This window comes from Coregonus lavaretus (assembly GCF_964263955.1).
Source record: "Coregonus lavaretus genome assembly, contig: SUPER_35_unloc_2, whole genome shotgun sequence".
NCBI lineage: Eukaryota > Metazoa > Chordata > Actinopteri > Salmoniformes > Salmonidae > Coregonus > Coregonus lavaretus.
Genome location: NW_028167180.1, coordinates 5,248,278 through 5,320,366, shown reverse-complemented (window position 1 = coordinate 5,320,366; position 72,089 = coordinate 5,248,278). Strand labels below are relative to the sequence as shown.

Genomic DNA, 72,089 nt, shown 5'->3' with positions numbered 1-72,089 from the left:
ATTAATGGCACCTGTTTGAACTTGTTATCAGTATAAAAGACACCTGTCCACAACCTCAAACAGTCACTCTCCAAACTCTGGCCAAGACCAAAGAGCTGTCAAAGGACACCAGAAACAAAATTGTAGACCTGCACCAGGCTGGGAAGACTGAATCTGCAATAGGTAAGCAGCTTGGTTTGAAGAAATCAACTGTGGGAGCAATTATTAGGAAATGGAAGACATACAAGACCACTGATAATCTCCCTCGATCTGGGGCTCCACGCAATATCTCACCCCGTGGGGTCAAAATGATCACAAGAACGGTGAGCAAAATCCCAGAACCACACGGGGGGACCTAGTGAATGATCTGCAGAGAGCTGGGACCAAAGTAACAAAGCCTACCATCAGTAACACACTACGCCGCCGGGGACTCAAATCCTGCAGTGCCAGACGTGTCCCCCTGCTTAAGCCAGTACATGTCCAGGCCCGTCTGAAGTTTGCTAGAGTGCATTTGGATGATCCAGAAGAGGATTAGGAGAATGTCATATGGTCAGATGAAACCAAAATATAACTTTTTGGTAAAAACTCAACTCGTCGTGTTTGGAGGACAAAGAATGCTGAGTTGCTTCCAAAGAACACCATACCTACTGTGAAGCATGGGGGTGGAAACATCATGCTTTGGGGCTGTTTTTCTGCAAAGGGACCAGGACGACTGATCCGTGTAAAGGAAAGAATAAATGGGGCCATGTATCATGAGATTTTGAGTGAAAACCTCCTTCCATCAGCAAGGGCATTGAAGATAAAACGTGGCTGGGTCTTTCAGCATGACAATGATCCCAAACACACCGCCCGGGAAACGAAGGAGTGGCTTCGTAAGAAGCATTTCAAGGTCCTGGAGTGGCCTAGCCAGTCTCCAGATCTCAACCCCATAGAAAATCTTTGGAGGGAGTTGAAAGTCCGTGTTGCCCAGCGACAGCCCCAAAACATCACTGCTCTAGAGGAGATCTGCATGGAGGAATGGGCCAAAATACCAGCAACAAACCTTGTGAAGACTTACAGAAAACGTTTGACCTGTGTCATTGCCAACAAAGGGTATATAACAAAGTATTGAGAAACTTTTGTTATTGACCAAATACTTTTTTCCACCATAATTTCCAAATAAAATCATTCAAAAACCTACAATGTGATTTAATGGATTTTTTTCTTCTCATTTTGTCTGTCATAGTTGACGTGTACCTATGATAAAAATTACAGGCCTCTCTCATATTTTTAAGTGGGAGGACTTGCACAATTGATGGCTGACTAAATACTTTTTCCCCCCACTGTATAAGCTATGTGGCTAATCTGATCAACACTGTCATTCCACTTACATGCAGGTAGGACATACAGTAACACTTATTATTGACTTCGAATTTAATAATTAGACATACGTTTTACAGAGAAGTAACACTTAATCATGGCTTTGAAATGAATCATTAGACATTGTTTTACAGAGCAGTAACACTTAGACATGGCTTTGAAATGAACTTGAGGCCAAAGAGTAACAAGTAGGCTGGCTAACCAGAGAGAGAAGATGTGGCTGTCAGAGGGAGATGGGAGGGACGGAGAGCAGTAGCAGGGTTAGTAGTTTCCTGTATTTGTGAGGTCAGAGGGAGATGGGAGGAAGGGGGAGCAGTAGCAGGGTTAGTAGTTGCCTGTGTCTGTGAGGTCAGAGGGAGATGGGAGGGAGGGAGAGCAGTAGCAGGGTTAGTAGTTTCCTGTGTCTGTGAGGTCAGAGGGAGATGGGAGGAAGAGCAGTAGCAGGGTTAGTAGTTTCCTGTATCTGTGAGGTCAGAGGGAGATGGGAGGAAGGGGGAGCAGTAGCAGGGTTAGTAGTTGCCTGTGTCTGTGAGGTCAGAGGGAGATGGGAGGGAGGGAGAGCAGTAGCAGGGTTAGTAGTTTCCTGTGTCTGTGAGGTCAGAGGGAGATGGGAGGAAGAGCAGTAGCAGGGTTAGTAGTTTCCTGTATCTGTGAGGTCAGAGGGAGATGGGAGGGAGGGAGAGCAGTAGCAGGGTTAGTAGTTGCCTGTGTCTGTGAGGTCAGAGGGAGATGGGAGGGAGGGAGAGCAGTAGCAGGGTTAGTAGTTTCCTGTGTCTGTGAGGTCAGAGGGAGATGGGAGGGAGGGAGAGCAGTAGCAGGGTTAGTAGTTTCCTGTATTTGTGAGGTCAGAGGGAGATGGTAGGGAGAGCAGTAGCAGGGTTAGTAGTTTCCTGTGTCTTTGAGGTCAGAGGGAGATGGGAGGGAGGGAGAGCAGTAGCAGGGTTAGTAGTTTCCTGTGTCTGTGAGGTCAGAGGGAGATGGGAGGGAGGGAGAGCAGGAGAAGGGTTAGTAGTTTCCTGTGTCTGTGAGGTCAGAGGGAGATGGGAGGGAGGGAGAGCAGTAGCAGGGTTAGTAGTTTCCTGTATCTGTGAGGTCAGAGGGAGATGGGAGGGAGGGAGAGCAGTAGCAGGGTTAGTAGTTTCTTGTATCTATGAGGTCAGAGGGAGATGGAAGGGAGGGAGAGCAGTAGCAGGGTTAGTAGTTTCCTGTGTCTGTGAGGTCAGAGGGAGACGGGAGGGAGGGAGAGCAGTAGCAGGGTTAGTAGTTTCCTGTGTCTGTGAGGTCAGAGGGAGATGGGAGGGAGGGAGAGCAGTAGCAGGGTTAGTAGTTTCCTGTGTCTGTGAGGTCAGAGGGAGATGGGAGGAAGGGAGAGCAGTAGCAGGGTTAGTAGTTTCCTGTGTTTGTGAGGTGAGGGAGATGGGAGGGAGGGGAGCAGTAGCAGGGTTAGTAGTTTCCTGTGTCTGTGAGGTCATCGGGAGATGGGAGGGAGGGAGAGCAGGAGCAGGGTTAGTAGTTTCCTGTGTCTGTGAGGTTTAGCAAATTAGCCTTACAGAGTGAACACACAAATGCACACAGAGCGAGAGATAGCAGAAAATGCTAATTTGACATGGCGTAATATGCTTTCTGAATGTATCATGGATGGCACCAACACTTTTTCTAGTACAGTGAGCCTGAAAATACAGTGCATTCGGAAAGTACTCAGACCCCTTGATTTTATCCACATTTTGTTACGTTACAGCCTTATTCTAAAATTGATTAAATTGTTTTCCCCCCTCATCAATCTACACACAATTCCCTATAATGACAAACCAAAAACAGGTTTTTAGAAATGTTTGCAAATGTATTAAAAACGGAAATATAACATTTACATACAGTAAGTTCAGACGATTTACTCAGTACTTTGCTGAAGCACCATTGCAGCGATTACAGCCTCACGTCTTCATGGGTATGACACTACAAGCGTGGCACACTTGTATTTGGGGAGTTTCTCCCATTCTCCTCTGAAGATCCTCTCAAGCTCTGTCAGGTTGGATGGGGAGCGTTGCTGCACAGCTATTTTCAGGTCTCTCCAGAGATATTCGATCGGGTTCAAGTCTGGGCTCTGGTTGGGCCACTTAAGGACATTCAGAGGCTTGTCCCGAAGCCACTCCTGTGTTATTTTGGCGTGTGTGCTTAGGGTCGTTGTTCTGTTGGAAGGTGAACCTCCGCCCCAGTCTGAGGTCCTGAGCGCTCTGGAGCAGGTTTTCATCAAGGATCTCTCGGTGCTTTGCTCCGTTCATCTTTCCCTCAATCCTGACTAGTCTCCCAGTCCCTGTCGCTGAAAGAAAATCCCCACAGCATGATGCTGCCACCACCATGATTCAATGTAGGGATGGTGCCAGGTTTCCTCCAGACGTGACACTTGGCATTCAGGCCAAAGAGTTCAATCTTGGTTTCATCAGACCAGAGAATCTTGTTTCTCATGGTCTGAGAGTCCTTTAGGTGCCTTTTGGCAAACTCCAAGTGGGCTGTCATGTGCCTTTTACTGAGGAGTGGCTTCTGTCTGGCCACTCTACCATAAATGCCTGATTGGTGGAGTGCCTCAGAGATGGTTGTCCTTCTGGAAGTTTCTCCCATCTCTACAGAGGAACTCTGGAGCTCTGTCAGAGTGACCATCGGGTTCTTGGTCACCTCCCTGACCAAGGCCCTTCTTCCGCGATTGCTCAGTTTGGCAGGGCGACCATCTCTAGGAAGTCTTGGTGGTTCCAAACTTCTTCCATTTAAGAATGATGGAGGCAATTGTGTTCTTGGGGATCTTCAATGCTGCAGAAAGTTTTTGGTACCCTTCCATAGATCTGTGCCTCGACACAATCCTGTCTCAGAGCTCTAAAGACAATTTTTTCGACCTCATGGCGTTGTTTTTGCTCTGACATGCACTGTCAACTGTGGGACCTTTTATAGACAGGTGTGGGACTTTCAAAATCATGTCCAATCAATTCAATTTACCACAGGTGGACTCCAAACAAGTTGTAGAAACATCTCAAGGATGATCAATGGAAACAGGATGCACCTGAGCTCAATTTCGAGTCTCATAGCAAAGGGTCTAAATACTTATGTAAATAAGTTATCCGTTTTTTGTTTTTAATACATTTGCAAAAATGTCTAAAAACCTGTTTTCGCTTTGTCATTATGGGGTATTGTGTGCAGATTGATGAGAAAAAAATGTTTGAATCAATTTTAGAATAAGGCTGTAATGTAACAAAATGTGGAAAAAGTCAAGAGGTCTGAATACTTTCCGAATGCACTGTCTGTCTGACAATGCTAACTGTGCTGTGCTCTGTGAGGTGGAAGAGACAAGGGTTGCATCCCAAATGGCACCATATTCCCTATGTAGTGCACTTAATTTGACCAGAGCCTCATTGTCCTCAGGTGGCTCCCCTGCCCTTGTCCTTTGTCTGCCTCCCATCCCTCCTATCACCATGGAGACGCCTTCCTGAAAACAATAACACTATACTTTGCTTCAACCTGTTCTGCCAGTTCATGTCATAAAATATTAGAAGGTTCCAATGTGGTTAGCCAAAAAGATGATAAGATAGCAACTCTAGGTTGTGACTGTGTGAACTATCAAACAGGTGTCAGATTTCTGCTTTGGCAAATAACCTGTTTCCTGCTTGTAGCAGGGTGAATTTACAGGAATCCTTTTCTCTAACTATAAGTCACATGATTTCATTAGAAATCTTTCTGCAGTGAGGGTGTGTAATGTAAGTTAATATGTCCTTGGATGAATGTCAACAAGATACATACTGTGTTTTAATTAAATCTGATGTGGTCTGCGGTTGTGAGGCCAGTTTGACGAACTGCTAAATTCTTTAAAACGTGGTGTAAAGTACCTCTGGGTGATCTGAAAAGTCATAGTCAATCGATCAATAATATAATAATACTTTTAGCAAAAATGTTTATTTTCAATTCACAATCTGTAGAAGCAATGAGAATAGAAAGGTTCAGAACTTTTGTAAAACATCACAGTACGGTTGAAATATATATGGCAAATAGAAATCCTATATGGATGGTGTTAAGAGATAGATGGGAGGTGTTGAATGGAGTTGAAGGATGGGACTAATAGCAAATAACAACAAATAATAACAAGATAACTGGTGATGTAGGCATACTGTGTCCATAATAAGTATTTAGGTTGTATGTTGGGAGCTTTTGGGAAAGAGCACAGTTAGAAAGATATGGCATATAGAAGCAAACCAGATGGACATCATGAAAATGATCGGAGAGGTTGAGAGTAGAAGAAGTTCAGGAGCAAAAACAAATAAAATATAATTATTGTAAAATTGACTGTGTCCATAAGGTGTAGATAGTAAGTATAGGCTGGAAGTAGAGGCCTGGGCATTGTTGTTCACTAATTTACCTCAAGTAGGGAAAGGATGGCGGGGTTGAAAAGTAATAAAGGGGAGTATATATATAAAAAACATGGGGGATTGGAAGTGATGCAGACAATTACATTGATGGAAGTTACAATCTATCTGCAATATTAAGTTGATCTAACCCCCCCCCCCCAAAAAAAAAAAAATAATAATAATAAATAAACGACATTGGAATCGGTTTATGGTAGAGAAAATAACCTTCATTTCTCTGGCAACAGCTCTGGTGGACATTCCTGGAGTCAGCATGCCAATTGCACACTCCTGCAAAACATGAGTCATCTGTGACATTGTGTTGTGTGACAGAACTGCACATTTTAGAGTGCCCTTTTATTGTCCCCAGCACAAGGTGCACCTGTGTAATGGTCATGCGGTTTAATCAGCTTCTTGATATGCCACACTTGTCAGGTGGATGGATTATCCTGCCAAAGGAGAAATGCTCTCTAACAGGGATGTAAATAAATTTGTGCACAACATTTGAGTAATACACTTTTTGTGCTTATGGAACATTTCTGGGATCTTTTATTTCAGCTCATGAAACATGGGACCAACACCTTACATGTTGTATTCATATTTTTGTTCAGTGTAGAATATTCCCCCCCCATATTTAACCCATTTTTTAGCACTAATGTACTTCCATTCATTTTTTAAACTGATACCAGGTTACATTCAGACGAGTCTTGTGATGCTTGAGGGCGTCATAGAGCAAAACAACCGACATGTACAGTACATGTTCATGATGAGGGTCTCAGCTTTTGTATTAGTTTGTAGGGCCACAACATGTTGCAATGCCATCTCCGTCTCCGGACTTAAAGCCCATTTGAAAACCTGTGGTTTGATTCGAAGAGGGCAGTCCATAAGCGCAGATGAAGGATATCAAGGATAAGGAAAGATTCTGTATGGAGGAATGGTCTAAGATCCCTCCCAATGATTTATGAGATCCCCCTGCAATCTCATAACACATTTTAGAAGAAGGCTGTGTTTCATCACAAGGGGATGGTGTTGGAGTATTGAAAACAGAGCATCCAATCATTTTGACCCATTTTTACTTGTTAAATAAAAACATGAGCATACAGTATCGCTCAGTATTTATCAATATCAATATATATTTATTATTAGTATTAATAGTATTTGTATACTTTATTTTATACAGGTATTTTTTGCTCATCTTGATCAAGGGATCCAATAATTCCACTGTATGTGGGTGAGTCAACTTATTTGAATGATTTAATACATGTTAAAAAAGTGTGCTCCATTTGAAGTAGAAATGGAAGAAAAAAAAAACGTTATTACTTTAAACAGAATGTTCAATCATGTCTGCTATGTTAAACAACTGCAGTCATGGTTGGCTTGGTTGTCTACAGCCTTGTGGCTTTTGTAGTGTTTTGACTGTAGAGAAACAGCAATATCTAATGTTGTCCCAGGTGAGGCAGGAGGCATGCGAGGGAGGGGCAACTGCTTCTGCAACTGAGCTAGACAGACTGGAATGACTTCCATGATTTACAAGAAATCACCTGACTGACTAGAAAGGGAACACTTTCACGAGAAGGGTGACCTATCACTTCAGGAAGTACAACTACAACCCACATCGCTGTAAAGTAGACATACGATTCTAGATCCCCAACTCAACAGGCAGGTAAGGGCGTCTATAAAGTTACTATTTCAAGACACAAGCCTGAACCACAGTCTTGTTAGATGTTTTGATACAACAAATGCAGTAGTGTAAAGTACTTAAGTAAAAATACTTTAAAGTACTACTTAAGTAGTTTTTTGGGGGTATCTGTACTTTACTTTACTATTTATACTTTTGGACAACTTTTACTTCACTACATTCCTAAAGGAAATAATGTACTTTTTAATGTACTTTTTTCCCCTGACACCCATAAGTACTCATTACATTTTGAATGCTTAACATGACAGGAAAATAGTCTAATTCACACACTTATTAAGAGAACGTCCCTGGCCATCTCTACTGTATTGGTTGGTAAATGATGTCTGAGTGTTGGAGTGTGCCCCTGAGTGTGCCCCTGAGTGTGCCCCTGAGTGTGCCCCTGAGTGTGCCCCTGAGTGTGCCCCTGAGTGTGCCCCTGGCTATCTGTACATGTTAATTTTTTAAATATGAAAATGGTGCAGTCTGGTTTGCTTAATATAAGGAATTTTAAAGTATTTATACTTTTACAATTGATACTTAAGCATAGTTTAGCAATTACATTTGCTTTTGATACTTAGGTATATTTTAAAACCCAACACCTTTAGACTTTTACTCAAGTAATATTGTACTGGGTGACTTTCACTTTTCCTTGAGTCATTTTCTATTAAGGTATCTTTACTTTTACTCAAGTATGACAAATGGGAACTTTTTCCACCACTGAACAAATGGGTGTTTTGTCTCTACAAATTGACATAAAAAATTAAGTACGACTTTTGTAAAGACTATATGCTAATTATTTTATACAAAGCCTTCTGTATGGTGTTAAGAGATAGATGGGAGGGGTTGAATGGAGCTGAAGGGAGGGACTAATAACAACAAGATCACTAATGTAAAAAGCCTTCTGTAATAAGTTTATTGTTACGATAGTAACTAATGCATACATTTAATTTGTAAATATAGGTATTATGATAATGACATTATGATGTTGACATTATGATAAAGGCATTATGATGTTGGCATTGTGCACATTCCTAAAACGGGACTAATATGGTCTTAAATATTGAATAAACCTTCTGCATTTCTAATGACCTCTGGCAATTAATTCAACAATTTCAGCCTGCACTATAAACACTCTCCTACGCTTTTAACTGTGTGTTGGATATGTCAAGGGAATCTTTGGAATACAGCTTTGTAACATACCCAATGTTCCGCTAAATATTTAGAGGATGGTTCGGCGCTTCCTCCCGAGCAGTAGAGTCGGTCTTCAGGCGGTGTCGGCGTGTGAAAGAAGGTAGAAGGAAGGAAGAGGAAGGCAGTGTCGCTAGTCTAATAGCTGCCGTAGCTAGGTTATTTATCATCCAATATGATTACGTAGTACCTGTCTTGACTGCATCAAACCGGGAGAAGCTAGTTAAACTAGCTAAAGTTAGCTAGTTAGGCTAATTTAGGCTGCATGCCTTTCTTTTCCTACAGTTACAATTAACAACAACTCCATTCAGAATATTAAGTAGCAGCCTACCTGTTGGCCTTTGTAGTCTATCCTTCTCCTTCTCCTTTTAATTCCGTTATTTTAATTCCATCTTCTATTGATATGAATTACCTTTGACTGTAGCCTAGTGCCAATTTGATGACTTATGATTAGTTGACAACAAGCTACACGTTCACGTTCTGGTTATGGATGTGTCACTGCAACCTTAAAGGTCCTAAATGATGTCACCATTGCCCTTGATTCTAAGCAATGTTGTGCTGCTATTTTTATTGACTTGGCCAAAGCTTTTGATACGGTAGACCATTCCATTCTTCTGGGCCGGCTAAGGAGTATTGGTGTCTCTGAGAGGTCTTTGGCCTGGTTTGCTAACTACCTCTCTCGAAGAGTGCAGTGTATAAAGTCAGAACAAGCTGTCTCAGCCACTGCCTGTCACCAAGGGAGTACTCCAAGGCCCTGATTCAGATGACCAGCCTACCCATGCTAGATTATGGAGACATAATTTATAGATCGGCATGTAAGGGTGCTCTCGAGCGGCTAGATGTTCTTTACCATTCGGCCATCAGATTTGCCACCAATGCTCCTTATAGGACACGTCACTGCACTCTATACTCCTCTGTAAACTGGTCATCTCTGTATACCCGTCACAAGACCCACTGGTTGATGCTTATTTATAAAACCTTCTTAGGCCTCACTCCCCCCTATCTAAGATACCTACTGCAGCCCTCATCCTCCACATACAACACCCGTTCCGCCAGTCACATTCGGTTAAAGGTCCCCAAAGCACACACATCCCTGGGTCGCTCCTCTTTTCAGTTCGCTGCAGCTAGCGACTGGAACGAGCTGCAAAAACCACTCAAACTGGACAGTTTTATCTCCATCTTTTCATTCAAAGACTCAATCATGGACACTCTTACTGACAGTTGTGGATGCTTTGCATGATGTATTGTTGTCTCTACCTTCTTGCCTTTGTGCTGTTGTCTGTGTCCATTAATGTTTGTACCATGTTTTGTGCTGCTACCATGTTGTGCTGCTGCCATGTTGTGTTGCTACCATGTTGTTGTCATGTGGTGTTGCTACCACGCTGTGTTGTCATATGGTGCTGCCATGCTATGTTGTTGTCTTAGGTCTCTCTTTTTGTAGTGTTGTGGTGTCTCTCTTGTCATGATGTGTGTTTTGTCCTATATTTTTATGTTTAATCCCAGTCCCCGTCATTGTAAATAAAAATGTGTTCTTAACTGACTTGCCTAGTTAAATAAAGGTTAAATAAAAATGTATAAATAAAACAACTCCTAAGAGTCAGAGTCAGTCTCTAGTTTAGTAAGAGTCAGGGTCAGTCTCTAGTTTAGTAAGAGTCAGGGTCAGTCTCTAGTTTAGTAAGAGTCAGGGTCAGTCTATAGTTTAGTAAGAGTCAGGGTCAGTCTCTACTTTAGTAAGAGTCAGGGTCACTTACACGCTACATAGCTAATTAAAAGGTGGCCACCTATATCTTCCGTCTGTTTTCCATAAACAAGCGCTGTAACATGGAGATATGGCCGCGTCAGAACACTAGCCCTAACAAAACTACTGACCGAAAGATACTATCGTCAATAGGCACTAAAGCAGTTAGCGTCTATGAATGGGTTTGGTCACAGGTTGTTTTATAACTCATTTAAGGAGGCTACTTGCACATCTATTTAATATTTTCAGTATTTTAAAATACAATGCCGTTTCTGGCACTAGTATTTTGTAATTTATTTTGATAATTTGTTGGAAGGTATTTTGTACTTTGAAACAGAATACATTTTGATGTATCTTTGCCCATGTGTCTTCAGTGTTGGTTGATCATCCACTTTTTTGTGAGAGTATTTATATAATGTTTTTTTAACCTTTGAGAAACTCCAAAAACCATATTATGTTTTCCCTGCCAGACTTTAGAAGACTGCTGCAGCCCGTCCATCTTTTGGTGGTGGGAATCCTCACCAGGTGGAGTTATAGTCATGGAGAGGCCTGATGAGGAGTCACCAGGTGGGGTTATAGAGGTGGAGAGGCCTGATGATGAGGAGTCACCAGGTGGGGTTATAGTGATGGAGAGGCCTGATGATGATGAGTCACCAGGTGCAACGGGTGGTGAAGGGGACAGAAGAGTCACCACATCTGTTCACAGTACTGGCACTCCTGATAGCACACCAGAGATGTTAGCAATGCTACAGGGCTTCATGTTGAATCAGCAGCAGCAGCAACAGCAGGCAATGCAACAAGCAATGCAACAGGCAATGCAACAGTCAATGCAACAGTCAATGCAAGCAATGCAGCAACAGATGCAGATGCAGCAGCAGCAGCAGATCAGCCAGCTACAGGAGGAGGTGCAGAAAGGAAAGACAAAGCAGCAGTGTGTTGTGACCCCTCGGACAGCAGATAACCCAGACACTTTGACAAGACAAGCTCCTCAGTCCCCAGGTAAGTTCAAAAAGATGCAGCTCTTATAACGATCAAACGATGCAATACTATATCTCACCCTCCATTCTAGGCCCAGCAGAGGAGGCATTAGGTGAACACCTTGACAAGAAAGGCCCATCAGAGGAGGCATTAGGTGAACACCTTGACAAGAAAGGCCCATCAGAGGAGGCATTAGGTGAACACGTTGGCAAGAAGGAGGAAGCAGAGAGGGTAAGACACTTTTACATCCTCAGTGGTCAGTCTGATCATGTTCCTGTAATGAGTTATGATTTAATTTCAAGGTCAAAGCTAATGTTATATGAGGTTGAGTTCCAGCATGATTTTGTTGTAATTAACATTTTGATCATGAGCTACCGTATGTAAAGTGAATCCCGCATTTTTTTAAAAGTGCATTGTAACTGTTGATCTAGTGAGATCACTCATTTGTGGATGTATTATTGAGTACCTCCATAAAATGCAAGATAGAATCCACTGTTGTTCTCTTGCATTGTGAGATCTTACATTTCATAGAGGTACACTTGGAATTTTGAATAATAGTTTATTACCATTCGGTAATGTTACGGCTGCTGTCTCCACACAGATATACTGTACCTTCAACTTAATTATGTAAAGTTATCAGCATCAGTATCAGTATGACAGAGGTCAATGGGGCAAAGGTAACCCTAGTGTGAAACCAGGCATTCCCAACTAAGCATGCAAGTGCCCTAATTCTAAATGTAGAATTTAGTGCTCAAAGGACCTGGAATTGTACATTCAATGTAATTTTGTATTTTAAAAAAAGTGAACACTCAGATCTAACCTTTTTTTTTTTTTTACAGAAATCAGAAAAGGTCCAACAACTTTTACCAAAAACCAATAAGTCAAAACCAGAGAAGGATGGTTCTTCAGGAAAAAACAGGGAAACAAGCAAAAGTATTGTCTCCTGTTTAAAAGCTCTTCATACCAGCTCCTGTCATTGTCCTTACACTTCATGTCTGCTAAATGACTAAAATGTACAGTACCAGTCAAAGGTTTGGACACACCTACACATTCAAGGGTTTTTCTTTCTTTTTACTATTTTCTACATTGTAGAATAATAGTGAAGACATCAACACTATGAAATAACACATATGGAATCATGTAGTAATGAAAAAAGTGTTAAAAAAATCAAAATATATTTTATATTTGAGATTCTTCAAATAGCCACCCTTTGCCATGATGACAGCTTTGCACACTCTTGGAATTCTCTCAACCAGCTTCACCTGGAATGCTTTTCCAACAGTTTTGAAGGAGTTCCCACATATGCTGAGCACTTGTTGGCTGCTTTTCCTTCACTCTGCCGTCAGACTCATCCCAAACCATCTCAAATGGGTTGAGGTCGGGGAATTGTGGAGGCCAGGTCATCTGATGCAGCACTCCATCACTCTCTTTCTTGGTAAAATAGCCCTTACACAGCCTGGGGGTGTGTTGGGTCATTGTCCTGTTGAAAAACAAAGGATAGTCCCACTAAGCCTAAACCAGATGGCATGACGTATCGCTGCAGAATGCTGTGGTAGCCATGCTGGTTAAGTGTGACTTGAATTCTAAATAAATCACTGATAGTGTCACCAGCAAAGCACCCCCACACCATAACACCTCCTCCTCCATGCTTTACGGTGGGAACTGCACATACGGAGATCATCCGTTCACCCACACCGGATCTCACAAAGACATGATGGTTGGAACCAAAATTCTCCAATTTGTACTCCAGACCAAAGGACAAATTTCCACCGGTCTAATGTCCATTGCTCGTGTTTCTTGTCCCAAGCAGGTTTCTTCTTATTATTGGTGTCCTTTAGTAGTGGTTTCTTTGCAGCAATTTGACCATGAAGGCCTGATTCACACAGTCCCCTCTGAACAGTTGATGTAGAGATGTGTGTGTTACTTGAACTCTGTCAAGCATTTATTTGGGCTGCAATTTCTGAGGCTGGTGACTGTAATGATCTTATCCTCTGCATCTTATTTGAGCTGTTCTTGCCATAATATGGACTTCTGTATACCCCTCCTACCTTGTCACAACCCAACTGATTGGCTCAAACGCATTAAGAAGGAAAGAAATTCCACAAATTAACTTTTAAGAAGGCACACCCGTTAATTGAAATACATTCCAGGTGACTACCTCATGAATCTGATTGAGAGAATGCCAAGAGTGTGCAAAGCTATCATCAAGGCAAAGGGTGGCTATTTGAAGAATCTCAAATATAAAATATATTTTCATTTGTTTAACACTTTTTTGGTCAATACATGTTTCCATATGTGTTATTTCATAGTTTTGATGTCTTCACTATTATTCTACAATGTAGAAAATAGTAAAAATAAAGAAAAATCTTTGAATGAGTAGGTGTTCTAAAACTTTTGACAGGCAGTGTACATTTAAATTTTTTAGCTCAGTATTTTTTATTTATTTTAGACAGTTTACGCTTTATCAAGCGTGCCAATAATTTTGGTCGTGACTGTATATGACTATCACACCTTTTTTTCCACTATCAAACTGCATAAGCACTTAAACAATACTGTTTAACCCAGCTACTACATAATGTAACTTTTTCACAACTCGATCTGATGTTCAAACTGACACTATAAAAACATGTTGATCCCAGACTGTTTCTGGTTCAGATTTGCTTGCGAAATCTGTCTTAAGTTGAAAAGACTGAACTTGACGTTTTTAATGGATTTATAATTTGTGTTGTAAATAGTAAGCTTGTCATCAAAAGGGTTTTACTTTATCTGATCTCACTGCATGACTTTAAATTACTGCTGTCATTACAGTATTGTATCTCAACCTCAATTCTAGGCCCAGCAGGGGAGGTATTGGAAGAGCCCGTTAACAAGAAGGAGGCAAAGAGGGTAAGTGGATCAGTGGGTGGCGCCCAAGATGGCTGCTTCATGTGTTGGCTAAAGAATCCAGTAACTATCTCTTTTACACTTTGAAATGACATAAAAAATTATAATGCACTCGAGGCCATGTGTTATGACATTTGGATCATGGCTGTGACGTGGACTTAGCCACCAGGCGAAGCAGAGGGTCCTGTCTTGCCACAGCACTGTGAACCGTGGCACATTTGAAGCATATCGTTGGTCTAGTTATGTAAGGGATCAAGGGCATTGGATGCACGTTTTAAAGAAACGCCCCTCAAGATTAGAGTAGAGCTGAATGGGAAGACAGAACGTTCTCCGCTGAGTTAATAAAACTGTCAAAAGAGCAGCACGGTAGCGCTGTTTTATATACAATGTTGTCAACAAAATTAGGTTGTTGTTACTCCCGTCCCTGTTGCAGAATGCAGCCTTTTGAAAGCATGTACTAAAGTCGATTTAATCCACACTTGCATTAGTCCCCTCGTTTGGTGATGGGCATTTAGGCTGTGACAACGAAAAGGCAGCAAACATACCTACAGTATGTTTTGGCAGGGAAGTTTGGTAGGGTGACCTGATTTTTAACTACGAAAATGTGAACCCAAAAGTATAAGTTTGATTCTAGAGGGGGGACAATAAATACAATATAATTTGGTTAGGGTGTAGGGGCAGATTTATGTCATCTTGTATTCAGATTTTATTATCTATTTATACTGAACAAAAATATAAATGCAGAATTTTGGTCCCATGTTTTATGAGCTGAAATAAAAGATCCCAGAAATGTTCCATAAGCACAAAAAATATATTTCTCTAATTTTGTGCAGAAATTTGTTTAAATCCCTGTTAGTGAGCATTTCTCCTTTGCCAAGATAATCCATCTACCTGACAGGTGTGGCATATCAAGAAGCTGATTAAACAGCATGATCATTACACAGGTGCACCTTGTGCTGGGGACAATAATAAAATCCCACTCTAAAATGTGCAGTTTTGTCATACAACACAATGACACACGTCTCATGTTTTGAGGGACTGGGCAACTGGCATCCTGACAGCAGGAATGTCCACCAGAGCTGTTGCCAGAGAATGTAATGTTAATTTCTCTACCATAAGCTGCCTCCGTCGTTTTAGAGAATTTAGTAGTACGTCCAACCAGCCTCACAACCGAAGACCACGTGTAACCATGCCAGCCCAGGACCTCCACATCCAGCTTCTTCACCTGCGGGATCATCTGAGACCAGCCACCCGGACAGCTGATGAAACTGAGGAGTATTTATGTCTGTAATAAAGACCTTTTTGTGGGGAAAAACATATTCTTATTGGCTGGGCCTGGCTCCCCAGTGGGTGGGCCTATGCCCTTCCAGGCCCACCCATGGCTTTGCCCCTGCCCAGTCATGTGAAATTAGGGCCTAATTAATTTATTGAAATTGACTGATTTCCTTTTATGAACTGTAACTCAGTAAAATCGTTTACATTTTTGCATGATGCGTTTATATTTTTGTTCAGTATACTTCATTTAGTTTGATCAGTGGAACAATTCTCATTCTTAACAACGGGCTAAAATATAGGGTAATTAGTGTGCTTGTCAGCAAGAACACTACTGTTATTCACCACACTTATTTTATTAATCCACTTCTTCACAATTTTGTGTAGTCACATTTGAAATCTGATATGCCTGCTTGTTTCTGAAAATTAATGATATGAGGCTATGTATTTTTGCAGCCAATCATGGACAGTTTTTTGAATAAGTTACACAAATAAGCATTGGATATTACATGCTCCAGCAATCAAATTCATTTTTTTTTTAATTTAGGGGACTCACAACTCATAAACACATAACATGTTGTCTATGTACAGTAAGATGATAGCAAGGATCTTCAACTAGTAGACATAAACCACCTGAATAGTGATTTTGATTAGATTTTTCTTGAAGGTTGGTTGATTTTGAGAAATGAATTGTTACTGTATAATAAGAACATTTTCAAACACCGAGCACTTGGGAAACATAGATCAGTGGTGGCCAACCCTCCTGGAGAGCAAGCAGAATTTTCTGTCAGCCCTATTTTAAAGTGATAGTTCACCCAAAATCGCTTAGTCATTGAATTTTTTTGTTTTCATTTCATGTTAAAATCATCCTGAATACACCTGACCTGTGTATTATTTTATTTAAATTTTTTCACCCTGGTCATAGGCCTAAGCCATGTCAAAATGCGTAGAATTGCAGAAAATTAGCTTTAAAAAAGTAAAATTTTCCTTGGGGAGGACTCCCAGTCTCCCATCTAGGGTTTATGGCAGGGGGCAATGAAATTCACGCAGCAAATCTCACTCCAAATTTTCTTCAAAAGATCGCATTCCTGTAGTAGTGGTAGTGGCAGTGCGTTGCTAGGTAACGACGTAAACAATGGCACTTTTTATGAACGTGGCCATGTGTATGTTGTCTAGTATGCCATGGGCAGGATAGGCTCTAACAATGAGAATTCCAAACCACCCATTGTATAATATTTATTAAACTTTGATGGTGGCAGTTAGTCTAGCGGTTTAGAGCGTTGGGCCAGTAACCAAAACGTCATGTTAAACAATCTGCTGATGTGCCCTTGAGCAAGGCTCTTAAGCCTAATTGCTCCTGTAAATCGCTCTGTATAAGAGAGTCTGTTAAGTTAATGTAATGTTTTATTGTAACAGCAAAGTAATTCAGAGTTTTAAATGACAACTGTTTTTAAGAACCAATTAATTACAATAAGATACATTTACATAGGTTACATCCTTAATGGTCATGCTGATTATGTTAATGTAATTATGTTTAATTTCAAGTTTAAAACTCAATGTCTCTGTTTAAGGTTATATAAAAGTGAGTTCCAGCATGGTTTTCTAGTTACAGTGCCTTCGGAAAGTATTCAGACCCCTTGACTTTTTCCACATTTTGCTACGTTACAGCCTTATTCTCAAATGAACAAAAATAATAATAATCCTCAGCAATCTACACACAATGCCCCATAATGACAAAGATCACAAATGTTTTAGCAAATGTATTAAAAATAAAAAACAGAAATACCTTATTTACATAAGTATTCAGACCCTTTGATATGAGACACGAAATTGAGCTCAGGTGCATCCTGTTTCCATTGATCATCCTTGAGATGTTTCTACAACTTGATTGGAGTCCACCTGTGGTAAATTCAATTGATTAGACATGATTTGGAAAGGCAAACACCTATCTACATGAAGTCCAACAGTTGACAGTGCATGTCAGAGCAAAAATCAAGCCATGCGGTCGAAGGAATTGTCTGTAGAGCTCCAAGAGGATTGTGTCGAGGCACAGATCTGTGGAATGGTACCAAAACATTTCTGCAGCATTGAAGGTCCCCAAGAACACAATGGCCTTCATAATTCTTAAATGGAAGAAGTTTGGAACCACCAAGACTCTTCCTAGAGCTGGAATCCCGGCCAAACTGAGCAATCAGGGGAGAAGGGCCTTGGTCAGGGAGATGACCAAAAACCCGATGGTCACTCTGACAGAGCTCTAGAGTTCCTCTGTGGAGTTGCGAGAACCTTCCAGAAGCACAACCATCTCTGCAGCACTCCACCAATCAGACCTTTATGGTAGAGTGGCCAGACAGAAGCCATGCCTCAGTAAAATGCACATGACAGCCCTCTTGGAGTTTGCCAAAAGGCACCTAAAGACTCTCAGACCATGAGAAACAAGATTCTCTAGTCTGATTAAACCAATATTAAACTTTTTGCCTGAATGTCAAGCGTCACGTCTGGAGGAAACCTGGCACCATCCCTACTGTGAAGCATGGTGGTGGCAGCATCATGCTGTGGGGGTGTTTTTCAGTGGCAGGGACTGAGAGACTAGTCAGGATCGAGGGAAAGGTGAACGGAGCAAAGTACAGAGAGATCCTTGATGATAACCTGCTGCAGAGCGCTGAGGACCTCAGACTGGTGCGAAGTATCACCTTCCAACAGGAAAACGACCTTAAGCACACAACCAAGACAACACAGGACTGGCTTCGGGACAAGTCTCTGAATGTCCTTGAGTGGCCCAGCCAGAGCCCGGACTTGAACCCGATCGAACATCTCTGGAGAGACCTGAAAATAGCTGTGCAGCAACGCTGCGCATCCAACTTGACAGAGCTTGAGAGGACCTGCAGAGAAGAATGGGAGAAACTCCCCAAATAGAAGTGAGCCAAACTTGTAGCGTCATACCCAAGAAGACGCAAGGCTGTAATTGCTGCCAAAGGTCCTTCAACAAAGTACTGAGTAAAGGGTCTGAATACTTATGTAAATGTGATATTTCTGTTTTTTATTTTTAATAACTGTGCAAAAATGTCTAAACACCTGTTTTCGCTTTGTCATTATGAGCTATTGTGTGTAGATTGATGAGGGGAAAAAACAATTTAATCCATTTTAGAATAAGGCTGTAACCTAACAAAATGTGGAAAAAGTCAAGGGGTCTGAATACTTTCCGAAGGCACTGTATATATGTCAAGAGGTCGATCTGGTTACCTAAGTAGAATTCACTAACAGCGTCTTGACTCTACAGATTCTAGGATCCCCCAGCGAACACAACTTAAGACACAGGTCAGTACAAAGGTTATTTATTACAAATTCAGGAAAAAACAAAGGACAATCTCTTAGTGTTAGTTTAGTTAATTTGAGTTTAAATCACTGTTGTTTTTTAGGTATGTTTGTGCTGGCATATGCTGATAAAAAAATAATTGTGAAGGGATTGGGAACACAAAAAGCACAATGAGAGGCTGTACTGATCAATGATGTAGAGACTCACTCATACACCGGAACAAGCACATTCCTTTGTTTAGATAGTGCCTTTGTGAGTGTTCTGACAGTCCTCTCTCTCTCGGTAGTCGTTGGCCGTCTGCAGGGTGGTCCCTCACTCTGTGCTGGCTGAGTTGTAGTGTTGGGTAGCTTCTCAGCTGTGCTGTGGCTTTAATTCAAACTAGTAGTGTGTATACTGATCAACAATGGGAGCCTCACTCACACGTTAGGAATAAATGCTTTCCTTTAGTAGTGCTGTAGCAAGCGTTGTCATGGTGTTTTTCCCCGCAGCAGCAGGCTAGCAGTGGGGAGAAGCAGCAAGGCAGAGGTCCCTCTGTGGAGAAATGCCGGGTGGAGAGGCTTGTCCAAGGCAAGTTCACGTTCCCTTTTCTTAATAGTTCTGGGGCATGTTTTGTAATTAGTTCAGGGAGTGAAGAGGTGGTAGGGATTGGCAACAGTTTTCCCCACAGTAATTTAGTCCGTGCCAATCTGTGGAAGCACAACACACCATGTATAAAAAGCGACAAATGCATGCAATTCAATTGAATTCACACGTGAGAATGGAAAGAACCAAGTGAATGTCCATCATTGTAAATGTCAAACAGCAGACGTGATTAAAAAGGTACTCATAATTAGGGTATGATAGTAATTGATAAGACATGCTGATACCTATAATGATTAACATGCTGAAAATAATATTATAATACATATTAGGCAGAATGGTAGTATATGGTGTAGAACGAGTCAGTCACTTGTGAAATATACATTTTGAACATACACTACGAACATCAATGAAGGGTTCATTGTAACTGTGTGGATCTAGTGAAATCATTAATGTTTTGATCTATTATTTACCCAAAACCCCATCCAGAGTACTACATGGAAACTATAGTGCTTTATTCTAAAAAATACCTGGAATTGTAAATTCAATGTCATCTTGAATTTAAATAAGTTAACACACATCTAACTTTTTTGACAGAAATCAGAAAAGGTCCAACAGGTTTCACCAAAAGCCACTAAGTCAAAACCAGAGAAGGATGGTTCTTCAGGAAAAAACAGGGAAACAAGCAAAGGTATTGTCTCCTGTTTAAAAGCTCTTCATGCCATCTCCCTTACACCTCATTATTTAATCATTTAGATTTATCGACATCACCAGCTGAGTGTCATTGCGCCTGAAGTTGGAAGACAACCGTAACAAATTGGATGCATTCTTGTTGCCAGGCTGTATAAGGTGGATAGTGTAATAATTATAGTAATGCTCTGACTGTTGCTCTTTAGCTTACCATTTCTCCATTGATTGGATCTCTCATTTTCATTGCAGTAGACATTTTACCAGAGCATCAGATGGCAATTGCCTTACCATATCTTATCTCACTATACCTCCCTTAAATTAATTCTGTGTTACATACATGCCAGAATTCCTGTGACTCATTGTGTCAAGGAGTTGGTCTGACTCGGCTCTAAATCAGGGATGGGCAACCTGAGAGCAACTGTGGCCCCTCATGATGAGTTGTGATTTTTTTGTGGCCCCCACCTAAAGTTGCCCATCCCTGCTCTAAATACTTTGTTAAAGACCTGTTGGTGTACTATTCTGCTAATGGCTGTGGAAAAGGGTATTTGTAATCATGGCAGCTTTTTTATTTCTATTAACAGGATCTTGTTTCATGGAGCTGTTGTCAAAGGCTAGACTAAAAGATCATTATGAAAACAAACTGACGTTAAGTACTGTCCTTGAGATAAATGATAATACTACATCAGATGAACCACTTACCACTATGCAGTCACTTCCAGGGGCCTTCCTTAAGAAATTAATGATGGCAAATGTAAATGCTAGGAGTGTCAAATGTATGTCCACTGACCAGGAAGTTCCATATTATGGAGTAGACAACCAGGACACTGACTCAGATACCAGCAATGTAGTTCATCCACTGGACCTGATAACTGCCCTGTTTCTGTGCTCAGATAGTTTCCTGCAGTAGGAGATGGTCCAGAAAATGTCCATGTGTCAGTTTGCTGTTCCTCTCCTGCTGCCAAACTGTGACACAGAACAAAGCACTTTGATGCTGTGGGCCCTGAGGGACATAGTGAAGAAGTTTAGATCCTCTTCCCAAACAGCCACAAAAGCTTTTGTGGAGGAGAGAATAGTTCTCTCTGATATTCCTATGGTGTCTTTTGTTAGGCTAGGAGAGAGCAGCTTGTCCAAGTCTCAGATTTTGAACAAGTTGCTTAGTAACCCTCAACAGTACCATGATACATTTGTTCATCATGATATGGAATGTGGCGATGTCCCTCGGCAAATCTCAGATGGTCTAGTTGAAATCAGCTGGTACTTTCCATGTGGGTACAGAAACATAGACATGTTCAAAGAACCTGTCGCTGTGGCCAATCTCAGAGGAGACATCAGGTCTTTTGAAAAACAGTTCTCCTTTCTGTGTCAAACATCAGCTGCAGTTTACATTTTCACCGATGATTTTAAGACAGATCTCAAGTTGTTGAAAACCAAAGACACAAAGGCAGAGTTATTTCTGGTCGTCAACACTCAAAGAAAAACGTTCAGAGTAGACACATTGAAAAAAATGATCACAAACTGCAGGATCAAAGACAGAAACGTGATTGTGAAGAAGAAGCAGAATGATGCAGAATTTGTCAAGACCCTTCAGTCCTCGGTGGGTGACATCGTGGAAAAAAGTATAAACCGATTGACAATTGAAAACATGGCTGACGTGGCTCATCAGAGTAAGATTCTGGTTGATGAAGACAGTGATGAGTGTCAGAGTGCCAGGAAGATGGCAGATGAAATCACCATTAACATCAAAGACACAATTAAATTAAAAGACAAACAGCTACCCTTACAAGGGCAAATCTGGAAAGAGCTTTCCCAGTTGGAGAAAGAGAGATGTAGGCTGAGAAACAAGGGGATCAAAACTTTGAACACTACAAGAGCTCTCTGAAGAGAAAGGAGGAAGAGCTGAGAGAGAAACAACATACATTTGACATGTCAGATGCAATGGCAAACTTTATGCTAGGAATGTCAAAATCAGAACCTGAGCGATCCTATTTCCTCAAATGGATGCGGATAAATCTGGACAATCTGTCACGGCAGAACCTGTCTGCTTTAAGGGACCGGTACAAAGATCTTTGCCAACATTCTCCAGAGAAAAAAGACGACATTAAAGATTGGGACTTTATCGGACTGTTCATTAGGTCTTGAACACTTTCTTCGTGAGTTGGGCCAGTTATATGAAGCTTCCTGCTCCCTCCCTGAAAGTAGCCTACAAAGGAAACAGATGGAACATCTACCTGAATTGTGTGCTCAGATGCTGTTGGATGGTTTCCCCATTGAGCTTGTGGATGGAGATGCATCAAATATCCCTCTGAAATGGATATCAGCTGTACTGACTCAGCTTCATACTCTAGTTCATTCCAACAGCAAGATCCGGCTGGTCACAGTTTTAGGGGTCCAAAGCACTGGGAAGTCCACTCTCCTCAACACCATGTTTGGGGTCCAGTTTGCTGTCAGCAGTGGAAGATGCACCAGAGGGGCATTCATGCTACTGATTAAAGTCAACAAAGAACTCAAGGAGGAGTTGAAATGTGACTTCATCATGATCATTGACAGAGAGGGGTTGAAATCACCAGAGCTGGCTCAACTAGATGATAGCTATGAACATGACAATGAATTGGCCACACTGGTGATTTGACTCAGTGATGTTACGATTATCAACATCGCCATGGAGAACTCCACAGAGATGAAAGACATTCTGCAGATTGTTGTTAATGCTTTTATCAGGATGAAGGAAGTGGGGAAGAAGCCAGTATGTCATTTCCTGCACCAGAATGTGTCAGACATGTCTGCTCATGACAACAACATGAGGGACAGGAAGAAGTTGTTGGAACAGTTGAATGAAAAGACCCTGGCAGCAGCCAGAATGGAGAAGAAGGAGAATATCACCAAGTTCACTGACGTGATGGAGTATGATCCAGACACAAGCAGCTGCTACATCCCAGGCATGGGACTCCCCCGATGGCTCCCGTCAATGCAGGCTACAGTGAGGCTGTGTACAACTTCAAGAAGAGCTTGATGGAAGAATTTTTTTTAATCCAGAAAAATGATGATTTGACACATTTCATGAAGTGGACAAAAAGCTTGTTGGAGTCTGTTAAATTTGAGAACTTCGTCTTCAGTTTCAAAAACAGCTTGGTTGCGGATGCATACTCCAAATTGTGCACTGAGTACAATGGTTGGGAATGGGCCTTCCAGAAGGAGATGGAATCCTGGATGTTTGGTGCCGAAAACAAAATTTCCAATTTTGGCATGACAGGTCTAAATCCCACAATGTCCACAGTAAGAGATCTGCTGAATGTCTTGATGAGGGAAGCAAATGAAAACCTGGAAGTAGGGGAAATTAAGATCCAAGACAATCTGGTGAAATACTTTGAAAAGCAGGATGACCATGTCAATCTGGTGGAAAGATACAAGGAGGGTTTTAAATCCAGTGCCACAATGCTGAGACGAGAGACAGAAAACACAGTCAGGAACACTCTACATGGAGCTGTTGAGATCAAAGAAGGAAAGGTTAAAGTGGATGACATTAAGAGTTCACAAGAAAAGACGATGGAGAAGAAGGTGCTGGCTTTGCTGCACGACTGTAGACAGAAAAATACTGATTTATCAGATCAGGCCCTCAGAGAAGAGTTTGAAAGAATGTGGGAGGAAACTCTGTCTGAGATCAACTTCAAATGTCTCCCAAGACAAGCTGTGGCTCACGATGCCTTCCACATGTTAAGTAAACATTTGTCAAGAAGAGGGAGTCATGTCAAAAGTATGTTGGATGGAAACCTGGTGGATTGTGGAAAGACCGTCTTTGTTGTGGAATCAGTTGATTGGTGGCGGAAGGCTACAGGCCTTGCAAAGCACTTGGATCATGACCATCACAGGAAGAAACTACAAGTCTTCTGCGACGACGTCATAACACAGTGTCAGGAGTTTATAAAAGAGAAGGTTAAAGGACAATCAGATTATCATGACACTTACGTCAAAGACCTGCTGAACAGGATTGATGAAACACTGAAACAACATGAGACCGCTAACATCAGTGAGGAATGTGAGGTATCACTGAAGCTGCACATCTTTGGCATAGCAACCAGAGAGTTTCAGAAGATGCATGATGATTTCATTGCAGTCAATGATCCAAGGAAGTGTCTGGAACCGCATAAAAGAGCAAGTACCTTACTGAGTTCAAAGACTTATTTCATAACCAAGATCAGTGCCTTAAGAAAGCTGAGGAGTTCTCAAAGCTCTTACCACCAGCTGTACAGGACTATGTGACCAAAATGATTGGTCCTGATGTAGTTGATGAAATGAAGACAGGTAAAGGATCACAGGATTACAGCACACGGACGGCCTTCCAGTTCTCCATTTTGAAACAGCTCCTGACAGATGGAGAATATGAGAATTATAGAGAGTACATGATTCATTATGAAAGGTTTGTGAATAAGTTGCTATTAGACCAAATTGTCGAACAACTGTCTGAGAGACGTCTGGCAGAATTGGAAAATAAACATTTTACAGAGATAGTCAATGCAATTACTGATGCGATTTCTAAAATCAGAAAAACAACTTGCACCAAAAATGAAAGTGATGTCAAGACCTTCATTCAGAACATCTGTAGTGTCCTTGAAGACAAGCTATCTCTGAAGGATGCTCTGGATTCCATCATGATTCTGAAACCTGCAAACACAAAACAGTTTTCTAACTTCCTCATAGATTCTGTGAGAAAAATGGAGCAGTTCCTGGCATCAGAGTATGAGAAGGGAAGAGGAGCTAAGTATGACACGGTACAAGATATCAAAAAGAGACTCAAATCTCTGCCATTCAAGCCTCAGGACAAGATGTTCACCAGTCTGTTTGGCTGTGGCAAGCAGTCCTTTCTGCGGTGTACCCTGTGAAGCAGGGGGGAAGGAGCATGCCAAACACTTTTCATCTATTCATCGTCCACAAGGTCTAAATGGTGTAAAGTTCATACCTTCAAATAAATTAGTAATTAACATATGTTCCTCTGATGTGACCAGTAATTTAACATTCATCAACACTCTAACGGGAGAGAAGGGTCATCCCTACAAGGACTACCAGAAATATTACCCTGACTGGATCATAATTGGAGATTCCAGCATCAAGGCTTCAGACTACTGGAAGTATGTGATGGCCACATTCATTGATAGAATCGCTAAAGACAGAAAGGCACTCCCTGCTGATATCCCAGAGGACTGGAAGGCATTAACACCTGATGAACCAATGAAGAGCTTGAAAGAGTCTTTCCACATGAAATAAAGTGGAGTAATACTGTATATTATGACTTGTTGACCAACATGTTAACATATAATTGAACATTCAAAGACTTGACAACCAGAAATAACTCTCATTACATGGATATATTTACATTTACATTTGAGTCATTTAGCAGACGCTCTTATCCAGAGCAACTTACAGTTAGTGAATACATATATATATATTTTTATACTGGCCCCCCGTGGGAATCGAACCCACAACCCTGGCGTTGCAAACGCCATGCTCTATCAACTGAGCTACATCCCTGCCGGCCATTCCCTCCCCTACCCTGGACGACGCTGGGCCAATTGTGCGCCGCCCATGAGTCTCCCAGTCGCGGCCGGCTGCGGCCGGATCCAGTCGCCCACACAAGTTGTTGAAATAATGTGCAGATCTGGAAATACACAACTGGATCACAGAAAGTAATACTTGCAAATACATTCATAAACAATATGACCTCTTAGCAATTTACAGATCTGATGTTCCATAATGAAGTAGCGAACACATTGAATTTTATGTGAAAGGAATACAATATTCGAATCATAAAGTACATCAGCAAATTAATTCAGAAATCCTACAAATAAGAAAAGACAACATCAACATCAACAGGTTAACCAACAGATTCAGAGTGTTTGACTTGATAATGTCCATATATAAACACAATACACAGGTAAATAAGGATCTAGTCTGACATTGTTCATTTAGTTTCAATTATATTTCTCTCTTTTACTTACCATCTAACCTATGGCTTGATATGCCTTAATCACAGATTATGAAGGGCTGCATGGTACAGTGGGAAACAGTTGGCATGGTACAGTGGGAAACAGTTGGCATGGTACAGTGGGAAACAGTTGGCATGGTACAGTGGGAAACAGTTGGGATGGTACAGTGGGAAACAGTTGGCTTTTACTTTTTAATCTTAATGAAATTCTTTATTTAGGAAATATGCATATGTTGTTTCATATACAGGCATTACACATGTATGTCTTTCAATTAATTTACTTCAATAAGAATGACTAAGTAGACTTAAAATATAATGTTATTAATTGATCACACCTTCAAATAGTGATTTGTTCAATGACTTAATTGCTTTGAACACATTAGTTTGGATAAAGTGTAATTCATAATCAGTGACCATCAACAATGCAACTTCATTAATACTCTTTAGTTATGCTTGGTGTATATAGTATGTTTTGAGGTACTGCTCAGTGACCATCAGTAATGCAACTTCATTAATACTCTTCAGTTATGCTTGGTGTATATAGTATGTTTTGAGGTACTGCTCAGTGACCATCAGTAATGCAACTTCATTAATACTCTTCAGTTATGCTTGGTGTATATAGTATGTTTTGAGGTACTGCTCAGTGACCATCAGTAATGCAACTTCATTAATACTCTTCAGTTATGCTTGGTGTATATAGTATGTTTTGAGGTACTGCTCAGTGATCATCAGTAATGTAACTTCATTAATACTCTTCAGTTATGCTTAATGTATATAGTATGTTTTGAGGTACTGCTCAGTGACCATCAGTAATGCAACTTCATTAATACTCTTCAGTTATGCTTGGTGTATATAGTATGTTTTGAGTTACTGCACTGTGATTGTCGTTTTGAATGCTAATGATTACGATGGTATTGATGATGCTGATGACTATGTTTGCATTTATTATGATGATGATATTTGTTGACAATGGTGATTATACATTTGGCAGTTGATGAAGACTATATTGATGATGACAAAATTATTTTTTGTTGTTGTTGATGATGATGTTTTATTTTTGTTTATGATGTTGATAACTATGATGATTTTATTTTTGTTGTTGATGATGATGATGATGATGGTGATTTTATTTTTGTAGTTGATGATGATGATGGTGTGAGATTGAACTCTAGAGCCTGCAGGAAATGGCTTTCAGTTGGCAAAACTATCACCATGATGAAGACAAAAAAAAAGTTGAGTTGTATCGAACAAATATTGATATTGTTTATGATCTCTTACAAATTTTATTTTTCATCTGCAGTGAACACACACATACAGTACACTGTAGTGTGTAGACATATTGTGAAATCATGGAAGTAGTTGACATTGAAAGTTTAAAAAAACGTTCAATTTTGTATTATCTTGTTACTAGAGGATAATGAATAAAAACCAATCAATTAAAAACATTATTTGGTTAAAAACACTATTGGTTAAAAAAATTATTTGGTTTAAAATCATTATACAGTTTAAAATCATTATTCGGTTTAAAACATTATTTGGTGTCTTGAGAAATACTGTCCATCAATAGAACACCAGTATTGCTTGTTCACTTGGAATCTGTTGTAGACCGTTTTAATCAGCAATTAGACAAATAAAGTCACACAATGTGTATATGTATGTATCAAACGTCTCAGAGTAGGAGTACTGATCTAGGACCAGGTCCTCCCTGTCCATGTAGTCTTATTCAATGTGATCTAAAAGGCTAAACTGATCCTAAATCAGCTATGTTACTCTGAGATGCTTGATACATTATTCGGTCCCTGGTGATCGTAAATGCCAGAATCGACCAATAGATGGCGGTGTGGATATGGCGTATCTGTAACCAAGACCAATTGACTTCAAAATCCCTCTCTCCCATTCAACTGCTTGGAAAATACTTCACAGGTGAAAACAATATGGTGGAAGGAAGCTCATCATTAGACTGGCTTAGCTTTCACCTGGTCACTTCTTTCAGATCAGTGAAGGAGAGGAAACATTTTTAGACGACTGAGAAAGAACCCTATTGTATGAAGATAGTGTGGCTGTGTTGTTGAATTAAAGAAGTAGTGTATGAAGTTAGTGTGGCTGTGTTGTTGAATTAAAGAAGTAGTGTATGAAGTTAGTGTTGTGTTGAATTGAATTAAGAAAGTAGTTAGTGTACATCCTGGGATTTGAAAAACACAACCGTGTCCCTGCCACTTGTTCTACTACTAGTTCAATTCTCTTTGATCTCAACTATATTATTCGTAGCCGTCTATTTACCACCACAAACCGATGCTGGCACTAAGACCGCACTCAACGAGCTGTATAAGGCCATAAGCAAACAAGACAATGCTCATCCAGAAGCGGCGCTCCTAATGGCCGGGGACTTTAATGCAGGGAAACTTAAATCCGTTTTACCTAATTTCTACCAGTATGTCACATGTGCAACCAGAGGAAAAAAAAACTCTAGACCACCTTTACTCCACACATACAAAGCTCTCCCTCACCCTCCATTTGGCAAAACTGACCATATAATTCCATCTTCCTGATTCCTGCTTACAAGCAAAAACTAAAGCAGGAATTACCAGGGACTCGCTCAATACGGAAGTGGTCAGATGACACGGATGCTACGCTACAGGAAAGTGTTGCTAGCACAGACTGGAACATGTTCCGGGATTCTTCAGATAGCATTGAGGAGTACACCACCTCAGTCACCGGCTTCATCAATAAGTGCATCGACGACGTCGTCCCCACAGTGACCGTACGTACATTTCCAAACCAGAAGCCATGGATTACAGGCAACATCCGCACCATCCAGCTAGAGCCTGCAATGCCCTCAGACAAACCATCAAACAGGCAAAGCGTCAATACAGGACTAAGATGTAATCCTATTACACCGGCTCTGACGCTCATCGGATGCGACAGGGCTTGAAAACTATGACGGACTACAAAGGGAAACCCAGCCGTGAGCTGCCCAGTGAGACGAGCCTACCAGACGAGCTAGTCTTTGGCCAAAGCTTTTAACCATTTCTTTAACCTTAAAGAAAGCAAATTTGGCAACGATTGGATGCTCATATCTCTGTCCTATTTGTCCGAAACGGTGTACACGTTCGAGTTGGATGTTATTGACAGCTTCGAGGGGGATTTGAAGCGCTGTAAGAAAGAAGTCCTTCACTATTTTTTCGGGATCTTTTTCTTGGATACCCGTAAGTACTAGATTTTCTCTCATAGATCTAGTCTGTATGTCTAGTAAGGCTTCTCTCAGAAAGTTGTTCTCCTTTTTAACCTCTACGGTATCGGTGTCCCGTATACGGGACGGTTGAGCTAACGTGCGCTAATGTGATTAGCATGACTGTTGTAAGTAACAGCACACTTTCCAGGACATAGACATGTCTTATATGGGCAAAAGCTTAAATTCTGCTTCATCTAAGTGCACTGTCCAATTTACAGTAGCTATAACAGTGAAAAAATACAATGCTATTGTTTGAGGAGAGTGCACAACAACAAAAAACATATCACGGCACCTGGTTTGATACATTCACCTCTGAAGGTAAATAATGCATTTATATTCAGTAATCTTGCTCTGATTTGTCATCCTAAGGGTCCCAGAGATAAAATGTAGCATAGTTTTGTTTGACTGAATCCATTTTTATATTCAAATGTAGGAACTGGGTTCTACAGTTTGAACCTCTGCTTCTCACATCTAAACTACTATAAGAGGTCAGTTATCTGGTGATGGTATAGTGTTCTGACATCTACACTACTATAACAGGTCAGTTATCTGGTGATAGTATAGTGCTCTGTCATCTACACTACTATAACAGGTCAGTTATCTGGTGATAGTATAGTGTTCTGACATCTACACTACTATAACAGGTCAGTTATCTGGTGATAGTATAGTGTTCTGACATCTACACTACTATAACAGGTCAGTTATCTGGTGATAGTATAGTGTTCTTGTCACGTTCGCTTACAGACGGGATGGACCAAGGCGCAGCGTGATATGCATACATGTTTATTTATACTGAATAAACACCACGACAAAACAACAAATGAAATGAAACGTGAAGTCAAAGGTAGACAAACAACATACTTCACACGGAACAAGATCCCACAACCCACTAGTGCCAATAGGCTGCCTAAGTATGGATCCCAATCAGAGACAACAAGCTACAGCTGCCTCTGATTGGGAACCACACCGGCCAACATAGATCTACACGATCTAGATCTAAACATAGAAAATGCAACATAGAACATACCACACAGAAAATACACACCCTGACTCAACAAATACGAGTCCCCAGAGTCAGGGCGTGACAGTACCCCCCCCCCCCCCCCCCCCCCAAAGGTGCGGACTCAGACCGCACAACATAAACATAACAGGGTAGGGGCCGGGTGGGCATTCCGCCTCGGAGGCGGATCCGGCTCAGGGCGTGACGACCACTTACTCTCCGCCTCCCTGTTGCGCCCCTGGTCTGGTCTGGACCTCGGCGCGCTGCTTGCCCTCTCCTTCCTCCCACGAAGTTCCAAGCCCTGTCTGGACCCTGGTGTGGGAGACCCCGAACCTGGAGAGGGGCTGACGTCTGGCTCCGGAGTGGAGCCGCTGACCGGAGCTGGACTGGACCCCGATGAAGCGGATTGCTCTGGCTCTGGAGTGGAGCAGCTGACCGGAGCTGAACTGGGCACCGGTGGAGCGGACTGCTCTGGCTCCGGAGTGGAGCAGCTGACCGGTGCCGGAACAGGCACGGGCCGTGCCGGACTGGACACACGCACCACTGGCTTGGTGCGAGGGGCAGGAACAGGCCGGGCCGGGCTGGTGACGCGCACCACTGGCTTGGTGCGAGGGGCAGGAACAGGCCGGGCCGGGCTGGCGACGCGCACCATTGGCTTGGTGCGAGGGACAAGAACAGGCCGGACCGGGCTGGCGACGCGCACCACTAGCTTGGTGCGAGGGGCAGGAACAGGCCGGGCCGGGCTGGCGACGCGCACCACTGGCTTGGTGCGAGGGGCAGGAACAGGCCGGACCGGGCTGGCGACGCGCACCACTGGCTTGGTGCGAGGGGCAGGAACAGGCCGGGCCGGGCTGGCGACACGCACCACTTGCTTGGTGCGAGGGGCAGAAACAGGCCGGGCCGGGCTGGCAACGCGCACCACTGGCTTGGTGCGAGGGGCAGGAACAGGCCGGGCCGGGCTGGCGACGCGCACCACAGGCTTGGAACGAGGGGCAGGAACAGGCTGGGCCGGGCTGGCGACGCGCACCACAGGCTTGGTGCGAGGGGCAGGAACAGGCCGGGCCGTACTGGGAACACGCACCACTGGCTTAGTGCGGGAAGCAGGAACAGGATGGGCCGGACTGGCGACGCGCACCACTGGCTTGGTGCGAGTGGCAGGAACGGGTCGGGCCGTACTGGGAACACGCACCACTGGCTTAGTGCGGGAAGCAGGAACGGGCCGGACCGGACTGGCGACACGCACCACTTGCTTGGTGTGAGGAGCGGGACTGGGTTCCTTTATTAACCCCCGCTCCTTCTGCTGCTTAACCAGCTCCTCTCGCCGTGCCTCTACACTTTCCTTCTCCCTTATAGCCTCCTGTAGCGCCTCACTCTGACCGAATAACTCCTGCTCCCTCTGAACCAATAGCCCCCGTAACATGGTGGCCTCCTCTCCTAACCTGCAGATCCGCCCTTTAAAGGCCTCCTGCTGCCTCGTCGTCCACACCGTGTGCCCCCCCCAATTTTTTTTCTTGGGGTTGCCTCTCGGGTCTCCGTCGTCGGCACTGTTGGCGCCGTTTCTCCTCTCCTACCTGGGCATCCTCCTTCATCGCCTTCTGGTAACGGACGGCCTCCTCCTCCGTAATTCTCCCCCAACCGAGGAGGACATCTACTAATGTAACCTCCTGTTGAATTCCCAGCATTTGCTCCTGAACACGCTGCTTGGTCCTCGTTTGGTGGGATCTTCTGTCACGTTCGCTTACAGACGGGACGGACCAAGGCGCAGCGTGATATGCATACATGTTTATTTATACTGAATAAACACCCCGACAAAACAACAAATGAAATGAAACGTGAAGTCCAAGGTAGACAAACAACATACCTCACACGGAACAAGATCCCACAACCCACTAGTGCCAATAGGCTGCCTAAGTATGGTCCCCAATCAGAGACAACGAGCTACAGATGCCTCTGATTGGGAACCACACCGGCCAACATAGATCTACACGATCTAGATCTAAACATAGAAAATGCAACATAGAACATACCACACAGAAAATACACACCCTGACTCAACAAGTACTAGTCCCCAGAGTCAGGGCGTGACAGTTCTGACATCTACACTACTATAACAGGTCAGTTATCTAGTGATAGTATAGTGTTCTGATATCTACACTACTATAACAGGTCAGTTATCTGGTGATGGTATAGTGTTCTGACATCTACACTACTATAACAGGTCAGTTATCTGGTGATGGTATAGTGTTCTGACATTACACTACTATAACAGGTCAGTTATCTGGTGATAGTATAGTGTTCTGACATCTACACTACTATAACAGGTCAGTTATCTGGTGATAGTATAGTGTTCTGACATCTACACTACTATAACAGGTCAGTTATCTGGTGATAGTATAGTGTTCTGACATCTACACTACTATAACAGGTCAGTTATCTAGTGATAGTATAGTGTTCTGATATCTACACTACTATAACAGGTCAGTTATCTGGTGATGGTATAGTGTTCTGACATTACACTACTATAACAGGTCAGTTATCTGGTGATAGTATAGTGTTCTGACATCTACACTACTATAACAGGTCAGTTATCTGGTGATGGTATAGTGTTCTGACATCTACACTACTATAACAGGTCAGTTATCTGGTGATAGTATAGTGTTCTGATATCTACACTACTATAACAGGTCAGTTATCTAGTGATAGTATAGTGTTCTGATATCTACACTACTATAACAGGTCAGTTATCTAGTGATAGTATAGTGTTCTGATATCTACACTACTATAACAGGTCAGTTATCTGGTGATAGTATAGTGTTCTGACATCTACACTACTATAACAGGTCAGTTATCTGGTGATAGTATAGTGTTCTGACATCTACACTACTATAACAGGTCAGTTATCTGGTGATAGTATAGTGTTCTGACATCTACACTACTATAACAGGTCAGTTATCTTGTGATAGTATAGTGTTCTGACATCTACACTACTATAACAGGTCAGTTATCTGGTGATAGTATAGTGTTCTGACATCTACACTACTATAACAGGTCAGTTATCTGGTGATAGTATAGTGTTCTGATATCAACACTACTATAACAGGTCAGTTATCTAGTGATAGTATAGTGTTCTGACATCTACACTACTATAACAGGTCAGTTATCTGGTGATAGTATAGTGTTGTCACGAATTCCGTCGAGGCTGCTCCTCCTCCTTTGCCTTTGCTGTTTTAAACTTGATTAGTAGTACAGCAAAACACTTGTTATTGTGGAGAGTATTTGTAATAACAGCATACTTTTTTTTTGTGGTTGCACTAATTTAGCAGAGGTGCAGTGAAATAAAAAATGAATGTGGCAAAAACGCTTAATTTTTGTTACATTACAAATCCAACTTCTGTTCTGTTACTTCTGTTTTGAGCTTTTCTCTTCCCGTATCAAAAGGAATTGCAAGCTAACCTTTTCTACTTTACTACTACTATTCTTCTTATTGTCCTGTATTATATTTCTGGAGTTAAACTATAGCCCTGACAATAATGTATTTTCCCTTAGTTATCCCTGCTCCAGACCAGCTGACTGTTGACTCAGTAGACACCACATCAGCTGCTGTTAGCTGGAGCCAGCCACCAGGATTGGACCAAACCCATCATTACCAGATCTCCTACCACTGTCCAGGGACAGAACCACACATCACTACCACATCTTCACACAGCATCAGTCTTTCTGACCTGCAAGGTGGTACTCAGTACTCTGTCACTGTCTGCACTGAGTTGGAAAATGGAAAGCAAAGTCAACTGGTGTCTACAACCCTCACCACAGGTAAGGACGTACCCTACTTAAGTGTTATGTCTGTTGTTAAAGTTGATTAAGCTTTGACTAGTTATCAAAATTACCAATGTGAATTAACTAATCATAATGGATGTGTTAGCATGGAATGTAAAGGTACAGTATCTTCACTGATAATAAATATATGATGGTGGATTCCCCACATCTCATAATGGAGTTTGGTGCTGAAATTAATAAACACGTATGACCTTCTCTCATTGGGTTAAGCCATGGAAGAAGAGTAGCCAGCAGTTAAAGCTGACAGTTTTCGTTGTTGGCATGCCTACTCTGTCTGGGGTGGAAAGGTAGGCCTAGCTTTGGAAAGAACCATGCTCAGATTCCTAATGACGTCTCAGATTGAATGATTTGCAAACAGGGACAGTTTCATGCAAACAAGACACACTGATTTGGCATTGGAGAAATATGATAATATGAACACATAGGCCTATCTCTCTGTCCATTATTAGAATGTAAATTCTGTAATTTATTTGATGTTAAAGATTCTGCTAATATGTACAATTAAGTAATATTGCATGAAATGTTTTTAAAAGGCAATTTTTTCTCGGACCTGCGATTATGAAGATGGATTCATGCAATGCTTTTACTATAAAGGAGCTATTTCCTCCCCTACTCTTATCCACGGTGGTCTGAGAACCCACAGCCTTCTGGCCCGCTATCATAATTCCTGCGTTGCCATGCAATGCTTTCAGGATGAAGAACAGTTTCTAAAACTGCATATATGGCGCTCTGGTCTGTCCAAGAAGTGATGGAAAATGGTAGACATGTTCTCTGCTATCCACTTTATATTTGTTTTGGGAATAATTTATGCATTTATTCTTTGAACGTTTTGTACTGTAATATCTACTAGCGCTGCAGTGTATAGTTGCCTCTTTCATTATTTTTTTACTCATGTTCCTAGTTTTTTTGTCAAGCTTTCAGGCAGGGTTTAGGTCAAATATATTTTGCTGAAGGAAGGGACATCGATTTTCATTTTGGAGAGGTCCGATTTTCTCCATATAACCCATATTATAAATAACTTTCACTCGCTTATAAATCCAACTTCTGTTGGCCTTTTCTACTTTTTGACTACTATTCTACTTTTTCTCCTGTATTATATTTCTGGTGTTAAACTGTAGCGCTGACAATAATGTATTTTCCCTTAGTACTTCCTGCTCCAGACCAGCTGACTGTTGACTCAGTGGACACCACATCAGCTGCTGTTAGCTGGAGCCAGCCACCAGGGTTAGACCAAACCCAACATCATTACCAGATCTCCTACCACTGTCCAGGGACAGAACCACACATCACTACCACATCTTCACCCAGCATCACTCTCTCTGACCTGCAATGTGGTACTCAGTACGCTGTCACTGTCTGCACTGTGCTGGAAAATGGAAAGCAAAGTCAACTGGTGTCAACAACCCTCACCACAGGTAAGGAATTAATTTAATTTATTATGTCTGGTGTCAAACTGACTAGCTATCAAAATTACTCAAAAGTAAATTAACTAATCATAATGGATGTGTCAGCATGGCACGTAAAGGTACAGTATCTTCCCTGATGAGAAATATATCATGGTGAATTCCCCAGATCTCTTCATGCTGTTTGGTGCTTAAATCAATAAACAGTTTTTATAATATATGAATTCTTGCTTTCTTCCCTTCCTGTGAGTAATTATTCCAAGGAGTTGATCTGCCTCTGCTTGCTTTAAACACTTGTTATTGTGGAAAGTTTTCATAATCACAACATTATTTTCATTCATATATATTTTTAGGCACATGGCATCAACAATTTAGTAGAGACACAGCACCATTGCTACTGTCGCTAGTCTACACACCCATTGCAGAGGTCTTCACATTTTGCTGCCTTAAAATGTTATCTCAAAGGGGAATAAATCCGTTTTTTTCTACCATTCTACACAACCTACTCAACATTTTCAAAGTGAAAGATAAATATATTATAGAAAATGACAACAACAACAATAAAGCTGTCTTCAGACCCCTGAGTTAACACTTGGTGGAAGCACCCTTGGCAGCCATTACAGCTGTGAATGTGAATATTAATATTTGCAATCCACATTGTTCTAATTGCTTTTTAACTCAGCTTTGCGCCTTTCATATTTATTTTGATACTGGCAAACTACGGATAACATGATGCTACCACATTTTAGTCATTTAGCAGACGCTCTTCTCCAGAGCAACTTACATGAACAATTAGGGTTAAGTGCCTTGCTCAAGGGCACAGACAGATTTTTCACCTAGTCGGCTCGGGGATTAGAACCAGCGACCTTTCGGTTACTGTCACAACGCTCTTAACCACTAAGCTACCTGCTGCCCCTACCACGACAATACTTGAAAATACAGATATATAATATAGAGAGGGTTTCACTCTGTTTTGTGTTGTATTGGATTTGTCCCTGTAGTTTTTAATTAAGGCCAAAAAATGTATTTATTTTCTGTGTTGTCTTGCAGTATTATTTAATGGCCTTGTTGCAAACAGAATGGATGATTCGGAGTGCATTTTTTAACACACCTTCTTTTCACTTTGTCGTACAACCCAGTAAAAAAAATAATACTTTACAATTTACAAACAATTAAAACATTAAACTGTAGTGTATGTATGTGAGTGTGTGTGGGTGGGTGTGTATTGGTGCGTCTACACTACATGACCAAAAGTATGTGGACAACTGCTTGTTGAACATCTCATTCCAATATCATGGGCATTAATATGGAGTTGGTCACCCCTTTACTGCTATAACAGCCTCCACTCTTCTGGGAAAGCTTTCCACTAGGTGTTGGAACATTGCTGCGGGGACTTGCTTCCGTTCACTGTTGTTGGGCGATTAGGCCTGGCTCACAGTTGGTGTTCCAATTCATCCCAAAGGTGTTCGATGGGATTGAAGTCAGCGCTCTGTGCCGGCCAGTCAAGTTCTTCCAAACCAATCTTGACAAATCATTTCTGTATGGACCTCACGTTGTGCACGGGGCATTGTCATGCTGAAACAGAAAAGGGCCTTCCCGAAACTGTTGCCACAAAGTTGGAAGCACAGAATCGTATGGAATGTCATTGTATGCTATAGCGTTAATATTTCCCTTCACTGGAACTAAGGGGCCTGAACCATGAAAACAGCCCCAGACAATTATTCCTCCACCAAACTTTACAGTTGGCGCTATGCATTGGGGCAGGTAGCGTTCTGCTGGCATCCGCCAAACCCAGATTAGTCCGTCTGTCACGGTTTCGGCCGAGGCTGCCTCTCGTCCTTGCTCGGGCAGGCTTCGGCGTTCGTCGTTTCCGGAATACTAGCTGCCACCGTTGAATGTTTCCATGTTCGTTTGCTTTTGTCTGTTGTTTGCCACACCTGTTAGCGTTTGTGTAATTAGTGTCCTATAAGTTTCTCGTTGTGTGTGTTTAGTGTTGTGGGTGATTGTTTCGTGTACTGTCGTGTTTGCTGGTCTTTTGACTATTTCGCTCGGTTGAGCTTTCTACTTCACTGCGCTGGAGCATATTACGCACCTGTTGTCGTGCGCCTTTATTTTGGTCGCCTACGTGCGTCGATTCGCCTTCGGGCTAGTTTTCCTGTTTGCCTTGTTGGTATTTTCTACTAAAGTCTTTTGGACTATTTACTTCGGTGTCCTGCGCTTGATTCCACCACTACACCCACCTACAGCAAACCTTGACACCGTCGGACTGCCAAATGGTGAAGCGTGATTCATCACTCCAGAAAAAGCGTTACCACTGCTCCAGAGTCCAATGGCGGCAAGCTTTACACCATTCCAGCCGACGCTTGGCATTGCGTACGTTGATCTTAGGCTTGTGTGCGGCTGTTCGGCCATGGAAACCCATTTAATGAAGCTGACCTTGCTTCCAGAGGCAGTTTAGAACTTGGTAGTGAGTGTTGCAACCGAGGACAGACAATTTTGAAGCACAACACGCTTCAGTACTCGGCAGTCCCATTATGTGAGCTTGTGTGGCCTACCACTTCGCGGCTGAGCCGTTGTTGCTCCTAGACGTTTCCACTTCACAATAACAGCACTTACAGTTGACCGGGGCAGCTCTAGCAGGGCAGAAATTTGAAGAACTGACTTGTTGGAAAGGTGGCATCCCATGACAGTGCCACGTTGAAAGTCACTGCGTTATTCAGTAAGGCCATTCTTCTGCCAATGTTTGTCTATGGAGATTGCATGTTTGTGTGCTCAATTTAATGCACCTGTCAGCAACAGGTGTGGCTGAAATAGCCGAATACACTAATTTGTTGAGGTATCCACATGCTTTTGTATATACAGTACATTTGGAAATTATTCAGACCCCTTCACATTTCCACATTTTGTTACGTTACAGCATTATTCTAAAATTGATTAAATTATTTTTTTCCCTCATCAAAGTTTGGACACACCTACTAAATCTAGTTTTTTTTTATTTTTTTTACTATTTTCTACATTGCTACTACATTGCCTTGACAGCTTTGCACGCTCTTGGCATTCTCTCAACCAGCTTCATGAGGTAGTCACCTGGAATGCATTTCAATTAACAGGTGTGCCTTGTTAAAAGTTAATTTGTGGAATTTCTTTCCTTCTTAATGTGTTTGAGCCAATCAGTTGTGTTGTGACAAGGTAGGGTTGGTATATAGAAGATAGCCCTATTTGGTAAAAGACCAAGTCCATATTATGGCAAGAACAGCTCAAATAAGCAAAGAGAAACGACAGTCCATCATTACTTAAAGACATGAAGGTCAGTCAATACGGAACATTTCAAGAACTTTGAAAGTTTCTTCAAGTGCAGTCGCAAAAAACATCAAGAGCTATGATGAAACTAGCTCTCATGAGGACCGCCACAGGAAAGAAAGACCCAGAGTTACCTTTGCTGCAGAGGATAAGTTAATGAGAGTTACCAGCCTCAGAAATTGCAGCCCAAATAAATGCTTCACAGAGTTCAAGTAATGGACACATCTCAACATCAACTGTTCAGAGGAGACTGTGTGAGTCAGGCCTTCATGGTCAAATTGCTGCAAATAAACCACTACTAAAGGACACCAATAAGAAGAAGAGACTTGCTTGGGCAAAGAAACACGAACAATGGACATTAGACCGGTGGAATTTTGTCCTTTGGTCAGATGAGTCCAAATTTGAGATTTTTGGTTCCAACCGCCGTGTCTTTGTGAGTTGCAGAGTAGGTGAACGGATGATCTCCGCATGTGTGGTTCCCACCGTGAAGCATGGAGGGGGAGATGTGATGGTGTGGGGATGCTTTGCTGGTGACACTTTCTGTGATTTATTTAGAATTCAAGGCACACTTTACCAACATGGCTACCACAGCATTCTGCAGCGATACGCCATCCCATCTGGTTTGCGCTTAGTGGGACTATCATTTGTTTTTCAACAGGACAATGACGTAACACACCTCCAGGCTGTGTGTGGGCTATTTGACCAAGAAGGAGAGTGATGGAGTGCTGCATCAGATGACCTAGCCTCCACAATCACCCGACCTCAACCCAATTGAGATGGTTTGGGATGTGTTGGACTGCAGAGTGAAGGAAAAGCAGCCAACAAGTGCTTAGCATATGTGGGAACTCCTTCAAGACATTTGGAAAAACATTCCTCGTGAAGCTGGTTGAGAGAATGCCAAGATTGTGCAAAGCTGTCATAAAGGCAAATGGTGGCTACTTTGAAGAATCCAAAATATATTTTGATTTGAACACTTTTTTGGTTACTTCATGATTCCATATGTGTTATTTCATAGTTCTGATGTCTTCACTATTATTCTACAATGTTGAAAATAGTGAAAATAAAGAAAAACTCTTGAATGAGTAGGTGTGTCCAAACTTTGGACTGGTACTGTAAGTATACAGACCCTTTGCTATGTGATTCGAAATTGAGCTCTGGTGCATCCTGTTTCCATTGATAATCCATGAGATGTTTTTACATCTTGATGGTAAACCTGTGGTAAATTCAATTGATTGGACATGATTTTGAAAGGCACACACCTGTCTATATAAGGTCCCCAGTTGACAGTGCATGTCAGAACAACAACCAATCCATGAGGTCGAAGGAATTGTCCGTAAACCTCTGAGACAGGATTGTGTTGAGGCACAGATCTGTGGAAGGTTAAATTTTTTTGGAACCACCAAGTCTCTTCCTAGAGCTGGCCGCCCGGCCAAACTGAGCAATCAGGGGAGAAGGGTCTTGGTCAGGGAGGTGACCAAGAACCCGATGGTTACTCTGACAGAGCTCCAGAGTTCCTCTGTGGAGATGGGAGGACTTCCAGAAGGACAACCATCTCTGCAGCACTCAACTAACAGCCCTTTATGGTAGAGTGGCCAGACGGAAGCCAGTCCTCAGTAAAAGGCACATGACAGCCCGCTTGGAGTTTGCCTAAAGGCACCTAAAGGACCCTCAGACCATGAGAAACAAGATTATCTGGTCTGATGAAACCAAGATTTTGCCTGAATGCCAAGTGTCACGTCGGGAGGAAACATTGCACCATCCCTACGGTGAAGCATGGTGGTGGCAGAATCATGCTGTGGGGAAGTTTATCAGCTGCAGGGACTGGGAGACTAGTCAGGATAGAGGGAAAGGTGACCAGAGCAAATTACAGAGAGATCCTTGATGAAAACCTGCTCCAAAGGTCTCAGGACCTCAGACTGGGGCGACCGTTCACCTTCTAACAGGACAAGAACCCTAAGCAGACAGCCAAGACAACGCAGGAGTGGCTTCGGGACAAGTCTCTGAATGTCTTTGAGTGTCCCAGCCAGAGCCCGGACTTGAACCCGATTGACCATCTCTGAAGAGACCTGAAAATAGCTATGCAGCGATGCTCCCTAACCAACCTGACAGAGCTTGAGAGGATATGCAGAGAAGAATGGGAGAAACTCCCCAAATACAGGTGTGCCAAGCTTGTAGCGTCATACCCAAGAAGACTCGAAGCTGTAATCGATGCCAAAGGTGCTTCAACAATGTACTGAGTAAAGGGTCTGAATACTTATGTAAATGTGTTTCATACATTTTTTTTTTTTTATACATTTGCGGAAAAATCTAAACCCATTTTTTTGGTCATTATTTGTATTGTGTGTAGATTGATGAGGGAAAAAAACAATATAATATATATATTAGAATAAGGCTGTAACGTAACAAAATATAGAAAAAGTCAAGGTCTGAATACTTTCCAAATGCACTGTACACAGACATGGAATCACTGGTCACTTTAATAATGGAACACTAGTCACTTTAATAAGATGTACATACTGTATTCTACTGTATGTTAGTCAATGCCACTCCGACATTGCTCATCCTAATATTTATTTATTTCTTAATTCCATTCTTTTACTTTTAGATTGTGTGTATTGTTGTGAATTGTTAGATACTACTACACACATTTCGCTACACCCGCAATAACATCTGCTAAATATGTGTATGTGACCAATAAAATTTGATTTGATTTGAATAGCAACTGGTGGCTGGAATAGTTTTGTGTTTGTTCAATGCTAATGCAGACAAGGCTTTCACCCAAAGCTGGGTATTCTAACTGGAAGTGTCACGACTGTCAGGGAGAGAAGTAGACCAATGCGCAGCGTGATGAACGAACATGTTACTTTATTTAATAAAGCACGAAACAAAACAACAAACGACTTGTGACGTCCTTGGTAACAATGACCAACGCGGAACAAAAACCCACAAAACCAAAGGAAAAACAGACAGTTTAAATATGGCTCCCAATCAGAGACAACCAGTCAACAGCTGACACTCGTTGCCTCTGATTGGGAGTCACTCAGGCAAAACATAGAAATAGACGAACTAGAACCCCCAACATAGAAACACACCACATAGAACAAACACACCCTGGCTCAACAACTAGAGTCCCATAGCCAGGGTGTGACAGGAAGAATGCTATTGATAGATCCTAATTATTTGACAGGCACGCATCAAGGAAAGACCATTTGAAATACTCTGCACTGTGGAAAGAAAAACTATTTTGACGTGCTATGGGAACATCGGTGTCAATACTTGTTCATGATGGGCAGTTGGCAAGAAATCATAAGTATTTGTTGATTGTGTACATTATTGAGTTCCTTGTTTCAAACCAGCAACCACTTAGGGGGACATTGGATGTGATCCAGTCAAGATGGGAGGAGGGCAGTGGACTTGTTCTGTCTATGATGGAATATATATTATCCGAAAAGACAAGGAACTTGCCAAGCTGTTTAGCACCATACCCCACAATACAGCATGGTCTCATAGACTAGACGTAACATATTAAATGTAAATTCGAACACTCAAATTAGTGTGATATGTTACGTTTGGTATGGTTACATAAGACAGATGGTTACTTAGGGCAAAAACAAAAGTAGGATGGTTGATCGGGGTGGATGGGTGAGCATATAAAGAGAACGTCTAGCAGCCCAAAGGTTGCGAGTAAGAATCTCATCACGTACAAATTCATCATTTTAGCAAATAATATACTTTTCAACTACTTACTAATTTTTAGCTACTTTGCAACTACTTAACATGTTAGCTAGCCCTTCCCCTAACCCTAACCTTAACTATTTTAGCTGACCCTTCACCTAACCTTAACCCTTTTAGCTAACCCTTCCCCTAACCCTAACCTTAACCCCTTCACCTAACTCCTAAACTTAACCCTAACCTTAACCCTAAACCCTAACCCCTAGCATAGCTGACGTTAGCCAGACACCTAATGTTAGCCACCTAGCAACCTAGCTAGAATTCGTAACATACCGTATCACACTTTTTGCAAATTCGTAAAATATTGTACATTTCTTACAAACTGTACGTCTAGCAAATTCATGAAATATAATGTGAAGTTTTAGCATTATTTTGGTAAGACAGCTGTGTATTGTGCCATTTCACAAGGTGTTGCTGAACTCATGAGTGGCATGATTGTCCATGTTGAAGTGGGCCTATAGGTGTATTTAGTTGGCTAAACAGCTGTGCTTGGCTGCATCTCACTGTAATAGGCTGTAGGCTATGTTTTGGCTCTTTGGATCTCCATTCACCTGTTGTTTACTGCGTTTGTTTACTGTTAATCTAACTAGCCTGAATATAGATGGTGTCATGCCTTTATCGATCTGATATTGATGTTACTTGGCCTACTACTTGCTACCCCTGTTTTGTTCTGTTCCCAATCATTCGTTCACATTTGCAGTTGTGTTGGTATTCTATGCCGAACTTTTCAGTATTTTTCTTGCATTGCATGAATAACTAGGCTACAACTTTCAGCATTTAGTTAGCATTATTTTGGTAAGACAGCTGTGTGTACGGTGCATTCACATAGGCTGTTTGTAATAGGGGAATTACCCTATCTATCTGGCAGCCTGTATTCTTTACCAAAACAGCATTGCTGTAGGGCGCTGTCCATTGTGCTGATACAGAACAGCAGAGAGGCTAAAGATTTCAAAAGCATGCATTGATCTCAGAGTCTCGACATTTTAACTTTATGTTTATTGTGGTATAACGTGAGTATTTAAGCAGAATTCAATATAATTCCAATGCAAGAACGCCCAAAAAACGTATCCCCTGCGTAGCAGAGGAAACTCTTCATTTTTGTTACATTAAAAATCCAACTTTTGTTGTGTGACTTATGTTTTTAGCATATTTCTTACCCGTATCAAAAGGAATTGCAAGCCGGCCTTTTCTCCTTTTCGACTACTATTCAACTTTTTCCTCCTGTAGTATATTTCTAGAGATAAACTGTAATCCTGACATTAATGTATTTTCCCTTAGTACTGCCTGCTCCAGCCCAGATTAATGTTGACTCAGTGGACACCACATCAGCTGCTGTTAGCTGGAGCCAGCCACCAGGATTAGACCAAACCCAACATCATTACCAGATCTCCTACCACTGTCCAGGGACAGAACCACACATCACTACCACATCTTCACACAGCATCACTCTCTCTGACCTGAAACCTGCTACTGAATACTCTGTCACTGTCTGCACTGAGTTGGAAAATGGAAAGCAAAGTCAACTGGTGTCTACAACCCTCACCACAAGTAAGTACCCTACTTGAGTATTATGTCTGTTGTCAAACTGACTAGTTGTCAAAATCACTGTAATATTCATTAAATAATCATAATGAATTTGTCAGCATGCAATGTAAAGGTACAGTATCTTCCCTGAGGAGATATATATGATGATGAATTCCCCAGATCTCATCGTGCTCTTAGGTGCTGAAATCAATCGAATGTATTTTTTATCATATTTGAATTCATGCTTTCCTCCATTCCTGTTAGTCATTTTGTCAAGGAGTTGATCTGTCTCTGATTGCTTACAACTTTATCAGTAGTACAGTGTAAAACACTTATTGTGTAGAGGATTTTTAATCACACCACTCTTTTCATTTATGTTTAAGTAATAAGGCATGATAACCTGGGGACTACAGTGTGAGTAACTCTTGACTAAGTTCTGTTCTTAGGAGGGTATCAGTCATGATAATTTCCGGTTTCGAGGGACTTATTGCTTTTATAAAACGGTGCCAATATTTAAAAAAAGATTATCAACATGTTTTCATAAAAAATATTGTACATTTTGCTAATTCGTTACATCCTGTACATCTAGCAAATTCATGAAATATAAAGTGAATTGTTAGCATTATTTTGGTAAGACATCTGTGTGTACGGTGCATTCACATAGGCTGTTTGTAATAGGTGAATTACCCTATCTATCTGGCAGCCTGTATTCTTTACCAAAACAGCATTGCTGTAGGGTGCTGTCCATTGTGCTGATACAGAACAGCAGAGAGGCTAAAGATTTCAAAAGCATGCATTGATCTCAGAGTCTCGACATTTTAACTTTATGTTTATTGTGGTATAACGTGATTATTTAAGCAGAATTCAATATAATTCCAATGCAAGAACGCCCAAAAAACGTATCCCCTGCGTTGCAGAGGAAACTCTTCATTTTTGTTACATTAAAAATCCAACTTTTGTTGTGTGACTTGTGTTTTTAGCATATTTCTTACCCGTATCGAAAGGAATTGCAAGCCGGCCTTTTCTACTTTTCGACTACTATTCAACTTTTTCCTCCTGTAGTATATTTCTAGAGATAAACTGTAATCCTGACATTAATGTATTTTCCCTTAGTACTGCCTGCTCCAGCCCAGATTAATGTTGACTCAGTGGACACCACATCAGCTGCTGTTAGCTGGAGCCAGCCACTAGGATTAGACCAAACCCAACATCATTACCAGATCTCCTACCACTGTCCAGGGACAGAACCACACATCACTACCACATCTTCACACAGCATCACTCTCTTTGACCTGCAACCTGCTACTGAATACTCGGTCACTGTCTGCACTGAGTTGGAAAATGGAAAGCAAAGTCAACTGGCGTCTACAACCCTCACCACAAGTAAGTACCCTACTTGAGTATTATGTCTGTTGTCAAACTGACTAGTTGTCAAAATCACTGTAATATTCATTAAATAATCATAATGGATTTGTCAGCATGCAATGTAAAGGTACAGTATCTTCCCTGAGGAGATATATATGATGATGAATTCCCCAGATCTCATCGTGCTCTTAGGTGCTGAAATCAATCGAATGTATTTTTTATCATATTTGAATTCATGCTTTCCTCCATTCCTGTTAGTCATTTTGTCAAGGAGTTGATCTGTCTCTGCTTGCTTACAACGTTATCAGTAGTACAGTGTAAAACACTTATTGTGTAGAGGTTTTCTAATCACACCACTCTTTTCATGTTTAAGTAATAAGGCATGATAACCTGGGGACTATAGTGTGAGTAACTCTTGACTAAGTGCTGTTCTTTGGAGGGTATCATTCATGATATTTTCCGGTTTCGAGGGTCTTATTGCTTTTATAAAACGGTGCCAATATTTAAAAAAAGATTATCAACATGTTTTCATTAAAAATATTGTACGTTTTGCTAATTCGTTACATCCTGTACATCTAGCAAATTCATGAAATATGAAGTGAATTGTTATTATTATTTTGGTAAGAGAGCTGTTTATTGTGCCATTTCACAAGGTGTTGCTGAACTCATGAGCGGCATGAATGTCCATGTTGAATTGGACCTATAGGCCTATTTATTTGGCTAAACAGCTGTGCTTGGCTGCATCTGACTGTAATAGGCTGTAGGTGTCACGATCGCTGAAGGAAGTGGACCAATGCGCAGCGCGATAAGTGAACATACTTAATTTATTTCACCACACGAAACAAAACAACAAAACGATAACGCGAAGTCCTTGGTTACCTACACAAACCAACACGGAACAAGATCCCACAATACACTGTGGAAAACAGGCTGCCTAAGAATGGTCCCAATCAGAGACAACAATCAACAGCTGATTCACGTTGCCTCTGATTGAGAACCACACCGGCCAACATAGAAAACCCCTAACTAGATAAAGAACATAGAACACAAACACATAGAAACTACACACCCTGGCTCAACATAACAGAGTCCCAGAGCCAGGGCGTGACAGTAGGCTTTGTTTTGGCTCTTTGGATCTCCATTCACCTGTTGTTTACTGCGTTTGTTTACTGTTAATGTAACTAGCCTGAATATAGATGGTGTCATGCCTTTATCTATCTGATATTAATGTTACTTGGCCTACTACTTGTTACCCCTGTTTTGTTCTGTTCCCACTCATTCGTTCACATTTGCAGTTGGGTTGGTATTCTAAGCCAAACTTTTCAGTATTATTCTTGCATTGCATGAATAACTAGGATACAACTTTCAGCATTTAGTTAGCATTATTTTGGTAAGACAGCTGTGTGTACGGTGCATTCACATAGGCTGTTTGTAATAGGTGAATTACCCTATCTATCTTGCAGCCTGTATTCTTTACCAAAACAGCATTGCTGTAGGGCGCTGTCTATTGGTGCTGATACAGAACAGCAGAGATAGGCTAAAGATTTCAAAAGCACGCAATGATCTCAGTCTCGACATTTTAACTTTATGTTTATTGTGGTATAGCGTGATTATATAAGTAGAATTCAATATAATTCCAATGCAAGAAACTCTTTATATTTGTTACGTTACAAATCCAATGTTTGTGTGACTTCTGTTTTTAGTATATTTCTAACCCATAGAGGAATTGCAACCTGGCCTTTTCTACTTTTCAACTACTATTCAACCTTTTCCTCCTGTAGTTCATTTCTGTAGTTGTGTATTTTCCCTTAGTACTTCCTGCTCCAGACCAGCTGACTGTTGACTCAGTGGACACCACATCAGCTGCTGTTAGCTGGAGCCAGCCACCAGGATTAGACCAAACCCAACATCATTACCAGATTTCCTACCACTTTCCAGGGACAGAACCACACATCACTACCACATCTTCACACCGCATCACCCTCTCTGACCTGCAAGGTGGTACTCAGTAATAATAATAATAATATGCCATTTAGCAGACGCTTTTATCCAAAGCGACTTACAGTCATGCGTGCACAGTGCAGACTGTCTGTCACTGTCTGCACTGTGCTGGAAGATGGAAAGCAAAGTCAACTGGTGTCAACAACCCTCACCACAAGTAAGGAAATACCCTACTTAAGGATTATTTCTATTGTCACATTTTTTCAAATCACTCTAATGGATTTGTCAGCATGCAATGTATAACTCTTGAAAATATAGTCTGGGCAAAAGCCAGTTGTTAGTTATCCTCCTTGCCTCTTCTTTTTTTACAAGCCCCAGGTGTGTTGGTCTACTGCTGTTGACTTCTTTATCTTCTAGAAGTCCTGCTCACTGATGGCTGCATGGTGCATTGTCTTGTCCTTCCCCTGTCGCTGCAGTTGCTTAACGGTGCCCACTAAGATGTTGTTGGATGTCGTGAACTCTGAGTCTTTCATTAGACACCAGTAAAGGCTCTGAGGGGGGCGTTATGCAGCGGTTTAACTCAGCACAGAGACCTGTGTAGCTGCTCAGCCCGTACATTTAACCCTTAATATTCCTCACAGTGCCTTAAAACTCCCACAGAATAGTATTCAACCCTTCTTTTGCAGTTGTCTCAAAAGAGAAAGTTGTCTCCTTTTCACATAGCCAGTCCATAAAACATCTCAGCCCAGTTTGTCTACTTGACTGTGTTGGCTTCATTATGGCTTTTTTCCAGGGGGTTATGTAGCACTATATTGAATAAATCCAATATGGTATCTACTTATGCACTCTAACATAGAGCTCTTACCAAGTCAATCCTTTCTGTAATGAGCAGAGAAAAGGAAGAGGAGGAAGAGGAGGAAGTAGTGCGGCGGAGGGTCAGCCTCAGCACTACCCGGTACACGGGACTAATCTGAAATCCTTACTCGGAATGTATCCTGCCGCGCGGAAGGATACCATATTGGAGAGATCCAATAGTTCACATACAGTGTCTTGCAAAAGTATTCATCCCCCTTGGCGTTTTTCCTATTTTGTTGCATTAAAACCTGTAATTTAAATTGATTTTAATTTGGATTTCATGTAATGGACATACTGGTGAAGTGAAATGAAATTGGTGAAGTTAAATGAAAAAAATAACTTGTTTCAAAAAATTCTAAAAAATAAATAACGGAAAAGTGTTGCGTGCATAAGTTTTCACCCCCTTTGCTATGAAGCCGCTAAATAAGATCTGGTGCAACCAATTACCTTCAGAAGTCACATAATTAGTTAAATAAAGTCCACCTGTGTGCATTCTAAGTGTAAAATGATCTGTCACATGATCTCAGTATATATACACCTGTTCTGAAAGGCCCCAGAGTCTGCAACACCACTAAGCAAGGGGCACCACCAAGCAAGCAGCACCATGAAGACCAAGGAGCTATCCAAACAGGTCAGGGACAAAGTTGTGGAGAAGTACAGATCAGGGTTAGGTTATGAAAAAATATCGGAAACTTTGAACATCCCATGGAGCACCATTATATATATTATTTAAAAATGGAAATAATATGGCACCACAACAAACCTGCCAAGAGAGGTCCGCCCACCAAAACTCACGGACCAGGCAAGGAGGGCATTAATCAGAGAGGCAACAAAGAGAGAAAAGATAACCCTGAAGGAGCTGCAAAGCTCCACAGCGGAGATTGGAGTATCTGTCCATAGGACCACTTTAAGCCGTACACTCCACAGAGCTGGGCTTTACGGTAGTGGCCAGAAAAATGCCATTGCTTAAAGAAAAAAATAAGCAAACACGTTTGATGTTCGACATAATGCATGTGGGAGACTCCCCAAACATTTGGAATATGGTACTCTGTTCAGATTAGAGCTTTATGGCCATCAAGGAAAATGCTATGTCTGGGGCAAACCCAACACCTCTCATCACCCTGAGAACACCACCCCCACAGTGAAGCATGGTGGAGGCAGCATCATGCTGTGGGGATGTTTTTGATCGGCAGGGACTGGGAAACTGGTCAGAATTGAAGGAATGATGGATGGCACTAAATACAGGGAAATTCCTGAGGGAAACCTGTTTCAGTCTTCCAGAGATTTGAGACTGAGACAGAGGTTCACCTTCCAGCAGGACAATTACACTAAGCACACTGCTAAAGCAACACTCAAGTGGTTTAAGGGGAAACATGTAAATGTCTTGGAATGGCCTAGTCAAAGCCCAGACCTCAATCCAGTTGGGAATCTGTGGTATGACCTATAGATTGCTGTACACCAGCGGAACCCATCTAACTTGAAGGAGCTGGAGCAGTTTTGCCTTGAAAAATGCTAAATGTGCCAAGCTTATAGAGACACCCCCCAAGAGACTTGCAACTGTAATTGCTGCAAAAGGTGGCTCTACAAAGTATTGACTTTGGGGGAGTGAATAGTTATGCACACTCAAGTTTTCTGCTTTTTTGTTTCACAATAAAAAATATATTGCATCTTCAAAGTGATAGGCATGTTGTGTAAATCAAATGATACAAACCCCCCAAAAAAACAATTTTAATTCCAGGTTGTAAGGCAACAAAATAGGAAAAATGCCAAGGCGGGTGAATACTTTCACAAGCCACTGTAGCCGTGGTTACATACATAACCCTTTATCTCCACCTGTTGGTGCCAGTTGGTTATTTTGGGATTTCCTCCCCCTCCCATATCCTGTTCCCACCATACTTTTAAATCCATGTCTCCACAAATGTTAAAATGAATTATGAACTCCTCCATGTTTTGTTTGTGTTTGTAGTAGCACTGCGCTGGTCTATGAATTAATAGAATTCCAATGTTTACAGGTTTTCATTCCCTATCCCTGGAGAAGGAACGGTGGAGATCACAAAATAATTGCAACAGTAGGCAGGTTTGCATTGACCCCATTGTCTTATGTCAGATGGCGTCACTCCTACGTGACGGTCGTCCCTCAATCGATCAGTGCAGGTAGAATCAACTCGCTATCTGACATTAGACAATGCGTTGATCCGTGTTTATTCTACAAAAGCAATGTCGCAAATGAAAACATTGCGACATGTGTAATGGAAACAGCTATAAGAAAAATTTTCTAAACATCGACAACTTCTGTATCCGTTCGACGGGTGGATTTTTATTTTGTCTAACTTTCTTTATTGCAAAAAATTGCACGTGATATCATCGCATAATTATAAAGCACCGTCTACATTTAATTCTAAATGCTTACTGCTAAATCCATTTTTCTATAAAAAAAATATTTGCAGGACAAGGATTGTCTTAACTTTCAAGAATGCCTGAATTGCTTCACTTTGCTTTTCTGGTTGGCTGGTTGCAAGTTTAAACATCCAATTATTTCAGATCTACGCTACAGGAGTGCAAGTTTCACTGATAGAAATCCTATTAAATTACTACTATTTATATTGCTATTCTATGGTTTTACCATGGTATAGACAGTGATAATTATTAGAAAATATTAGTAAATTCTTGCATTATATCCATGCTGGATTTTGCGGGCTACCTGAGACATGAAACAGATATGTCGAAAGGGCATACAATTCTTCAACCAATAACATTTTACCTAGCTTGATAAGCTAGCTAACGTTGCTAATAATAAAGTTAGCTATATATTTAACGTTGACAATTTATTCAAACTTGCTACATTATCCATGTGATAAGGTTGTAGTTGTCAAATTTTTTCATTGTTGTCATCTTTTGGTTGAAAAGTTAAAAGGTCAGTGGTGAAACGTCACAACTCAGCAACTCGGGCACTTTCCCCACTTGTAATTCCAACATGGAGGGTCATTCAAGTAAAACATCCCAGCATGGGAACACGGCATTATTCGTTTTTTGCTCAAGTATTTTGTTTTATATGTGACGTCATTACGTCAAGCTGGTTTTATCAAGACAGGGTCGTTCAATGTAAACGCACCCTAGCAGGCACTTGTCACATCTATATTCTATGCAAACTTTCTAAATGTCATAAATAAATCACTGGACAAGTTAATGGAAACGTAGATACTGTTGCGCGGTCGTAAAGGCAGGCAAAAAGGTTTAGACAAACCCCAACTGTTACAAACCAAATCCTAGCTCAGTAGCATGGGATTGTGGGGAATAATGCCACATTCACATGTTAGTCGGAACTAGGAACCTCTGAGTTAAAATGAACGTGGAGCTTCCTATTGGTTGATTCTGATACTTCCCAAGTAGGAACTCGATATCATCTTTCTGCAACGAGTTAGCAAGTCAGAAATGTCCAAGTTCCGACTAGCACATGAATGTGGCTTTACTCTCTGCTATCAACCAATCCAGGATCCAAACCAGTTTTATAATTATTTATTTTTGTTGTGGTGACAACAATTTAGCAGTGATGCATTACTAAATGTATATAGCAGAAACATTTCATTTTTGTTACACTACAAATACAACTTATGTTGTGTGACTTCTGTTTTTAGCTTATTTATTTCCATATCAAAAGGAATTGCAAGCTAACCTTTTCTACTTTTGAACTACTATTCTACTTTTCCTCCTGTAGTTTATTTCTGGAGTTAAACTGTAGCGCTAACAGTAATGTATTTTCCTTTAGTACTTCCTGCTCCAGACCAGCTGACTGTTGACTCAGTGGACACCACATCAGCTGCTGTTAGCTGGAGCCAGCCACCAGGATTGGACCAAAGCCAACATCATTACCAGATCTCCTACCACTGTCCAGGGACAGAACCACACATCACTACCACATATTCACACAGCATCACTCTCTCTGACCTGCAGAGTGGTACTCAGTACTCTGTCACTGTCTGCACTGTGCTGGAAAATGGAAAGCAAAGTCAACTGGTGTCAACAACCCTCACCACAAGTAAGGAAGTACCCTATTTAACTATTGTCTGGGCAAAAAACTGGTTTAATGAACTATATTCAAACATAATTTGTCAATGTATTGTGACATGGAATCTACATGGAAAATACATTGGATTTGAAAAAAGTAATCAACAATCTGTTGTTTTGAGGAGAACATTTTTACCACAGGATTGTCATCATAGTAACCAAATTTCAACATAGAAAAACCTTTTGTAAAATATGTTGAATTTTTACCTTTTAAAACAACGTCGTATCTTTAATGTAATATCCACTATCAGAATAAATAAACAATCAGCTGGGCAGCACCTCCTACTGGAGAATTTATCTACCCTTTTGTTTCCCAGGGTTTTAACCTTCTTAGCTATGATATTTGTCACTGACCAAAAAAATCAAAGTAAAAAAATAGGACTAAATCACATCAAACTTTATTTAAAGCGAATTTAACGTTTGATTTAGTCATGTTCTTTAACTTAGATTTTTGGTTGAGATGGAGACGTGAATCCAACATATCAATGATTAATTTGTAGACAAACTGGAATTAAAGCCAGACCGTGGCACAGATGGAACTATCCAGGCAGAAGATAAATCACCTTGAAATGTTGCTATTTGATTGCGTTGACATCCAAACACAATACCATATTCCTTTTGAAATACAATAAATAGCCTATTAACTTGACGTCTTTAACTCAACCAAAAACAAAAGTTAAAGGATGGGATTAAGCCAGTTGTTCAAATGGAACTAGTTACGTCTCCTTTTAAAGCTAGAATCCTTAACTGAAACAATAACAAAGCAGACCAGCCCGCCTCAGTTTAAGTAAAAAGCTGAGGGATGGGCCTGGAGAAATGTAACCACTCAAATTCATAGACAAAGCTATGGCTGCAAGGACTGACTATCCATGAAATCAACATTATAGACCATGTTTTGAGGCTATACAGAGTTTGTTTACATTTAAATTGCTTTCAAACACTGGAGTAAAACAAGCTAATATTTTGTGTTCTTATGGGGTACAACAGTTTAACTAAGCTTTTGATGCTTTTATAATGTGTATTCTTCAAAAATCAATGGGTATATATAATTACTTTAAAAGTCCCAAAATGGATGTAGCAACTAAGGATTCTAGCTTTAATGTTGATATTTGGTTGCGTTGTCAACCAAACACAATTCAATATTACTTTTGTAATACAGTATATAGCCTAAAGGTATTTTAATGTAACGTTCAACCTTAAAATGAGTAACACATCCATTGCCACATGTTGAGGTTACTGTAACTATACATTTCTTCTTATGTAATCATATAAAGTCTGCATGTTTAAGATAGCATGCAAAGGTCATCGCAGGTCTATGAAGATCTTCACAATTTCTGTAATAATCTGGTAGAATCTCGAATGGCATTGATAACTTGCACCATGTACTGTTAATGTAATCTCAACTGCAATTCAGGTCACTAGGTTAGGCTATTAGTGATAAGTAACACATTGTGTTGAATAAATAAACAAAATATCTCACATTGTATTCCCATTGGAATTTGGTTGTGCTTTTCGATGGTTGAAAGCATAGTGATAACACATTGGGAATTAAACTACATTTTGGCTGTCTTTTTGAGTGGGTGAATGTAGGTTGTAATCTCATTGATCAACGTCTCAACCAAATACTACCCAATTATACATGTTGAAATGATGTTGTTTGCCCAGTGGGTAGTTATCAAAATGACTCTATGAACTAATCATAAAGCATGTGTCAGCATGGGATGTAAAGGTACAGTATCTTCCCTGATGAGGAATATAAGATGGTGAATTCCCTGGATCTTTCCTATTTCCTAATCTTCCTTACTATTTACAGAACCCTGTCTCATGGAGCTGTTGTCAAAGGCTGGACTAGAAGATCATTATGAAAACAAGCTGACGTTAAGTACTGTCCTTGAGATAAATGATAATACTACATCCGATGAAGCACTTACCACTATGAAGTCACTTCCAGGGGCCTTCCTTAAGAAATTAATGATGGTAAATGTGAATGCTAGGAGTGTGAAATGTATATCCACTGACCAGGAAGTTTTATATTATGGTGTAGACAACCAGGACACTGACTCTGATACCAGCAATGTAATTCATCCACTGGACCTGATAACTGCCCTGTTTCTGTGCTCAGATGGTTTCCTGCAGCAGGAGATGGTCCAGAAAATGTCCATGTGTCAGTTTGTTGTTCCTCTCCTGCTGCCAAACTGTGACACAAAACAAAGCACTTTGATGCTGTGGGCCTTGAGGGACATAGTGAAGAAGTTTAGACCCTCTTCACAAACGGCCACAAATGCTTTCGTGGAGGAGAGAATAGTTCTCTCTGATATTCCCATGGTGTCTTTTGTTAGGCTAGGAGAGAGCAGCTTGTCCAAGTCTCAGATTTTGAACAAGTTGCTTAGTAACCCTCAACAGTACCATGATACATTTGTTCATCATGATATGGAATGTGGCGATGTCCCTCGGCAAATCTCAGATGGTCTAGTTGAAATCAGCTGGTACTTTCCATCTGGGAACAGAAACATAGACATGTTCACTAAGCCTGTGGCTGTTGCCAATCTCAGAGGAGACATCAGGTCCTTTGAAAAACAGTTCTCCTTTCTGTGTCAAACATCAGCTGCAGTTTATATTTTCAGTGATGACTTCGAGGCAGATCTCAAGGTTTTGGAAGGAACAAGCACAAAAGCAGAGTTATTTCTGGTTGTCAACTCTCAGAGAAAAACATTCAAGGTGGACACAATGAAGAAAATGATCACACAATACAGTATCAAAGTAACACATGTGATTGTGAAAAAGAAGCAGAATGATGCAGAATTTGTCAAAACCCTGCAGTCATCTGTGGGTGACATCATCGAAAAAAGTAAAAACAGATTGACAATTGAAAACATGGCTGCCGTGGCTCATCAGTTTGGGATTCTGATTGATGAAGATGGTGAGTGTCAGAGTGCCAGGACGATGGCAGATGAAATCACCAGGAACATCACAGACACAATTAAATTCAAAGATGAACAGCTACCCTTACAAGGCCAAATCTGGAAAGAGCTTTCCCAGTTAGAAAAGGAGAGGTGTAGGCTGAGAAAAGCAGGGGATGCAGACATTGAACACTACAAGAGCTCTCTGAAGAAAAAGGAGGAGGAATTGAGAAAGAAGCAAAATCAATTTGAATTGTCAGATGCAATGGCAAAATTCATTTCAGGATTGTCAAGTTCAGGAGCTGAGCGATCCTATTTCCTCAAATGGATGCGGATAAATCTGGACAATCTGTCACGGCAGAACCTGTCTGCTTTGCGGGACCGGTACAAAGATCTTTGCCAACATTCTCCGGAGAAAAAAGACGACATTAAAGATTTGGATAAGCAATTATCTGAGTGTTCCTTAGGTCTTGAACACTTCCTGCGTGAGTTGGGCCAGTTATATGAAGCTGCCTGCTCCCTCCCTGAAAGTAGCCTACAAAGGGAACAGATGGAGCATCTTCCTGGGTTGTGTGCTCAGATGCTGTTGGATGGCTCCCCTGTTGAGCTTGTGGATGGAGATGCATCAAATATCCCTCTAAAATGGATATCAGCTGTACTGACTCAGCTTCATACTCTTGTCCAATCCAACAGCAAGATCCGGGTGGTCACAGTTTTAGGGGTCCATAGCACTGGGAAGTCCACTCTCCTCAATAACATGTTTGGGGTCCAGTTTGCTGTCAGCAGTGGAAGATGCACCAGAGGTGCCTTCATGCTACTGATTAAAGTCAACAAAGAACTCAAGGAGGAACTGAAATGTGACTTCATCATGATCATTGACACAGAGGGGTTGAAATCACCAGAGCTGGCTCAACTAGATGATAGCCATGAACATGACAATGAACTGGCCACACTGGTGATAGGACTCAGTGATGTCACTATTATCAACATCGCCATGGAGAACTCCACAGAGATGAAAGACATTCTACAGATTGTTGTTCATGCTTTTATCAGGATGAAGGAAGTGGGGAAGAAGCCAGTATGTCATTTTGTGCATCAGAATGTGTCAGACATGTCTGCTCATGACAACAACATGAGGGACAGGAAGAAGTTGTTGGAACAGTTGAATGAAATGACCCAGGCAGCAGCCAGAATGGAGAAGAAGGAGAATATCACCAAGTTCACTGACGTGATGGACTATGATCCAGACACAAGCAGCTGCTACATCCCAGGACTCTGGCATGGGATTCCCCCGATGGCTCCAGTCAATGCAGGCTACAGTGAGGCGGTGTACAGCTTCAAGAAGACCTTGATGGAAGATTTCAGAAAATGCCAGAGAAATGATGACTTGACACATTTCTTGAAGTGGACACAAAGCTTGTGGGAGGCAGTGAAATTTGAGAAATTCATCTTTAGTTTCAGAAACAGCTTGGTTGCAGATGCATACTCCAGATTATGCTCGGAGTACAATGGTTGGGAATGGGCCTTCCAGAAGGAGATGTATTCCTGGATGGTGAGTGCTGAAACTAAAATATCCAATATTGTCATGACAGATCAATATCCCCAGAGGTCCTTAAAAGATGTGCTAAATGACTTGTTGAGAGAAGCATCTGAGAAGCTTGCAGAGGGAGAAAAAAAAATCAAAGACAATCTAGTAAAATACTTTAAAAAGCAAGATGGCCATGTCAATCTGGTGGAAAAATACAAGGAGGTCTTTGTGTGTAGCGCTAAAACACTGAGACGAGAGACAGAAAACACAGTGAAGAACAAACTGCAAAGAGCTATTGAAATCAAAGAGGGAATGACAGAACTGAACATCAAGCGCTCTCAGGCAAGTACAATTGAGAAAAAGGTACTAGATTTGCTTCAGATTTGTAGACAGGAAAAATCTGGTCTATCAGATGAGGCCCTCAGGAAAGAGTTTGAAATCATGTGGAAGAAAACTCTTTCTGAGATACACTTCAAAGGACTCCCACGACGAGATGTGGCTCAAGATGCCTTCCTTATGTTAAGAGGAAATCTATCAACAAGGGATGGGCATGTCAATAGTATGGTGGTTCGAAACAATCTGGTGGATTGTGGTAAAAAGGAATTTGCTGTGGAATATGAGGGTTTAGGGAAGAAAATTGGGGGAATATTAATGCACTGGGATTGGGACCATTACAGGGAGAAACTAAAAGAGTTGTGTGATGACATCATAACACACTGTCAGGACTTGATAACCCAGAAGGTGGAAAATAAAACAGATTACCATGATACTTATATCAAAGAGCTGCTGAACAAGATTGATGAAACGTTGCAACAACACGAGAATGTAAAAGTCAGTGAGGAATGTGAGGTCTCTCTGAAGCTACACATCTGTGGCAGAGCAGCCGGAGAGTTTCAGAAGATGCATGATGATTTCATTAAACTTAATGACCCAAGGAAGTGTCTGGAACAGTCTAAGAGCAAGTACCTTACTGAGTTCATAGACTTGTTTCATAACCAAGACCAGTGCCAAAAGAAAGCTGAGGAGTTCTCAAAGTTCTTATAGCCAGCTGTACAGGACTATGTGACCAAAATGATTGGTCCTGATGTAGTTGATGAAATGAAGACAGGTAAAGGATCACAGGATTACAGCACACGGACGGCCTTCCAGTTCACCATTTTGAAACAACTCCTGACAGATGGAAAATATGAGAAATATAAAAGGTACATAAAGGATTATGAAAGCTTTGTGAAGGACTGGCTGTTTGATCAGATTGTCCAACAACTCTCAGATGAGAGCAGTCTGAAAAAATTGGAGAAGAAACATATTTCAGAGATAGTCAAGATGATCACTGACGCAATCTCTACCATCAGAGAAACAACTGGCAAAAAAAATGTAAATGATGTCAATACATTCATTAAGAACATCTGTAGTGCCCTTGAAGAGAAGCTGGGCCTCAAGGACGCTCTGGATTCCATCTTGATTCTGAACACTGCAGACACAAAACAGTTTGCTGTCTACCTCACAGACATTGTGAGAGAAATGGAGCAGTCACTGGCAGCTTCGTATGACAAGGGAAGAGACATCAAAAAGAGACTCAAATCTCTGCCATTCAAGCCTCAGGAGGAGATGTTCACCAGTCTGTTTGGCTGTGGCAAGCAATGTCCTTTCTGCGGTGTACCCTGTGAAGCAGGGGGGATAGAGCACAACAAACACCATTCCTCCATTCACCGTTCACCAGGTATCTGTGGTTATAGCGATGTTCATTCAGAGAAATTAGTAATTGAGATATGTTCATCTCTTGTGGTTAGTTGCAAAGCAGCATTCTCCAATGCTGTGACTGGAGGAAAGTTTCACCCCCACAAGGACTACCAGAAATATTACCCTGACTGGATCATAACTGGTGATGCCAGTGTGGAGGCGTCAGACTACTGGAAGTATGTGATGGCCACATTCCATAAGAGAATCGCTACAGACAGAGGAGGCTCAACACTTCCTGCTGATCTCCCAGAGGACTGGAAGGCATTAACACCTGATGATGCAATGAAGAGCTTGAAAGTCTTTCAACATGAAATAAAGTGGAGTAATACTGCATATCATGACTTGTTGACCAACATGTTAACATATAATTGGACATTCAAAGACTTGACAACTACAAATAACTCTCATGACATGGATATATCACAGAATCAAAATATAATTAGCCAGTCGCCCATACAAGAGTTTTTGAAATAATGTGCAGAACTGGAAATACACAACTGGATCACAGAAAGTCATATAAAATACATTCATAAACAATATGACCTCTTAGCAATTTACAGATCTGATGTTCCATAAGGAAATAGCTAACACTTTGAATTTGATGTCAAAGGAATAACGTTTTCTAATCAGATGGAGATGTAAGCAAATTCAGAAATCCTACAAATAAGAAAAGTAAAGGTGAACACCAACATGTTAACCAACAGATTCAGAGTGTTTTACTTGATAATGTCCATAAATAAACACAATACACAGGTAAATAAGGAGCTAGTCTGACATTGTTCATTTAGTTTCAATTATAACAATTATAGTTCTGTCATTTACTTACCATCTAACCTATGGCTTGATATGCCTTGATCACAGATTAGCGATTAGAAGGGACTGGGTTCAGTGGGAAACTGTTGGCTCGGCTTTTGTTTTTATATTACGCTTTGCGTTTTCATCCTAATGCAAGTTTTATTGTGAAAAAATGCATTTCTTGTTTCATATAGAGGTTTTACACATTTATTATACTTTCAATAATTTACGTCATCAACAATTATTACTAAGTAGATTTAAAACATGTTTTTATTGGACCACACCTTAATAGTGATTTGTTCAATGACGTGGCCGGTTTTGAAGGTATTTCCCCCAACGTCCTCAATTTCAAAGTCAATCTTGAGTGATATGCCTGGATGATGATTTTCTTCTTGTTGATGATGATGATGATGATTTTCGTCTTGTTGTTGATGATGGTTTTCTTCTTGTTGTTGATGATGATAATTGCATTGTTGTTGATTATTTAATTTTTTGCTGTTGATGATGACATGTTTCTAGTTAATGACAACAAGTTAGGTATTTATGATAATAATGTGAGTTTGAACTCTGTAGTGCTGATCTAGGATCAGGTCCTCCCTGTCCACGTAATCTTATTCAATGTGATCTAAGGGCTAAACGGATCATAAATTAGCGCTCTTGCTCTGAGACGCTTGATATGTTCAGCCCCTGGGGCCACCAATTGTGTGTGAGTTGGCAACATAAAAGACATGTAGACATTTTCAAGGTGTTTGTTGAAGTGTAACCCTTCCACCATGGTGTATTAAAATAATATTGGACCTGGAGAACCTGTCATAGATTTCTTGGGTTGTCTCATCACAATTCAATATTTAATCTTCAATTTAATTTGGGATTATTGAAAAACAACCAAACAGAATCTGCACCACTTGTTTACTAGTTTAATTATCTTTAATAATCACATCTAGTCATCACACCAGTAGTGGTGCGTGGGTAAAATCACTGGGGAAGTCAGAAAAAAAGCCATATTACAACCTATGTGTTGTGATAATTGCGTTGTTTGCTCTATAACCTGTTAGTTCATATGCCTTGACACCATGATATATAGGCCTAAAGCCGAGACAATAAGAAGACAGTGGCAGAATAAATTCACCCACACCTTTGTTTCATCACAACACCGGAGAGCAACATCTGTCTGGTGATCACACAGATAACTAGGTTCAACACCATCCTTGTTCTCCAGTTCTTCTAACATCTACACTACTATAATAGGTGAGTTATCTGGTGATAGTATAGTGTTCTGACATCTACACTACTATAACAGGTCAGTTATCTGGTGATAGTATAGTGTTCTGACATCTACACTACTATAACAGGTCAGTTATCTGGTGATAGTATAGTGTTCTGACATCTACACTACTATAACAGGTCAGTTATCTGGTGATAGTATAGTGTTCTGACATCTACACTACTATAACAGGTCAGTTATCTGGTGATAGTATAGTGTTCTGACATCTACACTACTATAACAGGTCAGTTATCTGGTGATGGTATAGTGTTCTAACATCTACACTACTATAACAGGTCAGATATCTGGTGATAGTATAGTGTTCTGACATCTACACTACTATAACAGGTCAGTTATCTGGTGATAGTATAGTGTTCTGACATCTACACTAGTATAACAGGTCAGTTATCTGGTGATAGTATAGTGTACTAACATCTACACTACTATAACAGGTCAGTTATCTGGTGATGGTATAGTGTTCTGACATCTACACTACTATAACAGGTCAGTTATCTAGTGATGGTATAGTGTTCTGACATCTACACTACTATAACAGGTCAGTTATCTGGTGATAGTATAGTGTTCTGACATCTACACTACTATAGCGACTCAAGTTTCGCCATCAGGTAGAAGACTGTGTCCCCTCTCTCTTGTCAGTCTCACCAGAGGAAAGGAAGGAGAGAGCAGGGACCGTGAGAGGTTGACTGCTGCGATCTCCCTCTCGCCGCTGAGACAAATGCTGTGTTCAATCCAACTGGGAACTCGGAAATCTCTGACTTCCGACTTCCGTGTCTGGGAACTCGGAAAAAACGAGATCCGACTGGGATAAATATTTTAAAAGGTCATCCAACTCGTTATTCAAGTCGGAAACTCTGGCATCTTTCTAGAGCTCAGACTTTCCGACCTGAAGATCATTGACGTCATAATTGTAGCTTGTTTTTTTCCGAGTTCCAAGTTGTCATGAAAGCACCATGACCATCAGATGCAGGTACTATCAGTCCAGTAAAATAAATATACTAATAATTTCAATTTGTGACACCAACTGATCTATTTTGTTATCAAAGCTTGAGTTTTGAAATATAATATTGTCTGAGAATAACAATATTGTCAGGCCAGGCATATAACCAATATGCTGTGATGTATGAGGCCTACTGCACAAACCTCATTCCTACACAACTGTTTTTATTAGGTTCATGTTAAATTTTAAAAGTTTTTTTATTTTTTTATTTAACCAGGTAAGCCAGTTGAGAACAAGTTCTCATTTACAACTGCGACCTGGCCAAGATAAAGCAAAGCAGTGCGATAAAAACAACAGTTTCATATGTGATAAACAAAACATACAGTCAATAACACAATAGAAAATCTATATACAGTGTGTGCAAATGTAGTAAGTTATGGAGGTAAGGCAATAAACAGGCCATAGTGCAAAATAGTTACAATTTCGTATAATACTGTAATGATAGATGTGCAAAAGATGATGTGCAAATAGAGATACTGGGGTGCAAATTAGCAAAATAAATAACAATATGGGGATGTGGTAGTTGGGTGGGCTAAATTCAGAAAGGCTGTGTACAGGTGCAGTGATCGGTAAGCTGCTCTGACAACTGTTGCTTAAAGTTAGTGAGGGAGATAAGAGTCTCCAGCTTCAGAGATTTTTGCAGTTCGTTCCAGTCATTGGCAGCAGAGAACTGGAAGGAATGGCGGCCAAAGGAGGTTTGGCATTGGGGATGACCAGTGAGATATACCTGCTGGACCGCAGACTACGGGTGGGTGTTGCTATGGTGACCAGTGACCTAAGATAAGACGGGGATTTGCCTAGCGGTGATTTATAGATGACCTGGAGCCAGTTGGTTTGGCAACAAATATGTAGTGAGGGCCAGCCAACAAGAGCGTACAGGTCACAATGGTGGGTAGTATATGGGGCTTTGGTGACAAAACAGATGGCACTGTGATAGACTACATCCAATTTGCTGAGTAGGGTGTTGGAGGCTATTTTGTAAATGACATCGCCGAAGTCAAGGATCGGTAGGATAGTCAGATTTACGAGGACATGTTTGGCAGCATGAGTGAAGGAGGCTTTGTTGCGAAATAGGAATCCAATTCTAGATCTAACTTTTGATTGAAGATGCTTAATGTGAGTCTGGAAGGAGAGTTTACAGTCTAACCAGACACCTAGGTATTTGTAGTTGTCCACATATTCTAAGTCAGAGCTGCCGAGAGTAGTGATTCTAGTCGGGTGGGCGGGTGCAAGCAGCGTTCGGTTGAAGAGCATGCATTTAGTTTTACTAGTGTTTAAGAGCAGTTGGAGGCTACGGAAGGAGTGTTGTATGGCATTGAAGCTCGTCTGGAGGTTTGTTAACACAGTGTCCAATGAAGGGCCAGATGTATACAAAATGGTGTCGTCCGCATAGAGGTGGATCCGAGCGTCACCAGCAGCAAGAGCGACATCATTGATATACACAGAGAATAGAGTCGGCCCGAGAATTGAACCCTGTGGCACGCCCAAAGAGACGGCCAGAGGTCCAGACAACAGGCCCTCCGATTTGACACATTGAACTCTATCTGAGAAGTAGTTGGTGAACCAGGCGAGGAGGTCATTAGAGAAACCAAGGCTATTTAGTCTGCTAATAAGAATGCGGTGGTTGACAGAGTCGAAAGCCTTGGCCAGGTCGATGAAGACGGCTGCGCAGTACTGTCTTTTATCAATCGCGTTTATAATATCGTTTAGGACCTTGAGCGTGGCTGAGGTGCACCCATGACCAGCTCGGAAACCGGATTGCATAGCGGAGAAGGTACGGTGGGATTCGAAATGGTCGGTGATCTGTTTGTTAACTTGGCTTTCAAATACTTTTGAAAGGCAGGGCAGGATGGATATATGTCTATAACAGTTAGGATCTAGAGTGTCACCCCCTTTGAAGAGGGGGATGACCGCGGCAGCTTTCCAATCTCTGGGGATCTCAGACATTAGGAAAGAGAGGTTGAACAGGCTAGTAATAGGGGTTGCTACAATTTCGGCTGCAAATTTTAGAAAGAAAGGGTCCAGATTGTCTAGCCCAGCTGATTTGTAGGGGTCCAGATTATTTATATTATTATTTTTTATTTTTTTATTTTTTAGTAGGCCTAATGTTTAAAACAAATCTGAGCGGTAGATCTCGGTTTGCTTTTTGACTGTGAAAGTGATCTTGACTCAGAAAAGGTTGGTGACCACTGCCGTAAAGTGTTGTGCCACCAAATTCAGGAGGAAACTGAAGAGCGGATGGCTTGACTGCGCTTTGCGAGTGTCGGCTCACAAATGATTAGGCTAATACGCTTTGTTTTTAATTAATCATATTTGACAATAAACAAAGTAGCCTAAAATTGTGTTTATCAATTTGATATCATATGTGCTATGCAAAATGGATTGAGTATCTTTGAAAATGTTTTAGAAGAACAGATGGGAAAGTTGTTTGTCCTGAATTTATAATAGGGCCTATAATAATTTATAATAAATATAAATTATTCTGGCCAACCTAAATGTATTTCCTGAATGACAGAGTCGCTGACGAGATTGAAAGAACACTACAGTCATAGAGTTAGATAGAGGACTCATCATGACTATAACTCATTCCAGCATGGATATTGCCATTGAGGGCTTCCACTATGCTTCTGCCATTTTATAGTAGTCAATTGGGTAGGGTTTCCTCTGGGTTGTAGCCTCAGTGGCGCTGCCCATGATGTCACAGACGCTATAATGGCACAGATATAAAGATGAGTCCTCTATCTATTTCCATGGCTACAGTCTTTGAGCTCAGTCCTATGCTAAGGAGAATCGACACAACACCGGATGAGAGAACTCTGGCGGTTTACGCTGGATTCATAGCCAGAAAGTGTCCCAGCGTTTAAGAAAAATTACGCTGAGGAGAATTTCTGTCCACTCATACAGAAGTAATAAAGACCTAGTTCACAAATGTTGTGAGAATTTATATACACTACCTGTCAAAAGTTTGGACACACCTACTCATTCAAGGGTTTTACTTAATTTTTTACTATTATTTACATTGTAGAATAATAGTGAAGACATCAAAACTATGAAATAGCACATACGGAATCATGTAGTAACCCAAAAAAGTGTTAAACAAATCAAAATATATTTTATATTTGAGTTTCTTCAAATAGCCACCCTTTGCCTTGATAATAGCTTTGCACACTCTTGAAATACTCTCAACCAGCTTCATGAGGTAGTAACCTGGAATATATTTCAATTAACAGGTGTGCCTTCTTAAAAGTTAATTTGTGGAATGTATTTCCTTCTTAATGCGTTTGAGCCAATTAGTTGTGTTGTGACAAGGTAGGGGGGGTATATAGAAGATAGCCCTATTTCGTAAAAGACCAAGTCCATATTATGACAAGAACAGCTCAAATAAGCAAAGAGAAACGACAGTCCATCATTACTTTAAGACATGAACGTCAGTCAATACGGAACATTTCAAGAACTTTAAAAGTTTATTCAAGTGCAGTCGCAAAAACCATCAAGCGCTATGATGAAACTGTCTCTCATGAGGACCGCCACAGGAATGGAAGACCCAGAGTTACCTCTGCTGCTGAGGATAAGTTCATTAGAGTTACTAGCCTCAGAAATTGCAGCCCAAATAAATGCTTCACAGAGTTCAAGTAACAGACACATCTCAACATCAACTGTTCAGAGGAGACTGTGTGAATAAGGCCTTCATGGTCGAATTGCTGCAAAGAAACCACTGCTAAAGGACACCAATAATAAAAAGAGACCTGCTTGGGCCAAGAAACACGAGCAATGGACATTAGACCAGTGGAAATGTGTCCTTTGGTCTGGAGTCCAAATTGGCCATTTCTGGTTCCAACCGCTGTGTCTTTGTGAGACGCGGTGTGGGTGAACGGATGATCTCTGCATTTGTATTTCTCAACGTAACGCATGGAGGAGGAGGTGTTATGGTGTGGGGGTGCTTTGCTGGTGACACTGTCTGTGATTTATTTAGAATTCAAGGCACACTTAACCAGCATGGCTACCACAGCATTCTGCAGCGATACGTCATGCCATCTGGTTTGGGACTATCATTTGTTTTTCAACAGGACAATGACCCAACACACCTCCAGGCTGTGTAAGGGCTATTTTACCAAGGAGAGTGATGGAGTGCTGCATCATATGACCTGGCCTCACAATCCCCCAACCTCAACCCAATTGAGATGGTTTGGGATGAGTCTGGATGGCAGAGTGAAGGAAAAGCAGCCAACAAGTGCTCAGCATATGTGGGAACTCCTTCAAGACTGTTGGAAAAGCATTCCAGGTGAAGCTGGTTGAGCTAATGCCAAGAGTGTGCAAAGCTGTCATCAAGGCAAAGGGTGGCTATTTGAAGAATCTCAAATATAAAATATATTTTGATTTGTTTAACACTTTTTGGGTTACTACATGATACCGTATGTGTTATTTCATAGTTTTGAAGTCTTCACTATTATTCTACAATGTAGAAAATAGTAAAAATAAAGAAAAACCCTTGAATGAGTAGGTGTGTCCAAACTTTTGACTGTTACTGTATATATATTTTTCCATGTCCTCTCATACAGGACTAATAAAGGTCTAGTTCACAAATGTTGTGAATTTGTTATTATTTTATTATTATTATTTCTTTCATTTTGATTTATCGGGGGGGGGCGCAGCACCCTCAGCACCCCTACTTCCTGTGGCTATGCAGAGTGCTGAATGAAGTTGGTCTCCATCATATAGACAGATAGAGGACTCACCTTTGTATCCATGTCTGTATGCATCTGTGACAGCATGGGCAGCACCATTGAGGCAATTTCCATTCTTCACATAGTAGTCCATTTTCTTCTTCACGATTGGCTGATCCCTCCTGATGACCCGGTTGGACATGACCCCAACTGGGTCCTCAGGAGGGATCAGCCAATGATGTTGGAAGTCCCATCCAGTTGACTACATTAAAATGGTGGAAGCCCTCAATGGCGTTGCCCATGCTAACACAACCTTTTGGCCACTAGAGCCCTCTATCATTCTCTATGGTCTCCACCGCCTAGCTCATGCAGAAAAGCTGCTCAATGAACAAAGGAATGTTTGGCAGAAAAGAAGGGCTGAACACTGAGAGTTATGTTAATGATCTCTATCTACATGGGAGATGTGAATTTCAGGCTATTACCAAGAGTAATGTCGTCAGGTAGAAGTCACATTAGCCTAGCCAAAGTGTGCTCTATTTGATGTAGAAATCTAAAATAAACTTTACATGAAATAAAATGTTTAATCATTTTGAGACTACAGGAAATAGGTTGACTGCTATGTTAAACACCTGCAGTAATGGTTGCTTTGGTTGTCAACAGTCTTGTGGCTATTGTTGTCTTTTGACCATAGAAAAACAGGGATATCTAAAGTCAGAGACGGTAGAGAAAGCGAGACACCCCACTCTCTCATTTATTTGGATCAGTACGGGGCCACTCGAGTGGACTACTTATTGCCCCCGCCCCACGGAGGGGCTGCTCCAGGGCGAGACTTCTCACTGGCAAATTCTTTCTTGTCTGGCGGTGCGGGGTGGGACAATAACTAGATTAGAGTCAGCTGTTCCCTCTCTCACGTGAGCCAGATATAATGGAGGAACCGTGAGCATGCCAGATATTATGGAGGAACCATGAGCATGCCAGATATTATGGAGGAACCATGAGCATGCCAGATATTATGGAGGATCCGGGAGCATGCCAGATATTATGGAGGAACCGTGAGCATGCCAGATATTATGGAGGATCCGGGAGCATGCCAGATATTATGGAGGAACCGTGAGCATGCCAGACATTATGGAGGATCCGTGAGCAAGCCAGATATTATGGAGGAACCGTGAGCATGCCAGATATTATGGAGGAACCGTGAGCATGCCAGATATTATGGAGGAACCGTGAGCATGCCAGATATTATGGAGGAACCTGTGAGCATGCCAGATATTATGGAGGAACCGTGAGCATGCCAGATATTATGGAGGAACCGTGAGCATGCCAGATATTATGGAGGAACCGTGAGCATGCCAGATATTATGGAGGAACCGTGAGCATGCCAGATATTATGGAGGAGTAGAGTGGTGGGTTTTTAGTGAGTGGGTTAGATGGTAAGGTATTTAAATAGTGGAGTAGGGGGGTGGGTTTTTAATGCGTCTAGAATTAGATAGTATTTATTTATTTATTTATTTATTTATTATGATTTCTTTATGAACAATTCAGGCAAAGTATAAGGGAGTTATACTCCAGTCTAGTAGGTGGCAGTAATGCAACATTTATTGGATGCCAACCGCCGTTAAACCTCATCGAAGAAGAAGCTAAAATTGTCCCAGGTGATGCATGCCCAGATGCTCCTCCCCTCCCCTCTCCTCCTGCCTGTCTTCCTCACTTTACCTCAGTAACGTCACCTCAGGCTTCCACCTTTTTATTATGACCGTGTCAGTACATGCTCCAGTCTAGGCTACTCTGAATGCAGCTGGAAAATGGTAAGTCAACATGTTTTATAAAAGTGTCAGATTAAGATATGTTTTGATGATTGGCAGGTAGGCTAATTCTTATTCAAATTTGGGATGACTTTAGGACTCACACTGTCTTAACAATTGCAATTCCTCTCAGGTAATTTGAACTGGTAAAAATCAAATGGCCCAGATCTCGCATAATGAGAGATTGCGCACAAGGAAGTTCACAAAAAGGGTTTCATTTGTTCTTAGCATACATACAAAAATTGTCAAATGTTCGTTTATTTTTCACTACTAAAAAATCTACACTTCTTGCAAAAAGAACTACAGGCAAACTAGCTGGCAGCGTTCCAGGTAGTTTTTTTTGCAGTTGTGATGCGAGTCTCAGAAGATTGCAATATAATAATATGTCACATGAATGAGTTTCCTGATGTGATACATACTTCTCCAGGCATTGTGAGATCTGATAATGTTCGTATGCAGAAAAAGATGATCTTTCTCTCAATATAGTTATAGGCCTAACCCCCTCACATTCAAATCTGGACCAGAGCCAGTTCCACTGCTTTTTAACAATTCTTCCCCTCTAATCAGGGACTGATTTAGACCTGGGTCACCAGGTAGCTGCCATCAATTATCAGGTAGAACAGAAAAACAGCAGCAGTCCTCGTAGGGTACAATTTGAATACCCCTGGTCCCTAATCAGTTGCTATAGCTACATGTGAGGTTAATAGCTGTGTACATAATCCTAATAGGCCTACCTCTTCATGGACTACCTTTGAACATTGTATTATTTTAGGGCAGGGGTATTCAAATCTGAAATTGTCTGGTTTTGTTCTACCTGATGACTGATTGCACCCACCTGGTGTCAGTACCTGATAGAGAAAATTAGAAGAAGACAAAAGCAGTGGAACAGGCTTCGAGGTCCAGATTTGAATTTGAGTGTTTTAGGGCATGAACTGGTATGGTCAGATTTAATTCATTTAGTTGACATTCATCCAAGGACACCTTTACTTGCATTACCCACCCTCACTGCAGAAACATTTTCTCACGTAATCATGTGACTTATAGTTAGAACATTCCTGTAACTGCACCCTGCTACAAGCAGGAAACAAGTGGACAAACCAGAAATATAACATATCTGTTTGATAGTAACCCTGGATGATGAATGTCTGAACCATCTTGTCATCTTTTGACTAACCACATCGGAACATTCTAAACTTTTAAGGACATGAACTGACAGAACAGGTTTGAAACAAAGTACAGTGCTATTGTTTTCAGGAACGTGTCTCCATGGTGATAGGAGGGACAGTAGGCAGACTTAGGGCAAGGGAAGGGAAGCCACCTGAGGACAATATTCACCGTTCTCTTGCAGTTAAATATGGCCTAAAATGGCAGAGTTGTAGTCTGTCTATAAAAAAAGGTGCTCTTTAATTGTTAACTATAATTTCATAAAAAATGATTGACAAGAAAAGGATCAACTAAAGCACATGATGATGGTGCACCTTTGTAAGTAGTCTATTATAAATCAACTCATTTATCACACTAGCCTAATACAGCAGCCATCAGCATTATATTATGAGAGTATTATTATAACTACTGTTGTCTATAATGATCATTACTGGGAGTCCAGTCCATGTTTTCATTATACTGATAACTGATGCACTCAGTACTCCATGCCATGTTTTATTCAGGCACTAGTTAGGGACAGAGCTAGTGAACAGCAACGGGAGATTCTCAATTATAAAAAAAGTCTGTCCTTTCCTCGACTCCTCCATCTACCTTTCCGCCATAACCCAGAAACCGATAAGCGGTCAGTGGTTGAGGAAAGTGTAAATTGGTAGGTGAACGGACGAGTTTGCTCTCCCCTCCTCAAGGTATTTTTTTTTTAAGTTGAAGCTCATTTATTGCATTTCTATACAATAAAAAAAAAAACGTTAAAACGCTATTTGGCTGCTGTAGGTTCATTCACCTTAGTCGATCTACAAACACATAGCCTAGCTATTCAATTGTAACGTTAAACCCCTGAAAGAGGGGAGATATGTGAAATGATTCACACTGACGTAGCATCAGCGAGGGAAAAAAAAAACGTATTACATTTTTAGAACCGCATTGGTTGCATTTTAATGTAGGCCTATAGGGAGGACAGGCCATGTGGAGATGTTCTTATTGAAATATATTTTTAGTTTTTTTGTTCGTAAATTGTTTTATATATCGTACCAGTCAAAGGTTTGGATACACCTACTCATTCAAGGGTTTTTCTTAATTTTTACTATTTTCTACATTGTAAAATAATAGTGAAGACATCATAACTATGAAATAACACATGGAATCATGTAATAACCAATAAAGTGTTAAACAAATCAAAACATATTTCATTTTTGAGATTCTTCAAAGTAGCCACACTTTGCCTTGATGACAGCTTTGCACACTCTTGGCATTCTCTCAACCAGCTTCATGAGGTAGTCACCTGGAATGCATTTCAATGAATAGGTGTGCCTTGTTAAAAGTTAATTTGTGGAATTTCTTTCCTTCTTAATGTGTTTGAGCCAATCAGTTGTGTTGTGACAAGGTAGGGGTGGTATACAGAAGAAAACCCTATTTGGTAAAAGATCAAGTCCATATTATGGCAAGAACAGCTCAAATAAGCAAAGAGAAACGACAGTCCATTATTTCTTTAAGAGGTCAGTCAATCTGGAAAAATTTCAAGAACTTTGAAAGTTTCTTCAAGTGCAGGCGCAAAAACCATCAAGTGCTATGATGAAACTGGCTCTCATGAGAACCGCCAAAGGAAAGGAAGAGACAATAACTGTCGTTTCTCTTTGCTTATTTGAGCTGTTCTTGCCATAATATGGACTTGATCTTTTACCAAATAGGGCTATCTTCTGTATACCCCCCCCCCCCCCCCCCCCACACCTTGTCACACAATAATATAATAATAATAATATGCCATTTAGCAGACGCTTTTATCCAAAGCGACTTACAGTCGTGCGTGCATAAATTTTTGTGTATAGGTGGTCCCGGGGATCGAACCCACTACCTTGGCGTTACAAGCGCCGTGCTCTACCAGCTGAGCTACAGAGGACCACGCAACACAACTGATTGGCTCAAACGCATTAAGACGGAAATAAATTCCACAAATTAACTTTTAACAAGGCACTCCTGTTCATTGAAATGCATTCCAGGTGAATACCTCATGAAGCTGGTTGAGAGAATGCCAAGAGTGTGCAAAGCTGTCATCAAGGCAAAGGGTGGCTATTTTAAGAATCTCAAATATAAAATATATTCTGATTTGTTTAACAATTTTTTGGTTACTACATGATTCAATATGTGTTATTTCATAGTTTGGATGTCTTCACTATTATTCTACAATGTCGAAAATAGTAAAAATAAAGAAAAACCCTTGAATGAGTAGGTGTCCAAACTTTTGACTGGTACTGTATATATATACAGTGGGGAAAAAAAGTATTTAGTCAGCCACCAATTGTGCAAGTTCTCCCACTTAAAAAGATGAGAGAGGCCTGTAATTTTCATCATAGGTACACGTCAACTATGACAGACAAAATGAGAAAAAAATATCCAGAAAATCACATTGTAGGATTTTTAATGAATTTATTTGCAAATTATGGTGGAAAATAAGTATTTGGTCACCTACAAACAAGCAAGATTTCTGGCTCTCACAGACCTGTAACTTCTTCTTTAAAAGGCTCCTCTGTCCTCCACTCGTTACCTGTATTAATGGCACCTGTTTGAACTTGTTATCAGTATAAAAGACACCTGTCCACAACCTCAAACAGTCACACTCCAAACTCCACTATGGCCAAGACCAAAGAGCTGTCAAAGGACACCAGAAACAAAATTGTAGACCTGCACTAGGCTGGGAAGACTGAATCTGCAATAGGTAAGCAGCTTGGTTTGAAGAAATCAACGGTGGGAGCAATTATTAGAAAATGGAAGACATACAAGACCACTGATATTCTCCCTCGATCTGGGGCTCCACGCAAGATCTCACCCCGTGGGGTCAAAATGATCACAAGAACGGTGAGCAAAAATCCCAGAACCACACGGGGGGACCTAGTGAATGACCTGCAGAGAGCTGGGACCAAAGTAACAAAGCCTACCATCAGTAACA

At 41.1% G+C, this 72,089-nt stretch overlaps 1 long non-coding RNA gene and 2 pseudogenes across 3 annotated transcripts; all 3 read left to right on the top strand.

Annotated features, from left to right (window-relative positions):
• The first annotated feature begins 20,692 nt into the window (after positions 1-20,692).
• On the top strand, positions 20,693-25,388 carry LOC311110111 (up-regulator of cell proliferation-like; annotated as a pseudogene). Its single transcript has one exon. The product of its transcript is annotated as an up-regulator of cell proliferation-like (transcript).
• An 8,606-nt stretch (positions 25,389-33,994) lies between these two features.
• LOC311110127 lies at positions 33,995-47,335 on the top strand. Its single transcript, XR_014610677.1, has 3 exons — positions 33,995-34,061; positions 35,231-35,500; positions 47,222-47,335. It is a non-coding gene; the product is annotated as an uncharacterized lncRNA (long non-coding RNA).
• Positions 47,336-47,505: 170 nt separating this feature from the next.
• LOC311110112 (up-regulator of cell proliferation-like) lies at positions 47,506-58,754 on the top strand (annotated as a pseudogene). The gene is made up of 3 exons (XR_014615481.1): positions 47,506-47,567; positions 51,972-52,241; positions 54,084-58,754. The product of XR_014615481.1 is annotated as an up-regulator of cell proliferation-like (transcript).
• The last annotated feature ends 13,335 nt before the right edge of the window (positions 58,755-72,089 follow it).